This window comes from Bubalus kerabau, chromosome 19 (genome assembly GCF_029407905.1).
Source record: "Bubalus kerabau isolate K-KA32 ecotype Philippines breed swamp buffalo chromosome 19, PCC_UOA_SB_1v2, whole genome shotgun sequence".
NCBI classification, from domain to species: domain Eukaryota; kingdom Metazoa; phylum Chordata; class Mammalia; order Artiodactyla; family Bovidae; genus Bubalus; species Bubalus kerabau.
The window spans coordinates 39,461,173-39,533,261 of record NC_073642.1 but is presented as its reverse complement, the minus strand read 5'-3'; the positions used below and the strand labels follow the sequence as shown (position 1 = coordinate 39,533,261).

The 72,089-nt window shown below is 36.7% G+C and overlaps 1 long non-coding RNA gene across 1 annotated transcript; it reads right to left on the bottom strand.

The window, feature by feature from the left end:
* Positions 1-45,154: 45,154 nt before the first annotated feature.
* LOC129633797 (uncharacterized) lies at positions 45,155-51,923 on the bottom strand. Its single transcript, XR_008705296.1, has 3 exons — positions 51,259-51,923; positions 51,047-51,172; positions 45,155-48,229 (listed from the first exon to the last, which is right to left on the bottom strand). It is a non-coding gene; the product is annotated as an uncharacterized LOC129633797 (long non-coding RNA).
* Positions 51,924-72,089: the final 20,166 nt, after the last annotated feature.

Sequence of the window (72,089 nt, the reverse complement as noted above, 5' to 3'; positions counted from 1 at the left end):
CAGGATGTCTGGCTCTAGGTGAGTGATCACACCATTGTGATTATCTGGGTCGTGAAGATCTCTTTTGTACAGTTCTTCTGTGTATTCTTGCCACCTCTTGTTACTATCTTCTGCTTCTGGTAGGTCCATACCATTTCTGTCCTTTATTGAGCCCATCTTTGCATGAAATATTCCCTTGGTGTCTCTAATATTCTTGAAGAGATCTAGTCGTTCCCATTCTATTGTTTTCCTCTATTTCTTTGCACTGACCACTGAGGAAGGCTTTCTTATCTCTCCTTGCTATTCTTTGGAAATCTGCTTTCAAATGGGTTTATCTTTCCTTTTTTCCTTTTCTTTTTGCTTCTCTTCTGTTCACAGCTATTTGTAAGGCCTCCTCAGACAGCCATTTTGCTTTTTTTGCATTTCTTTTTCTTGGCAATGGTCTTGCTCCCTGTCTCCTCTACAATGTCACAAACCTCCATCCATAGTTAATCAGGCACTCTGTCTATCATATCTAGTCCCTTAAATCTATTTCTCACTTCCACTGTATTATCGTTAGGGATTTGATTTAGGTCATACCTGAATGGTCTAGAGGTTTTACCCTACTTTGTTCAATTTAAATCTGAATTTGGCAATAAGGAGTTCATGATCTGAGCCACAGTCAGCTCCCAGTCTTGTTTTTGCTGACTGTATAGAGCTTCTCCATCTTTGGCTGCAAAAAATATAATCAATCTGATTTCAGTGTTGACCATCTGGTGATGTCCATGTGTAGAATCTTGTCTTGTGTTGTTGGAAGGGGGTGTTTGCTATGACCAGTGCATTCTCTTGGCAGAACTCTATTAGCCTTTGCCCTGCTTCACTCTGTACTCCAAGGCCAAATTTACCTGTTACTCCAAGTATTTCTTGATTCCTACTTTTGCATTCCAATCCCCTGTAATGAAAAGGACATCTTTTTTGGGTGTTAGTACTAGTAGGTCTTGTAGGTCTTCATAGAACCATTCAACTTCAGCTTTTTCAGCATTACTTGTCGGGGCATAGACTTGGATTATCGTGATAATGAATGGTTTGCCTTGGAAATGAACAGAGATCATTCTGTCGTTTTTGAGACTACATCCAAGTACTGCATTTTAGACTCTCTTTTTGACTATGATGGCAACTCCATTTTTTTCTAAGGGATTCTTGCCCACAGTAGTAGATATAATGGTCATCTGAGTTAAATTCACCTATTCCAGTCCATTTTGGTTTGCTGATTCCTAATATGTCAATGTTCACTCTTGCCGTCTCCTGTTTGATCATTTCCAATTTGCCTTGATTCGTGGGCCTAACATTCCAGGTTCCTATGCATTATTGCTCTTTGCAGCATCAGACCTTGCTTCCGTCACCAGTCACATAAAAAGCTGGGTGTTGTTTTTGCTTTGGCATATAAAATTGGCATAAGGTTGACATATAGGATTCAGGAAAGGATCCCAGAATTGGTAGAAATGAACCTGAAGCTGGAGAGATAAGCTAGGTAAGATCATGAAGGATGTAATAAATCTTTGTATTTTTCTTTATTTTAATTGTGATAGAATGCATGTAACAAAAATGTATCATCATAACCATTTTAAGTATGTAGTTCAGAAGTGTTAAATATATTCATATTGTTGTACAATCAGTTTCCAGAATCATCTCCTCCTGTGAAACTGAAACTCTGTATTTATTAAATAACTCCCTATTTCCCACCATTCTACACTCTATTTCTATGAGTTTGACCACTCAAGTTAAAGGAGAAGGCAATGGCACCCCACTATAGTATTCTTGCCTGGAAAATCCCATGGATGGGGGAGCCTGCTAGGCTGCAGTCCATGGGGTCGCTATGAGTCGGACACAACTGAGAGACTTCACTTTCACTTTTCACTTTCATGCATTGGAGAAGGAAATGGCAACCCACTCCAGTGTTCTTTCCTGAAGAATTCCAGGGATGGGGGAGCCTGGTGGGCTGCCATCTCTGGGGTTGCACAGAGTCGGACACGACTGAAGTGACTTAGCTTAGCTTTTTTCCCCACCATTCTATACTCTATTTCTAAGAGTTTGACCACTCTAGTTAAATCTAGCCAAACCATGAAGGATTTGTCCTTTTGTGATTGGCTTATTACACCTTTTTTTCCGTACATGCCTTTTCATACTGTCCATGGGGTTCTCAAGGCAAGAATACTGAAGTGGTTTGCCATTCCCTTCTCCAGTGGGCTACATTTGTCAGAAATCTGCACCATGACCCATCCATCTTGGGTGGCCCTACACATCATGGCTCATAGTTTGACTGAGTTAGACAAGGCTGTGGTCCATGTGATTAGTTTGGTTAGCTTTCTGTGATTGTGGTTTTCAGTCTGTCTGCCCTCTGATGGAGAAGAATCAGAGGCTTATGGAAGCTTCCTAATGGAAGAGACTGACTGGGGGAAAACTGGGTCTTGTTCTGATGGGCGGGGCCATGCTCAGTAAATCTTTAATGCAATTTTCTGTTGATGGGTGGGGCTGCGTTCCCTGCCTGTTATTTATGGGGGGGGGGGTAGGGTGGGGAGCAACTATGGTGTAGGTAAATGAATGTAATGCTGACCTCCTTCAAAAGATCCCATGCATGTACTGCTACACTCAGTGCCCCCAATCCTGCAGCAGGCCACTGCCGACCCACACCTCTGCTGACTCCTGGACACTCACAGGCAAGTCTGGGTCAGTCTCTTGTGGGGTCACTGCTCCTTTCTCCTGGGTCCTGGTGCACAAGGTTCTGTTTGTGCCCTCCAAGTGTCTATTGCCCAATCCTGTGTAAGTTCTGACAGCTCTATGGTGAGGTTAATGGCGACTTCCTCCAAGAGGGCTTATGTCATACCCAAGTCTGCTGCACCCAGAGCCCCTGGCAGTTCACTTCTGACCTGTACCTCCACAGGAGACATTCAAACACAGTTCTGTCTCAGTCTCTGTGGGGTCCCTGGGAGAAATATCAATAACCTCAGATATGCAGATGACACCACCCTTATGGCAGAAAGTGAAGAAAAACTAAAGAGCCTCTTGATGAAAGTGAAAGAGGAGAGTGAAAAAGTTGGCCTAAAGCTCAACATTCAGAAAACTGAGATCATGGCATCTGGTCCCATCACTTCGTGGCAAACAGATGGGGTACTGTGGAAACAGTGGCAGACTTTATTTTTTTGGGCTGCAAAATCACTGCAGATGGTGACTGCAGCCATGAAATTAAAAGATGCTTACTCCTTGGAAGGAAAGTTGTGACCAACCTGGGCAGCATATTAAAAAGCAGAGACATTACTTTGCCAACAAATGTCCATCTAGTCAAGGCTATGGTTTTTCAAGTAGTCAGAATGTGAGAGTTGGACTATAAACAAAGCTGAGCACTGAAGAATTGATGCTTTTGAACTGTGGTGCTGGAGAAGACTCTTGAGAGTCCCTTGGACTGCAAGGAGATCCAACCAGTCCATCCTAAAGGAGATCAGTCCTGGGTGTTCATTGGAAGGACTGATGCTGAAGCTGAAACTCAAATACTTTGGCCACCGGATGCAAAGAGCTGACTCATTTGTAAAGACCCTGTTGCTGGGATAGATTGAAGGCAGGAGAAGGGGATGAGAGAGGATGAGATGGTTGGATGGCATCACTGACTCAATGGACATGAGTTTGATGAAACTCCAAGAATTAATGATGGACAAGGAGACCTGGCATGCTGCAGTCCATGGGGTTGCAAAGGGTCAGACACGACTGAGCGACTGAACTGAACTGAACTATACACTTAGCATGTCCTCAAGGCTCACGCATGTTGTAACATGTCTCAGAATTCTCTTCCTTTTTTATAAGGCTGAATAATATACCATAGTATTTATGGAACACATTTTGTTTATTTATCCTTTCTTATGATGGATACTTGATTTGCTTCTACCTCTTGGCTAATGTGAAAAATACTGCTATAAAAATGGTTGTACAAATATCTTTGTGAGATCCTGTTTTCAGTTCTTCTGGAATTACTAAGTCTTTTTAAAGAAGTTTAAAATGTACCCTGAGAGTCCACATATAAGCAATATCATATGCTATTTGTCTTTTTCTGCCTGGCTTGTTTCATTTTGTTTGATGATCTTTGGGTCCATCCATGTTGCTGCACATAACATTATTTCATTCTTTTTTATGGGTGAATGATATTCCATTGTATAGATATACTGTTATATATCATATTTATCCATCATCTGTTGATGGCCATTTAGGTCACTTCCATGTCTTGGTTATTGTAAATAGTGCTACAGCGAACATTGAGGTGCATGCATCTTTTCAAATTATGATTTTCTCTGGATATGTGCCCAGGAGTGGGGTTGCTGAATCATACGGTAGCTATATTTTTAATTTTTTGAGGAACATTCACACTATTCTCCATAGGTGCTGTACCCATTTGCATTCCCACCCACAGTACAGGAGGGCTCCTTTTTCTCTGTACTGTCTCCAGCATTTATTTGTAGACTTTAAAAAAAATTATTACTGAAATATAATTGCTTTGCTATGTTGTATTAGTTTCTGTTGTACAACAGAGTGAATCATCTATATTCATATACAGATATCCTCTCCCTCTTTAGCCTTCCTTCCGCCCCTCATCCCACCCCTCTGTAGATATATGTGTAGATATAAGTGAATCACTTTGCTGTATACTGAAACTAACACAACATTGTTAATGAACTATACTCCAATATAAAATAAAAATTAAAAAATAAAATATTAACACAACTACCACAAATATAAAGATAAAAATACTAATTTAAAGACTCCCCACAAGAAAAGCCCAGGCTCAGATCATTTCACTGATGAGTTGTAACAAACATTTGAAGAGGAATTAATATCAATCCTTCACATAATCTTGCAGAATGTTAAAAAAGAGGAACATTTTCTAACTTACTGTTTAATGCCATTTTTATCAGTATACTAAAACCAAGGAAATCATAAGAAAAGGAAACCACAGTCTAATATCCCTTATGAATGTTAAAATACATTCAAAATCCTCAGAAAACACTATCAAATTGAATCCAGTAAAATATAGAAAGAGTTATGCATTATGACCATGTAAATCTCAGGAATGGTAGCTTTGTTTAGCATCTGAAAATCAATTAGTATAGTACATCATTCTAGTTAAGTAAAGGCTAAAATCCATACCATCATTTAAATTCAGGTGTGACGGCACAGGTCCACTTATATGCAGATTTTTTTTAATAAATGCATACTGTCCTGCTACATAATAGACACACTGTTGAATCCATTGATGCAGAACCCTAGAGATGGAGGACAACTGTGAAATTACATGCAGATTTTTGATTGCACAGATGTTTAGCACCACTAACCCTTGAGTTGTTCAAGGGTTACCAGAAGTATATGCAGAAAATATTTGGAAAAAATTCAACACATTTTCATGATAAAACTGCCAAACAACGTAGGAAGAGAAGAGACTTTCCTCAGTCATATACAAAAGTAAGCCATCTACAAACGTCCACAGCTAACATTCTACTTAGTGGTGGAAGACAATGCTTTACTGTTAAGATCAAGAACAAGACAGGAAGTCTGTTCTTGCCACTTCTAATTAACATTGTACTGAATATCCTAGCTAGGGTAATTAGGCAAAATAATAAAATAAATAGCATTACAGATTGTAAAAGAAAAAGTAAATTATCATTACAGATGGCATGCTCTTGTAATGTAGATTATCTTGAAAAATACACACACAGAGACATACACACACTATTATAACTAAAAAAGAAGTTAATGAGACTGTAGTATATAGATCAATATATTAAGAAAATCAATTGCATTTCTATAAAATAGGAATAAATGTTCTGAAAGTAAAATTAAAGTGATTCCATCTATAATAGCATCAAAAAGAATAAAATACTTAAGTATAAATTTAATAAAAGTAGTGCAAAGCATGTACATTGAAAATTACAAAACATCATTACCAAAAATTAAATAAGTAAGACATTTCATGTTTTTTGAGTGAAAACTTGATACTCTTGGAACGGCAATATTCCCCCAATTAAACTACGGATTCAATGCTTTATTATCAAAACCCCATTTGGGTTTATATTAAATAGACATTGATTTTCAAACCTGTTAAGGAACTTGCATCCAGAACACATTAAGCACTCAGATCAGATCAGATCAGTCACTCAGTCGTGTCCGACTCTTTGTGACCCCATGAATCGCAGCACGCCAGGCCTCCCTGTCCATCACCAACTCCTGGAGTTCACTCAGACTCACGTCCATCGAGCCAGTGATGCCATCCAGCCATCTCATCCTCTGTCGTCCCCTTCTCCTCCTGCCCCCAATCCCTCCCAGCATCAGAGTCTTTTTCAATGAGTCAACTCTTTGCATGAGGTGGCCAAAGTACTGGAGTTTCAGCTTTAGCATCATTCCTTCCAAAGAAATCCCAGGGCTGATCTCCTTCAGAATGGACTGGTTGGATCTCCCTGCAGTCCAAGGGACTCTCAAGAGTCTTCTCCAACACCACAGTTCAAAAGCATCAATTCTTTGTCACTCAGCCTTCTTCACAGTCCAACTCTCACATCCATACATGACCATAGGAAAAACCATAGCCTTGACTAGATGCACCTTTGTTGGCAAAGTAATGTCTCTGCTTTTGAACATGCTATCTAGGTTGATCATAACTTTCCTTCCAAGGAGTAAGCGTCTTTTAATTTCATGGCTGCGGTCACCATCTGCAGTGATTTTGGAGCCCAGAAAAATAAAATCTGACACTGTTTCCACTGTTTCCCCATCTATTTCCCATGAAGTCATGGGACTGGATGCCATGATCTTCGTTTTCTGAATGTTGAGCTTTAAGCCAACTTTTTCACTCTCCACTTTCACTTTCATCAAGAGGCTTTTGAGTTCCTCTTCACTTTCTGCTATAAGGGTGGTGTCATCTGCATATCTGAGGTTATTGATATTTCTCCCAGCAATCTTGATTCCAGTTTGTGTTTCTTCCAGTCCAGCGTTTCTCATGATGTACTCTGCATATAAGTTAAATAAGCAGGGTGACAATATACAGCCCTGACGTACTCCTTTTCCTATTTGGAACCAGTCTGTTGTTCCATGTCCAGTTCTAACTGTTGCTTCCTGACCTGCATACATATTTCTCAAGAGGCAGATCAGGTGGTCTGGTATTCCCATCTCTTTCAGAATTTTCCACAGTTTATTGTGATCCACACAGTCAAAGGCATTGGCATAGTCAATAAAGCAGAAATAGATCTTTTTCTGAAACTCTCTTGCTTTTTCTATGATCCAGCGGATGTTGGCAATTTGATCTCTGGTTCCTCTGCCTTTTCTAAAACCAGCTTGAACAGCAGGAAGTTCACAGTTCACATATTGCTGAAGCCTGGCTTGGAGAATTTTGAGCATGACTTTACTAGTGTGTGAGATGAGTGCAATTTTGTGGTAGTTTGAGCATTCTTTGGCATTGCCTTTCTTTGGGATTGGAATGAAAACTGACCTTTTCCAGTCCTGTGGCCACTGCTGAGTTTTCCAAATTTGCTGGCATATTGAGTGCAGCACTTTCACAGCATCATCTTTCAGGATTTGAAATAGCTCAACTGGAATTCCATCACCTCCACTAGCTTTGTTCATAGTGATGCTTTCTAAGCCCCACTTGACTTCACATTCCAGGATGTCTGGCTCTAGGTGAGTGTTCACACCATCATGATTATCTGGGTCGTGAAGATCTTTTTGTACAGTTCTTCTGTGTATTCTTGCCATCTCTTCTTAATATCTTCTGCTTCTGTTAGGTCCATACCATTTCTGTCCTTTATTGAGCCCATCCTTGCATGAAATGTTCATTTGGCATCTCTGATTTTCTTGAAGAGATCCCTAGTCTTTCCCATTCTGTTGTTTTCCTCTATTTCTTTGCATTGATCACTGAAGAAGGCTTTCTTATCTCTTCTTGCTATTCTTTGGAACTCTGCATTTAGATGTTTTTATCTTTCCTTTTCTCCTTTGCTTTTTGCTTCTCTTCTTTTCACAGCTATTTGTAAGGCCTCCTCAGACAGCCATTTTGCTTTTTTGCATTTCTTTTCTATGGGATAGGTCTTGATGCCTGTCTCCTGTACAATGTCACGAACCTCATTCCATAGTTCATCAGGCACTCTATCAGATCTAGGCCCTTAAATCTATTTCTCACTTCTACTGTATAATCATAAGGGATTTGATATAGGTCATACCTGAATGGTCTAGTGGTTTTCCCTACTTTCTTCAATTTCAGTCTGAATTTGGCAATAAGGAGTTCATGGTCTGAGCCATAGTCAGCTCCTGGTCTTGTTTTTGCTGACTGTATAGAGCTTCTCCATCTTTATAACTGTATAATAAATAGACAAATAACCCAATTAAAATGAGCAAAGTATTTGAATAGACATTTCATTAAAGAAGATGAGCAAATGGCCAATAATTATATGAGAAGATGCTAAAATTTATTAGTCACTAGAGCAATGCAAACAAAACTATAAAGATATCCTACTTTACATGTACTAGGATGGCTTCCCAGGTGGCTCAGTGGGTAAAGACTGCCTACATTGCAGGAGGCTCTGGAGATATGGGTTCGATTCCTGGGTTGGGAAGATCCCCTGGAGGAGGGCACAGCAATCTACTCCAGTATTCTTTCTTGGAGAATCCCATGGACAGAGGAGCCTGGTGGTCTACAGTTCATAGGTCACAAAGAGTAGGCACAACTGAAGTGACTGAACACAGCACAGGATGGCAAAAACCAAAAAGACATGTAATAAATGTTGGCAAGGATATGGAGAAACTGGGAGCCTTATACATTGCTGGTGGGAATATAAAATGGTGTAACCACTTTGGAAAAGAGTTTAGCAATCACTTAAGAAATTAAGCATGGAGTTATCTAATTACCCAGAAATTCCATTTCTACCCAAAAAAATGGGTACATTTCTATTGAAATGAAAAGAAAAATGAAAACATACATCCCCATGAATGGATGTGAATGTACATGTATATACAAATGTTTCTTGAAGCATTATTCATAATAATTAAAAGGTGGAAACAACTGAATGGATGAGAATAATATAGTATATTCTATTTGGCAATAAAAAGAAATGAAGTGCTGATACATGCTGCAACATGGATGAACTTTGAAAACATTGTACTAAGTGAAGAAAGCCAGTCACAAAACACCGGTTATTGTATTATTTCATTTATATGAAATGGCTATAACAGGTGAACCTATAGAGAGAGAATATGACTTGCCTGGGCCTCAGGAGAGAGATGGGATGTGACAGCTAATATGTCTGGGTTTTTTAAGTAGGGCTTTTCTTCTGATTCACATGGTAGAAAATCCATCTGCAATCCAGGAGACCTGGGTTCAATTCTTGGGTTGAGAAGATCCCCTGGAGAAGGGAATGGCAATCCACTCCAGCATTCTTGCCTGGAGAATCCCATGGACAAAGGAGCCTGGTGGATACAGTCCATGGGGTTGCAAAGAGTTGGACATGACTGAGTGACTAACACTTACTTCCTTACTTAAATTGTTCCAAAATTAAATTGCAGTGATGGTGATACAGTGCTTCTAGTACACTGAAAATATCCAATTGTACTTTAAAGGGGTTAACAGTATGGATTGTGAATTATATCTCAATAAAGTTGTTTAAAGGGCTTCCTTGGTGGCTCAGCAGTAAATAATCCACCTGCAATATAGAAGACATGAGTTCCATTCTTTGGTTGGGAAGATCCCCTGGAGAAGGAAATAGCAGCCTACTCCAGTATTCTTGCCTGGGAAATCCCATGGACAGAGCCTGGCTGACTACAGTACAAAAGAGTCACAAAAGACTCAGACATGACTTAGCAACTAAAAATAAAAAAACAAAGCTGTTAAAAAGATCATGTTTTTAAACAGAATAATGTATTAGTAAGAAATGCATGTGATATGCTTAATCGTGTCTGACTCTTTGCAACCCCATAGGCTATAGCCCACCAAGTTCCTCTGTCCATAGAATTTTCCAGGCTAGAATACTTGAGTGGGTTGCCATTTCCGACTCTAGGGGATATCCCCAACCCAGGGATTGAACCCACATCTCCTGCATCTCCTACATTTGCAGGCAAATTCTTTACCATTGTGCCACCTTGAAAATCACCACCAAAAGTGCCTAAAATAAAACAACTTTCATATAAAACAGTAGCCAAAAAGACTAGGAAGAAATACAGTGTTGCAAAGTTTTTATACTAGTAGCCAACAAAGGAGAAATTGTAAGTTAGAATTGTAAAGAATACTTAGTGGAAAAGTTGTCAGGGAAATAGACAAATTGAAACAAAGCACAGAAGGTACAAAGAGATAGCAAATAGCAAAATGTATTACTTGATTTCAAGACTTATTGTGATGGTCAGTAATCAGCAGGGTGTAGTTCGGAATTCATATAGAGAAATACATCAATGGAATAGAATAGATAATTCAGAAGTAGACCTACACAAACATGTGCAAATTAATTTTGGCAAAAGTGAAAAACAATTTTGTGGGGAGATAGCAGTTTTAAAAAGAGAATGGCATGGAATAATTGTATATAAATATGCAAAATAACCCAGTTGATTGATGCATTATATCATATGTAAAATATAACTCAAAATAGATTATAGACCTAAATGTAAAACCAAATGTTATAAAACTTCTAGAAGAAATCATAGAAAAATTTTCATGATATGTGTAATATGGTAAATATTTCTGAGCCACCACAATCAAAAGCACAACCAATAAAAGTTTCATCAAAATTTAAAAGCACTTTTATTTGAAAGACACCCTTATGGCAGAAAGTGAAGAGGAACTCAGAAGCCTCTTGATGAAAGTGAAAGTGGAGAGTGAAAAAGTTGGCTTAAAGCTCAACACTCAGAAAACGAAGATCATGGCATCCGGTCCCACCACTTCATGGGAAATAGATGGGTAAACAGTGCAAACAGTGTCAGACTTTATTTTTGGGGGCTCCAAAATCACTACAGATGGTGACTGCAGCCATGAAATTAAAAGACGCTTACTCCTTGGAAGGAAAGTTAATACCAACCTAGATAGTATATTCAAAAGCAGAGACATTGCTTTGCCAACAAAGGTCCGTCTAGTCAAGGCTATGGTTTTTCCAGTGGTCATGTATGGATGTGAGAGTTGGACTGTGAAGAAGGCTGAGTACCGAAGAATTGATGCTTTTGAACTGTGGTGTTGGAGAAGAGTCTTGAGAGTCCCTTGGACTGCAAGGAGATCCAACTAGTCCATTCTGAAGGAGATTAGCCCTGGGATTTCTTTGGAAGGAATGATGCTGAAGCTGAAACTCCAGTACTTTGGCCACCTCATGCCAAGAGTTGACTCATTGGAAAAGACTCTGATGCTGGGAGGGATTGGGGGCAGGAGGAGAAGAGGACGACAGAGGATGAGATGGCTGGATGGCATCACTGACTCGATGGACGTGAGTCTCAGTGAACTCCGGGAGTTGGTGATGGACAGGGAGGCCTGGCGTGCTGCGATTCATGGGGTCATAAAGAGTCGGACACGACTGAGCGACTGATCTGATCTGATCTGATGAGAATGCAAAAGCAAGTGGCAAACTGATATCTTGCAAAGCATATATCTGATAGGTGGTTTTTATACAGAAAAGGCAAAGATCTCTCACAACTCAATAGTGATATAACAAAGAACTGCTTAAAAATAGGTAAATTATTTGAGCACACACTTAACCAATGACAGTGTACAGATGGCAAAAAGCAAAAAGGATGCTCAGCATCACTAGTGATTAGAAAAATTCAATTTCAAATTGCAATGAGATAACATGACACACCTATTAGATCTGATAAATTATAAAACTGACCATACACCAAATACTGGCAAAAATTGTAGAGGAACTGGATGTCTCCTACCTTGCTTGGATACAATAAAACATGGTAGAATCATTTCAGAAATGTTTGGTGATTTCGTAAAATGTTAAGCATCCACCTAACATATGTTATAGGCATTTAATTCCCAGTCATTTATCCCAGAGGAATGAAAGTCTATGCCCATTAAAAAACTTTTATGTCAAAGCTCATAATACTTTTTATAATGGTTTATTTTAAAATAGCTAAAATGGGAAAAATTCAATTATCTTTCATCAGATAAATTGATAAGCTGATTTGTCGATACAGTGCTACTCAATAATAAAAAGAAATGAACTATCATATGAAAAACATATCAATCTCAAAATTATTTTGCTGAGTGATAAAAGCCAGGATAAAGCAATAATCAAGATATGTTCATCTAATATGTTAAACTCAGGACTTTATGAATAATTGTAAAGTATTGGTTGAGAGTGACTAAACCAAACTATACCATACAAATGTTTTGCTATTTCTTTATTTAAATTTTATTAAGTTAATGTTGAATATTCTCTTAGCTTTTTTCCCTTGTGTACAAAAACCTTAAATATAAGCTTTGCAAATATTGGAATATTCTCTTTTCAAGGCAAAACTTTTAGTAGGTATATAAAGTGTATTGGTTATAAACTTTCTGTCCTCAGTAATAGAATTAAAGTTGAATTAAATGAAGTTAAGCAAAGAAAAAACTGTTTCAGAAATTATAGGGCCAAAATTAAGAGAGAGAAATAGATGTGGAAAGAACAAAATATACCAGCAGGTTCTCATGAATAATTTAGAATAATAGAATTACCACAATTCCTGCAGACTGTGCACTTGGGGATATGCATTGCCTGGTTATTTGGCAGTCTTAAAGTACAGCACTGAAGTGGAAATAACTGTTTGCTAGCTACTTTGGCTTGTAAGACTGGATGAAATTATGTGGACAAGAAGGACATTTTCTCAGAATAGTTTTGAGATTTAAAAATTGAAGCAACTATGGAGTGAAACAGAAAATAAAGGGAGAAGATGGTATGATTTCAAAGAGTATTGTGTTCTCCATATCCCCTTGCAAAGGGTATGAGAACTTGAAATAGAGAATTGAGTTATTCTGAATTTCCTCTTTAACATGAAAACTGTTCTTTGGTGTCAAAGGTGATGGCACCCGACTCCAGTACTCTTGTCTGGAAAATCCCATGGATGGAGGAGCCTGGTAGGCTGCAGTCCATGGGGTCACGAAGAGTTGGACATGACTGAGCGATTTCACTTTCACTTTTCACTTTCATGCATTGGAGAAGGAAATGGCAACCCACTCCAGTGTTCTTGCCTGGAGAATCCCAGGGACGGGGGAGCCTGGTGGGCTGCCGTCTATGGGGTCGCACAGAGTCGGACACGACTGAAGCGACTTAGCAGCAGCAGCAGTCTCAGTGGGATTCTTCTTTGAATGTCAAACAGAAAATTATCTGAAAGACTGGTTTCCCAGTCTTCCCAAGGATAACATATAACAAATTCCATCCTAATTCATATATAAAAATGATGGCCTTAGCAGGTTGATTGTGGCTTAATTCTTTCCTGAAATCCCAGTTGAGAATGGTCTAGAGTGAATCACAAGCTTAAATAGAGTAATTTCACCGAAACCAAGGGCAAAACTACAGCCAGGCTTTTGAAATCTGATATTTCTTGGCAAAAGAATCAGGTTGATCAGGTTTTTACCAGGCTTCTTCCCCCAGAAATTGGTGTCATGTAGCCAAAACTGGCTCCTGAGGGCTCACTTTTGTGAGAGCAACAGTTGGTAATATCTTCATAGGCCAGTCAGTGTTCAAGAAGTTTACATAAGAAATAGAATCTGTGTGTGTGTGTGTGTGTGTGTGTGTGTGTAGGAGGTGGTGGTGGTGTTTAGTCACTAAATTGTATCTGACTCTTTTGTGACCCCATGGACGATAGCCTGCCAGTCTCCTTTGTCCATGGGATTTCTCAGACAAGAATTATAGAGTAGAGTGGGTTACTGTTTCCTTCTCCAGGGAATCTTCCCGACCCAGGTATCCAACCCGCGTCTCCTGCATTGGTAGGGGGATTCTTTACTACTGCACTATCAGGAAAGACTGAGTGTATGTATGTGTGTGGGAGTACTGGGGGGCTAGTCTTGTTTATTCCTTTTAAGTTAATACATTTGATACTTGTCTTCTTTATGTCCCATATTAATCTTTGTTCCATGTGGTCCGAACTTACATGACACTTTGTCTTTTCAAGGTCCTCATTTTCCAACTGCTCATGTGCCATTAGAGGATATGCTTTTTTTCATTGTACTTTGCAAAATGAGAAGTGCCAGCTTTCCTTATAATCCAAGGAATTACTTTCTTCTATTTTGTAGTCCTATATAGTCTTCTCTTTTTTTCAATTTATTTATTTATAGTCTTTTAATTTGAGCCTTTGATCCCAGTTTTGTAACCCTTTCATTACATATTTGTTTCCTACACTAAAATTATTTTTCAGTAGATAATCCATGGATACAGAATAACATTTTAAAGTTGCCAAAAAAACATGTGTTGTGGAATTTGTGTCTCCCTTCCCCTTATTTCCTGCTGGCCTTCCGAGAAGTAATCAACATTACTAATTCCTTATGAAACCTTTCAGATATTTTATGTATGTACATTATGCAATCTTCTGTATATCTGTTTTCTTTAACAAATATTAGGTACTATACATAATACTTTGCCCATGCTACTTTTTCCCTACAGTACTAATCATTTTAACCTTTCTGCAGCAAAACTAACTTCCTGCTTAAAGTACACAGTAAAAACATGACAAGAAAAGTTGATTTTTTAAATACCAAATTTCTCCCATGTTTGACCTATGATTTGGCTTAACCAAAAAAGGAAATATGTATATGTATGTGTGTGTATATGTGTGTGTGTGTGTGTATGTGTATATATATCACATAACATATTAACCAAACACATTGGCTAAAGAAGATACTTTATTATATAACTTGAAACAAATTCTTGAAAACATATTTAAATCTGTTTGTGTGTGTGTGTTTATGTTGGTTTCACAGTTTGTCATGTAGACAAGACTGCTGACAATATGAGAACATAAAACCACTCATTTGTGAACTTGAACATAGCTCTGAATGGAAAACTATTCCTACAGTATTAACTCTTCCAATGCATAAAAGAAGCCTTTTATATTATTTTGGGAAGAGAGGTGTAAGCTGTAAAAAAATATAATTATTCCTATCTTGGAATCTGACACATTCATTTATCTAAAGGAATAACCTGGGAAAAGATGGATTTATAGTACTGGTACTTTCAAAATAGGGTGTATAATAAGCTTGACATGTAGTAAATGACTTTGTTTTTTCCGTAAAGCCAACCCAACATTAGGCTAAATATTTAACAATAACTCTTAGAAGTGCTTCTAAGTCATTCCATCTTATTTTTAGTTTTATAATATTTACTTCTAAGTTACATTTTGCTTCTTAAATGAAATAGTTTCCTAAATGAGAAAAAAATACCTCCTGTGGTTGTTTCTAATTTCATTTTCTGCTAACATAGCTGTTGGCACTAGAAATGCAGAACAGTTTTCAGAGTGTACTGTCAACCATGTAATTTCTTGGCAAATATATGACAATTACTTTCCATGTAATTATAGTGTCATTCCATTGGATCCTACAGCTTAGTCAAGGAAGAGATTTACCAGGCAATATTGTCCATCATTCCACTTGTGGTTTTTTCCTTATGTCAGTGTCCTGGGCACACCATACCTAGTGATTCTGTTAATACTGCAGCCAAGTCAAAGCCATAGCATTCAGTAAAGACAACTAATTTTCTTGTGCTACTAGATTATTCTTTTGGATTAAGACTAAGCTATATTTTGGAGTTTGCCTTTATTACTCATTAACATTTTCCAGTAATTATGTACAGATGTGAGGGATGGACCATAAAGAAGGCAGATCACCAAAAAATTGATGCTTTCGAATTGTGGTTCTGGAGAAGACTCTTGAGAGTCCCTTGGACAACAAGGAGATCAAATCAATCAATCCTAAAGGAAATCAACCCTGGATATTCATTGGAAGGACTGATGCTGAAATTGAAGCTGAAGCTCCAATACTTTGGCCACCTGATGCCAAAGAGCTGACTCATTGGAAAGGACACTGATGCTGGGAAAGACTGAGGGCAGGAGGAGAAGGGGGGGACAGAGGATAAGATGGTTGGATGGCATCATTGATTCAATGGACATGAATTTGAGCAAACTCCAGGAGATAGTGAAGGACAGGGAAGCCTGGCATGCTGGAGTTCATGGGGTGGCAGAGTTGGACCCAAAACTGAGCAACTGAATAACAGCAAACCTTTCACAGGGGGCTTCCCTGGTGGCTCAGATGGTAAAGAAACTTCCTGCAATGAGGGAACATTCCATAGGCATATATTGAGAATTATCTTCAAAGAATCAAATGGAAATTTTAAACCAATAAATTAGCATAAACAAAAATAAATATTAAGGTCAAAGGCATGAATAAGATAAATGATTTTAACTTTAGAAAAGATTTATATTTGACACTGAAAACTCTTCCAAATTTCGAGTGCTTTTCTTGAACATTTTCCATTTAAAATATGTCTCAAGGCTCATCACTCAGCTTTTCAAAAGGAAACATAAAGGAAATGCATAGCTATTCACAAGCTAGAGTGAATTTTATATAAGAGAGCAGAAAAATATGTTGACATTTTTTAGTTTAATAAAAATCTAACTTTTGGCTTAGTTTTCAGTAAGCAAAATGTTGAAATCCCTGAATCAAAAGTTTTTTTGAAAAAGTGTCACAATTTTAAATAGAATTTCATGTAATTTTCAGATACTTTTCTTTTTAAGTAGAGAAATGACATTGATGTTAAAAATTTCTCAGTTCCTAGGAGTGGTATCTTGGTCTGTATGACCCACTTACTCTTTATAGATATTTAGATTTAATAAAATGATTTTGATTTTATGGGAAAGCTTTTGATTATTATGATTAAAATAATCTGGAGATTTGAAGAACTTTCTGCATTTGGATATATTGGCAACATATCCATAAGACGAAGAAACATGAAGGAGAACATGAAAGTTTAAACTAATATATGTGTATTTTCATCATCATTTATTGAACTATATGATTGATTTTGAAAGTCTCCATTTAATTTTGCCAAAATGCACAGAACCTAGTGGAAAGAGACTTCAATTTTTACAAATAATCACTACTTATAATATATATTGCTCTATCTTATTTGAAAATGTTCTTTTTTTATACCACTAAATGATTTACTATCAGCAACCCCTTTTTGGAGACCAAATGTCAAAAATCAGGAAATTATTTTACCAAGATGTGTGTATATTAACCACATTGTAGTTAATTTATAAATATAAATATTTATTCATTTTTTCACAAGGAATATTTGAGTACGCATTTGGTTCAAGGCAGAGTACAATCTTTGAGGAGGAGGCAGGGTACAAATGGGAATAGGAAGCAAAGAACACAATGGTAGAGGTGACGGTCTGTTTATGTCAGCTTGTAGTGACTTGCGATAGCCCATCATGAGCATCTCTTCTGAAAGCCATGTGTAATGATATCCTGTTGGTATCATGATACTGGTAGCAATGAAAGTATGAGTATAGTGAAAGTAAGCAAATGTTGAGGAAGGGGATTTTTTTTCTCTTTTTTGTATCTCTCTCTTTTATATTTCTCAGATGTGGTAAGAGTCAGTTGTCAAATATTTTCTAGATCCCTATTAGGTAAAGGGTACAGTCTCTGTGATCAGATATATCTGATCAGTCCTGTTTCATCCTATACAAACTTTAGACAATGCATCTTGCTTAGACTTTTTCCTTATCTGTAAAGTGCAGTTCATATCATCACTAACATTATGTGTTTGTTATGAGGATTAAAGGAGGTAATAACTGTAAAATGCTTAGCATGGCTTGGTTCATAGAATAATTTTTTTTTTCATTACAAGCCACAGACCCATCAAAACATCAAATGCATATTATATAATACTACCCATCTTATCAAATGTCTTTATACTACATTTACCTGTGCCACTCACACACTTTTCCCGTTGCCTAGGCTTCTCCTCACATTATTCACTTTCTTTGCTTAGTAAATTCTGATACATCTATACATAATACATCTGGTACATCTGGTTCTAAAACAACAGATGTTATAATTAGGTAGACTGAATCAGTAAGGGTTGTTGAAGTAGCTTCAATATCTTCAGTTATATAGAAAGTGTTAAGCTACTGTGTTGAAGGGAGTGCTCAGTTCTACCAAGGAAGCTGAGGATATATAGAAGAGGCAGAGTATGGATGGGATTGTGATAGACTGTGACTGTAGCCACCAAATTCAAAGATGCCTGCTCCTTGGAAGAAAAGCTATGACAAACCTAGACAGCGTTTTAAAAAAGCAGAGACATCACTTTCCCAACAAAGGTCCATATAGTCAAAGCTATAGTTTTTCCAGTAGTCATGTATGGATGAGAAAGTTGGACCATTAAAAAGGCTGAGTGCTGAAGAATTGATGTTTTTGAACTGGGGTGCTGGACAAGACCCTTGAGAGTCCCTTGGACAGCAAGGAGATCAAACCAGTCAATCATAAAGGAAATCAACCCTGAACATTCATTGGAAAGACTGATGATGAAGCTCCCATACTTTGGCCATCTGATAGTAAGCGATGACTTATTGGAAAAGACCCTGATGCTGGGAAAGATTGAGGGCAGGAGGAGAAGGGGGTGATAGAAGATGAGATGGTTGGATGGCATCACTGACTCAGTGGACATGAGTTGGAGCAAACTCTGGGAGATGGTGAAGGACAGGGAAGTCTGGCATGCTGCAGTTCATGGGGTCACAAAGAGTTGGACATGACTTAGTGACTGAATAACAACAACAACAATCAATCAATCAATCACATGTTTTTATTGCTTAAAGTCTTGCTAAGGTATCTTTGGGACAATGTTCTTCCTTTGGACTATTCTTTCTCAAGAAAATTTGTTCTTTATTACTGAAATATTTAAAGTACTAGACTAGTGCTTAAAGTACAGTAATATTTTAAAAGTATAATAATATATTTAGCCATAGATATAAAGCCATTCAATTATAATATAGCCTTTTGTATTTATTATGAGTTCAGAGGGTTAAATGAGGGGTGATGAGTTTCAAGCTATGTTTTTAGGTGGTTTATTTTCACTGTGGAGCTCCAGTGGTTGGTGTGCTAAACCCTTGCTTGCTCTGAACATGATTAGGCTCCCCTGTCTCTTCTATCCTGACAACTCTCAATAAAAATAAGGTCTGTATCCAGCTGGTCCATTGAGAATGACAATTCAGTGGTCTCTCCAGGGCACAAGACATCTAGGGCAAGTCTCAAATCCATAACATACTTTGATTCTCAGTAGAAAGTGCCACATCTCTTCTGGTTGGCTTCGACATTTTCATCCCCCTGTGTGCTGCAGCGAGCTCTACTTTAAGGGTGAGAAATTGAAACTCTGAACTCTCTACTTGGAGCAGCCTCTTTTTTTCCCCTCTGCAGGTTTTTTTTTTTTTTTTTTTTAATAGCTTATAGCTCTCAATGAAGCAACACTTACCTAAGGGAAAAGAATCTGACCCAGCTCAAGTTCTGAAATTAGTATTAGTCTTTATCCGATCAAGAGATTTGAATACTATATGATCCATGAAGTTAGACTCTGCAAACAAAGAGATTTGCACTGATGCAAACAAAGAACCCAGTAAGGGAATTAGAGATTTATAGGAAAAAAACATCACTTTAATTTCACATACTGGAATCCACTTTGTGAAAACTGTTCGAAGTAAAATCAAGTATATCCCCAAACTTAGCTAAGACAATAAAAGTAATTTGTCAAAATCGAACGCTTTGAGAGTTACAGAGAAAGTACTTCTAGTTCTGACCCTTAGGACCTGTCATTACTATGAGAGGCTGTAAAAAGTTTTGGGAGAAAGGTATTAAAGAAGTAGAAGTTGATAAGGTAGAAGTCTCTGCAGCTGTTATAAAAGTAAATCTTCCTAAACCAGAGCCAACTGTAAAAGAAAAAGATTTACTGCTGGCTGTCTCTGTCCCTGCTGCTGTAATGGGCACCATTAGCTATATGTTGTGAAAGCAGCCACTCGAGAAGATGGGAGATATTACCTTTTAGATTGATTTTGGAATTCTCAGGGCTATTGTTCTACATTCTTAAGAAAAGTTTCATGGAATGAGCAGCTAGTTTTAGACTTAGCTTTAGTGACTTCATCACTGAGGCTGTATAGTGTGGTGGTTGGCTTTGATTTTAGATACGTGTAGATTTGAAAGGCAGTTCCACTATTAATTTTGCCTTACTGGGGAGGTTGCATTATATTAAAATTTTCAATTTTGTAATTGAGAAAATGAAATGGTGATAACAGCAAATACTTTATCATTATGAGGATTAGAATATGCTAATATAACTCTAACATTATTATTAAAGCACTTGGCATATATCACAGTAAATGTAAACTTAAAATCAGAGTCAGATCATGGTCTCTCAGTGCTTGCCATGCTAATTGGCTATTCTATAATTGTCATATTATAAAGAAATTGACTTCATTTTTCATCCATTTGAAAAATTGTTAGTCTGTGAGATAACAAACATATTAAAGGAAAAGGACAATCACAAAATGATTCTTCAGCTCTTTATGTATTCAAAAATCATCCCCAAACACTCAGTGAAGTGAGCCTTTAACAGATATTAACTCATTGATTAAGCACAAAGAAACAGAAACTTAGTTTTGATTGTTGTTGATGTTTAGTCTCTAAGTCATGTCTGAGTCTTTGTAACCACATGGACTGTAGCCCACTAGGTTCCCCTGTCCATGGGATTTCCCAGGCAAGAATACTGGAGTGGGTTGCTGTTTCCTTCTGCAGAGGTTCTTCCTGACCCAGGGATCGAACCTGAGTCTCCTGCACTGGTGGGTGGGTTCTTTACCACTGAGCCTCCGGGGGAAAAAGATTTAAAGAGGAAGAGAGCAAGTTGGAAACAAAGGACAAAACAACAACAACAACAGCAACAAAGCATACAGTAACCACAGAGTTTATTTGTACAGTTGACTAAAGATTGTACCACTGTGAGTCGGTCTCTGAGTGAAAGAAACAAGATGTACAGTTTCAGCCTCGAACAATGCAGGTTTAAACTGCGCAGTTCCACTTACACACCAGATTTTTTTCAATACACACAAACTGCAACACTAAATGATCCAGGGTTGCCTGAATCTGTGGATGGGGAACTGAGAACACAGACGGCCAACAGTGGGTGGGTCCTCCACCGGCCTCAGTTACTCAAGTGTCAACTGCACCGGATTCTGTTCATGCTCTTTACATGTGTTACCTCAGCTTATTCACACACTAGTCCTATGAAGGCAAGATTGCTTTTTAATATTACTAATAAAAAGCAAAGACCAAGGAAGCTTGTGTACTGAAGTCCTATAGGAATAGAGATGAGATGGACTTAACTCATTTTCTGACATCCTTCTTTGATGTTTATGGTAATAATTGAGGTCAAGGCAACACAGAGTTCCCAGCTTTGTTTGAAATGGAAATAATGGAGGAAGCTTGTATAGAAATGACCATTTTCTCCTTCTGCAAAGGACCCAAGAGAATCCAGTGAGCCTTTTCTCTCTAGAATTCAGGTGTGACTCCAAGCAGCTGACAGTTGACTAGCCAATTAGACTGCAAAAAGATATAATATCATACAAATATCAATTTCCAAACTCTTTCAGACCCTGAGACATGTCAAGCAGCATGTGTGTATGTGTGTGTGTGTGTGTGTGTGAGAGAGAGAGAGTGTGAAAATAAGAGATGAGAGGAGGACTCCATTTTATTTATGTCGCTTTTTGTTCCCTTTATTATTACCCATATACTCATTTAATAGCATCTTTAATGATCAGAGCAATAAGCTATATGTTCTTCATCTTGGGTTTCTTTCTTTGATGCTTTTCTTACAGTTATTTTCTCTTATAGGACAGCCTGGGCATATTTGTGTTATAGTGGGTTGTTAGATTCTAGTAGCTCTAGGTGTCTAGGGTAAAGGAAATGGGTCTTTTGCAAAGGAACACCTTTAAATCAGAGTGTTGAAGACTTTTAGTGTCAGTGAGGCAAAAATATGATTATAAATTTATCATGTTGTAATAATGCATCTCACATCAGTTAACATGAGAGAGAAAAATATTAAGGCTGCTTCTTTGGTAGAAGGTGATGTGCTTCTCATCACTGTAAATACTAGAAAAATAGCATCTTAAATGATCAGTTCTGAGCTTTACAAAATAATATAAAAACATATCTTAAATGCAAGACATTTAGTGGCCATTATTCTTATTCAGTAGGGAATTTTCCTCATACTAACCATAATAATAACCATTGTGTGGACACTTTTTATACCTTTTTCCCATCTCTAAATTTTCTTCCTGTGCTTAGAAAATTCTCCACTTTTAGAGTTTCAGCTTTTCTCTATAAAATTAGAAAAAAATTGTCAGCCTCCTCGATAGCTGGGGCATGGTCATGTGACCTGGTTTCTACCGATCAGACGCACATGTTTCAAAAGCTGGTGACCTAGAGGCCGGTTATGTGCAGAGTCCATTCTGGCAAGGCTAGCAGATGACATATACAGCTTCCAGGATCAGTAGTGGTGGACATTCCAAGAAAGTGTCAGGGCCTATAATTAGAGTCTGGTAGAGAGTAACGGGAGAAGGAAATGGCAACCCACTCTAGTGTTCTTGCCTGGAGAATCCCAGGGATGGGGAACCTGGTGGGCTGCATCTATGGGGTCGCACAGAGTCGGACACAACTGAAGCGACTTAGCAGCAGCAGCAGCAGAGAGTAACAGAAACTAGACTGCATAGTGGGAATTGTTACATCTCATTGATGTTTTATAATTCATTGACTTTTTTAAAATTAAACTTAGGGGCTTTAATAAAATTACAAATGTATATCTCAGGTATAAGTTATAAATTACAGTGCTGTGTGACCACCCAGAAGCCCCATTGTCTGGCTATGCCAAACAATAGCTCTTGAGCCCAAGAGCCCTCAGTCTTATGACAGAATTCTAAGTAAACAGATTATTTTCCCAGCCAGCAATCTTTTTTCTTTTTTTTTTGAAATTTTTGTCTGTTTATTTTAATGGACTCTATCTTAGAGTATTCTATATCGCAGAAAAGTTGTGCATAAGTAGAGCATTCCTATTTTATACCTTCCACTCAATACACAGTTCCTCCAATTATTAAATATTTTGCATTAATATGATTAATATGGTACATTTGTTAAAATTATAAGCCAGTGGTGATATTAACTAAAGTCCAAACGTTATTCAGATTTCCTTCATTTTTACCGAATGCCTTTTTTCTCCTCTACAATTTCACATTAAATTTGATTGTCATGTCTCCTTTGGCTCTTCTCGACTGTAAGTTTCTCAGAGATTTCTGCTTTCTTTGTTTTTGATGAACTAACTGAGTACTGGTCGGATATATTATAGGACATTTTTCTATTAAAGTTCTACTGATGTTTTTCTCATGACTAAACTGGGGTTATGGACTTTTAGAAGGAAGATTACAGAAATAAAGTGCCATTTTATCACATCATATCCAGAGTCATGATATGATCTGTGACTAGCATCATGATCTGTGACTGTTGATGTTGAGTTAGATCACTTGGCTGAAGTAGTTGGTTAGGTTTCTCCAGTGTAAAGTCAGTCATACACTGTACTCTTTGGAATTTTCTTTGGAAGAGAGTCACCATGCACAACACACTTTTAAAGAGTAGGAACTCATGTTTCCTTTCCAGTAGGGTTGGGTATCTACATAATTTATTTGGAGTTTCTTTGCATGGAAAGTATCCCTGTGTTCCCCCATTTATCAATTTATTCCATCAGTTATTTATATTGGGAAAGATTAGTGGATGTCTATTTTATACTTTAGATTTTAACCTAATACTACTTTCATTATTTTGTTCAGTTTGTTCCAGGTAGGCCATTGGAAGTTCTTTCATTTGGTTCCTGTACCCCTTTGATAGACTCCTCTCACTGTCTGTTTGCATTTATAAAAGCATTTCCTTAACTTTTGGCACTGCAAGATACTCCAGCTTCATCTTATCCATTCCCTGAAAAGCTTTAAAATCAGCTATTGCTCCAAAAACCCTGACTTCTTTTATTGGAGAGTGGTATTGGAAATCAAGATCTGGGTGCTAGGTGTGCCTTTCGCTAGTAGGTTGTTGTTGCTTTCAGGCCCTCTTGGGTAACAGAGCAGAGAAATATATGTGTGTATGTTGACTCATGTATATACAAAAGTCTATAGCTATTTCTACATGTAATCGTCTGAATTTCTGTTAAACATAAGTTCTTATTGCTATTTCTAATTCTAATTTATTACCACATGAATCATTCTAGTCCTCACCCCTTGTGCTCAGAAGCTGAATCCTTCCTGACTCTTTGTGACCCCAGAGACTATAGCCCCCCAGGCTCTTCTGTGCATGGGATTTTCCAGGCAAGAGTACTGGAGTGGAGCCATTTCCTCTCCAGGGGATCTTCTCTACCCAGGAAGAAGACCCAAACCCTCATCTCTTAGGTCTCCTGTGTTTGACAGGCAGAGTCTTTACCACTAGCACCATCTGGGAAGCGCAGTCCTAACCCCTTGTTCATACATGAATTTCTGCTTCATGGTGAAATGCGTAGATCTTATCACCTGCCATACTTTTACGTTCTTAATTGTTCAATTCTAGTATGTGTGTAAAAAGTTGGCTTAAAATTCAACATTCAGAAAACTAAGATCACGGCATCTGGTCCCATCACTTCATGGCAAATAGATGGGGAAACAGTGGAAACAGAGACAGACTTTATTTTTTGGGCTCCAAAATCACTACAGATGGTGACTGTAGCCATGAAATTAAAAGATACTTGCTCCTTGGAAGAAAAGTTATGACCAACCTAGACAGCATATTAAAAAGCAGAGACATTACTTTGCCGACAAAGGTCTGTCTAGTCAAAGCTATGGTTTTTCTAGTAGTCATTTATGGATGTGAGAGTTGGATTGTAAAGAAAGCTGAGCACTGAAGAACTGATGCTTTTAAACTGTGGTGTTGGAGAAGACTCTTGAGAGTCCCTTGGACTGCAAGGAGATCCAACTAGTCCATTCTAAAGGAAATCAGTCCTGGGTATTCATTGGAAGGACTGATGCTGAAGCTGAAACTCCAATACTTCGGTCACCTGATGCGAAGAGCTGACTCATTTGAAAAGACCCTGATGCTAGGAAAGATTAAAATCAGGAGGAGAAGGGGACGACAGAGGATGAGATGGTTGGATGGCATCACTGACTCAATGGACATGAGTTTGGGTAAACTCCGGGAGTTGGTGATGGACAGGGAGGCCTGGTGTGCTGCAGTCCATGGGGTCGCAAAGAGTCGGACACCACTGAACGACTTAACTGACTGGACTGAGTGTACATGTATAGCAGTATTAGAATTATTAACTTATACTCATGTAGTAAACAGTTTTATTGACTAAAATATAGGATTTATGTGCCGTTCCTTTCCCCTGATACCTCAGTTGGTAATGAATCTGCCTGCAACCCGATTCCTGGGTTGGGAAGATCCCCTGGAGAAGGGAAAGGCTACCCACTCCAGTATTCTGATGTAGAGAATTCCATGGACTGTACAGGTTCACAAAGAGTCAGACATGACTGAGAGACTTTCACTTTCTTTTTGTATTTAATCTTATAGACTACATTTGCATTTTGAGTTTGATTATGTCAGTCTCTCCCCACTGCCCCCTCTTCAGTATGGTTGTTTTATACATTTGCAATAGTTAGAGTTCACTTATTACAGTCCACATTCTTTCTTGGGATCCTCTGAATGTCTAAATGATTTATTTTTCAATTTGCATACATCATCCTTGTGTTGTAAAATTTTGTAGTTTTAATAAATGTGTAATGTCATACATCTAACATTAGAGTATCATACACAATAGTTTCCGTGCTGTGAAAAATGTCCTGTACTTCACATGTTCATCCCCCCTGCACCTCCAAATTCCTGACACCACTTATATTTTCCTAAAGTATGTAGCTTGTTCACACTGGCTTTTTTCACTTACCGGGGTAAATGAATTCATTTAAGGTTTCTCATGTCTTTTTGTGAGTTGATAGTTCATTTCTTTATATCATGAATAATTCAAGCATAGATATACACAATTTGTTGATACATTGATCTATTGAAGAACATCTTTGTTGTTTCCAGTTTTGGACAGCTACAAGTAAAGCTTATATAAACATTTTGTTCAAGGTTTTCGTTGTTGTTGACATAAACTTTCAGCTAAATTAGGTAATTACCTGGAAGTGTGATAGATAAAATATATTAGTTCAGTTCAGTTCAGTTGCTCAGTTGTGTTTGACTCTGTGACCCCATGGACTGCAGCACACCATGCTTTGTGTCGATCACCAACTACCTGAGCTTTCTCAAATTCATGTCCTTCAAGTCAGCAATGCCATCCAACCATCTCATCCTCTCATCCCCTTCTCCTCCTGCCTTCAATCTATCCCAGCATCAGGATCTTTTCAAATGTGTCAGTTCTTTGCATCATGTGGCCAAAGTATTGAAGTTTTAGCTTCAGCATCAGTCCTTCCAGTGAATATTCGGGACTGATTTCCTTTAGAATGGACTGGTTTGACTCCTTGTAGTCCAAGGGACTCTCAGGAGTCTTCTCCAACACCACAGTTCAAAAGCATCAATTCTTCAGCGCTAAACTTTCTTTATAGTCCAACTCTCACATCCATACATGACCACAGGAAAAACCATAGCTTTGACTAGACAGACTTTTGTCAGCAAAGTAATGTCTCTGCTTTTTAATATGCTGTCTAGGTTGGTCATAACTTTTCTTCCAAGGAGCAAGCATCTTTTGATTTCATGGCTGCAGTCACCATCTGCAGTGATTTTGGAGCCCCCACAAAGTAAAGTGATTTTCATCTGCAGTAATTTTGGAGTCCCCCAAAATAAAGTCTATCACTGTTTCCATTGTTTCCCCATCTATTTGCTATGAAGTGATGGGACCAGATGTCATGATCTTAGTTTTCTGAATGTTGAGTTTTAAGCCAAATTTTTCACTCTCCTCTTTCACTTTCATCATAAGGCTCTTTAGTTCTTCTTCGCTTTCTGCCATAAAGGTGGTATTGTCTGTGTATCTGAGGTTATTGATATTTCTCCCAGCAATCTTGATTCTAGCTTGTGCTTCATCCAGCCTGGCATTTCACATGATGTACTCTGCAAAAAAGTTAAATAAGCAGGGTGACAATATACAGCCTTGATGTATTCCTTTCCTGATTTGGAACTAGTCTGTTGTTTCATGTCTGGTTCTAACTGTTGCTTCTTGACCTGCATACAGATTTCTCAAGAGGTAGGTAAGGTGGTGTGGTATTCTCATCTCTTTAAGAATTTTCCACAGTTTGTTGTGATTCACATAAAGGCTTTGGCTTAATCAATAAAGCAGAAGTACAGGTTTTTCTGGAACTCTCTTGCTTTTTTGATGATCCATCAGATGTTGGCAATTTAATCTCTGGTTCCTCTGCCTTTTCTAAATCCAACTTGAACTTCTGGAAGTTCACAGTTCACGTACTGTTGAAGCCTGGCTTGGAGAAATTTAAGTATTACTTTACTAGCGTGTGAGATGAGTGCAATTGTGCGGTAGTTTGAGCATTATTTGGCATTACCTTTCTTAGGGACTGGAATGAAAACTAACCTTTTCCAGTCCTGTGGCCACTGCTGACTTTTCCAAATTTGCTGGCATATTGAGTGCAGCGCTTTCACAGCATCATCTTTTAGGATTTGAAATAGCTCAATTGGAATTCTATCACCTCCATTAGCTTTGTTTGTAGTGATGCTTTCTAAGGCCTACTTGACTTCACATTCCAGAATGTTTGGCTCTAGGTGAGTGATCTAGTTCTAGTGATATAGGTCTTCTGTGTATTGTTGCCACTTGTTCTTAATATCATCTGCTTCTGTTGGGTCCATACTATTTCAGTTTATTGTGCCAATCTTTGCATGAAATGTTCCCTTGGTATCTCTAATTTTCTTGAAGAGATCTCCAGTCTTTCCCATTCTGTTGTTTTCCTCTATTTATTTGCATTGATCACTGAGGAAGGCTTTCTTATCTCTCCTTGCTATTCTTTGGAACTCTGCATTCTAATGGGTATATCTTTCCTTTTCTCCTTTGCCTTTCACTTCTCTTCTTTTCTCAGCTATTTGTAAGGCCTGTTCAGACAACCATATTGCCTTTTTGCCTTTCTTTTTCTTGGGGATGGTCTTGATCACTGCCTCCTGTACAATGTCACGAACCTCCATCCATAGTTCTTCATAGATGAAATATATGATAAGACTATATATGGCTTTGTACTGCCAAATGGTCCTCTAAAGTGACTGTACTATTCTGCAATTTCTCCAGTAATGAATGACAGTTTCTGTTGCTCTGCATCCCTATTGGCATTGCCAGATTTTGGATGTTAGCCATTTTAATAGGTGTTTGATAGTTTTGCGTTGTTTTAATTTGTGATTACCTAAAAACAGAAAATGTTGAGCAGCTTTTTATATGCTTATTTAACATCCATGTATATTCGTTTTGAGGTGCCTTTTCAGATTTTCTGTCCATTTTCTTATCGGAATGCCTTTTTCTTGTTATTTTAGGTCTTTGCATACTTTGGATGTTGGTCTTTTATCAGATATGTTTTGCCAGATTTTCTTTGTGACTTGTCTTTTCATTCTCTTAATAATGTCTTTATTAGAACAGTTTTCAATTTTTCAATGTGCAACATATCAAATTTTTCATGAAATTTCCTTTAACTTTGTTTGTTAAAAGTCCTTGCCAAAAGCAAAGTCAATATATTTTCTCACATGTTATCTTCTAAAAGTTTATGCTTTTGCATTTTGCATTTTTGTTTATGGTCCATTTGAGTTAGTATTTTTTGAAATGTGTAATGGCTATGTGTTAACATGTCCTGTAAAAAATGTCCTGTCCTTCACATGTTCTAAATATGTGTACATATTTAGATTCCACATATAAGAGAAATCATATGGTACTTGTCTTTATCTATCTTGACTTATTTCACCTAGCATAATGTTTTTGATTTTCATCCATGTTTTCTCAAATGACAATGCTTTACTATTTTTTATGGCTGAATAATATTTTGTTATGAATATTATCATAATTTCTTTATCCATCAATAGACACTTCTGTTGTTTCTGTATCTTGGCTATGGTGAATAATGGCTCAATGGACATAAGGGTATATATATATATATATATATATATATATTTGAGTTAGTGTTTTTGTACCTTTGAATAAATACCCAGAAGTGAAATGACCGTTTCATATGGTAGTTCTATTTTTAATTTTAATGAATTATTGTAACTTTTTATTGAAATATATTTGGTTTGCAATATTGTGCTAATTTCTGCTGTACAGCAAAATGATTCAGTTATACACACACACTTTCTTTTTTGTATTCTTCTCCATTATAGTTTATCACAGGATATTGAACATAGTTCCCTGTACTATGCACAGGATTTTGTCATTTAACCATTCTGTATGTATCTATTTCTATTTTTTTAAGGAACATCCACACTATTTTCCATAGTGGTTGCACCAATTTACACTCCCACCAAAATGCATAAGGGTTTCCTTTTCTCCACATACTCACCAAAACACCAATAGATTTTCTCACATGTTATCTTTTAGAAGTTTATGCTTTTGCATTTTTTGTTTATGGTCTATTTGTGTTAGTATTTTTTGAAAGGTGTTAAGGGCTGTGTGTTAATCTGTGCTGTAGAAAATGTCCTGTACATCACAGGTTCTAAATATGTGTGTGCATATTTAGATTCCACATATAAGAGAAATCATATGTACTTGTCTTTATCTATCTTGACTTATTTCACCTAGCGTAATGTTTTTGATTTTCATCCATGCTGTAACAAATGACAGTTTTTTATCCATCAATAGACACTTCTGTTGTTTCCATATTAACCTCATATCAGATACATGATTTGCAAATATTTTCTCTCTTTGAGTAGGTTGCCTCTTAATATTGTTTGTGGTTTCCTTTGTTGTACAGAAGCTTTTCATGGTTTCATTTCCATAGAAACCTTACAATCAGCTTGTTGACATCAACAATATTGAGTCTTTCAATCCATGAACACTGAATTTCTCTTCATATATTTAGATCTTTGATCTTTTATTCAGAGTTCTATACAGATCTCATACATATTTCATTCAGTTCAGTTCAGTTGCTCATCGTGTCCAACTCTTTGCGACCCCATGAATCACAGCACACCAGGCCTCCCTGTCCATCACCATGTCCCAGAGTTCACTCAGACTGATGTCCATTGAGCCAGTGATGCCATCCAGCCATCTCATCCTCTGTCATCCTCTTCTCCTCCTGCCCCCAATCCCTCCCAGCATCAGGGTCTTTTCCAATGAGTCAGCTCCTCGCATGAGGTGGCCAAAGTACTGGAGTTTCAGCTTCAGCATCATTCCTTCCAAAGAAATCCCAGGGCTGATCTCCTTCAGAATGGACTGGTTGGATCTCCTTGCAGTCCAAGGGACTCTCAAGAGTCTTCTCCAACACCACAGTTCAAAAGCATCAATTCTTCTGCGCTGAGCCTTCTTCACAGTCCAATTCTCACATCCGTACATGACCACAGGAAAAACCATAGCCTTGACTAGACGGACCTTTGTTGGCAAAGTAATGTCTCTGCTTTGAATATGCTATCTAGGTTGGTCATAACTTTCCTTCCAAGGAGGAAGCGTCTTTTAATTTCATGGCTGTAGTCACCATCTGCAGTGATTTTGGAGCCCCCAAAAATAAAGTCTGACACTGTTTCCACTGTTTCCCCATCTATTTCCCATGAAGTGATGGGACCAGATGCCATGATCTTCATTTCCTGAATGTTGAGTTTTAAGCCAACTTTTTCACTTTCCTCTTTCACCTTCATCAAGAGGCTTTTGAGTTCCTCTTCACTTTCTGCCATAAGGGTGGTGCCATCTGCATATCTGAGGTTATTGATATTTCTCCCGGCAATCTTGATTCCAGCTTGTGCTTCGTCCAACCCAGCATTTCTCATGATGTACTCTGCATACGAGTTAAATAAGCAAGGTGACAATATACAGCCTTGACGTACTCCTTTAGATTTATACTTAAATTTTCTCTTTGTTTGATACTAATGTAAGTGATAGCCTCTCTTTAGTTTCAAATTCCTATTGTTCATTGCTGGTACATAGAAAAGCAAATGCTTTTTCTGTGTTAACCTGTATCTTGTGAACTTGCCATACTCATTTTATTCTGGATTTTTTTTTTTTTTAGATTCTTTGAGATTGTCCATATGGATAATCATGATATCTTTGAACAAAGACAGTTTTAGTTTTCTTCCCAATCCATTTACCTTTGCTTGTCTTATATTATTGCATCAGCTAGGATTTCTAGTACAAAGTTTAATAGGCATGTTGCTAGGGAACATGTGTTTTGTTCTTGATTTTAGAGGAGAAAAATCTAGTTTCTCACAATGAAATATGATATTAGGTATAAGTTTTTTGTAGATTTTCTTTATAAGGTTGAAGAATCTCTTTTGCTTCCAAGTTTGCTGATGGTTTTCATCATCAATAAATGTAGGATTTTTTTGAATTGTTTTCTAAATTAATATGATTTTATGATTCTTATTCTTTAATATTTTGATGCAAAGAATTATATTAATTAATTTTAAAATATCTAATCATCCTTGCATACCTGGAAAAAATCCCACCTACTTCTGGTGTTTACTTATGTTTATACATTATGGGATTTAGTTTGCTAGTATTTTGTTGAGGAGTTTCCACTTATATTCATAAGAAATACTGATCTATAATTTTTCTTCCTTGTGATGTCTTTATCCGGGTTAGGTATTAAGGTAATATTGGCCTCAGAAAGAGTCAGGAAATATTCCTTTTCTTCTTGTTTCTAGGATAGATTGTAGAGAATTGAAAGTATTTCTTTCATAAATGTAGAATTGAGTAGTGAAAAGCCTCGTGGGCTTCCGTCTATGGGGTCGGCACAGAATCCGACACGACTGAAGCGACTTAGCAGCAGCAGTAGCAGCAATCAACAGCAGGTACAAACAAGAAGTTCCCCTGAAATTTTTATAACTTCTGCAAAGTCTTCTTTAAGAGTTTATCTACTTCTATCTTTGGTTGTGAAACCATAATTGCCACAGTTGATTTCACTTCATTTGACCATAGATATAAATCAGTTTTTAACTGATTTAATTTTTGTCTCCAATCCTTTAGCTATAGTTTCTCTGTTCCTGAATTCATTATATTGATTTTTTTCAACTATATTTCAGCAAATGTTTTGTTGTTAGTCCTTTTTTATATTTGTTTTATGAAGGGTCATATTCTTGCATTTCTTATGTGCTTGAGTCTTTTTGTTGTCTTTATGATTGTAACATTACTTGGCTTTGTATTAATTTTTTGAATTATATCTTCATTCTCATTGTGTAGAGATTGATTCCTGTCTTCTGGCCTTAAATACTGCTCTTCGAACATTTTAAAGTAAATATTCTTTCACTCTCTTATATGTGATTCAGTGGTTTTACTTGGTTCTTCATATATTTCTGGAACTTGACTGGGCTAAAGCTTGTTATTGATTATTTTGAGCAATTTTCCCCCCCACAATATGGTAGTTCCTTTCAATTGACAGATTTAAGTCTTTGTTTCAGGAAAGCTTTATTCTCCTTTACTTTAGAATATTTTTTTTCCTATTTGTTTTGTTTCTTCTATATACTAGGAACTTCTAAAGTCATCTTTACCATAATTTATCATCTTTTATAAAATCATTGTTATTATTTTTTCTTACATTTCATTTTATTTGACTTTTTCTGGATTCTCCATTGCCTCTTATTCAATATACATTTTCACTTATTTTTTATTTTACTCTAATGTATATTTTTTTTTCAAGGAAAAAAGCTGTGCCTATTTATTTGGCATTCAACAAATATTACTGAGTGAATTTGATTAAAATAGATTCAAGAACAGAGATATATGTATTTAAAAAATGAGTGAAAAACGGCCTCTGTTGGTCCAGATGGGGGATAAACTACAGACAGTATGGCCTTGCACTCCAAGATAAGGTACAACTTAACAAGACAGTAAAGATTTTTTTTTTTCAATCATCCATTCCATCTTTTTTGTTTGAAGTTATTAGTTTTTAACCACATATGTAATGAAAATATAAACTATTCTTATAAAGGTATATTTATTTGCTTATTTTTAATGTAGTTTGAATGTAATTACTTACTTTAATGAAATTTTATATTTCAGTTGTCTTTTAGTTTGATCTCACCATATTCTCCATTCACATCCCCAAACTTAGAAACTCATGTTTAAAACATGTTATGTACTTTTAATTATTCTCCCCAATGCATCTATATGCATGTAGAAGATTTGTATCATTGTTTTACAAAAATGTGTGTATCCATGCTTAGTCATTCAGTCCTGTCCAGCTCTTTGCGACCCTGTGGATTATAGCCCGCCAGGCTCCTCTGTCCATGGAATTCTCTATGCAAGAATACTGGAGTGGATCCATTCTCTTCTCCAGGGAATCTTCCTGACCCAAGGATAGGTTCCCAACCCTCTTCTGCATTGTAGGCAAATTCTTTACCATCTGAGCCACCAGGGAAGCCACATTGCAAAATTACAAAAATGGGCTATTTTGAACATTTTCTACATCATGTTCTTTTTTTGCAACTATCTCATGAGAAGTTCTCTAAATCAGTTATTCTAGCTATAATTCATTCTTTCAATGGCTACAAAATATTTCATGGTAGGGATGTAAAGTAATTTATTCAACCACTTCCAAATGGTTAGCATTTACTTTATATTCGTTGTTTTTCTCACTTGAAAAAGCTGCCTCATTTTTATTTACCCTAGTTTTAAATAATTTATTAGCATGGTTAAATTCACAGGAATGAGTTTGCTGGGTCAAAGGGTCTTTGTATTTTTAATTTTACTAGATTTTACAGATTGCTTTTGATAGAGGTAATAGCAATTCATATTTTCTTCAGTAATATGAGTGTGCACTCTCCACATTCCACACAGTGTATTAGATCAGATCAGATCAGTCACTCAGTCATGTCCGACTCTTTGCGACCCCATGAATCGCAGCACGCCAGGCCTCCCTGTTCATCACCAACTCCTGGAGTTCACTCAGACTCACATCCATTGAGTCAGTGATGCCATCCAGCCATCTCATCCTCTGTCGTCCCCTTCTCCTCCTGCCCCCAATCCCTCCCAGCATCAGGGTCTTTTCCAATGAGTCAACTCTTTGCATGAGGTGGCCAAAGTACTGGAGTTTCAGCTTCAGCATCATTCCTTCCAAAGAAATCCCAGGGCTGATTTCCTTCAGAATGGACTGGTTGGATCTCTTTGCAGTCCAAGGGACTCTCAAGAGTCTTCTCTAACACCACAGTTCAAAAGCATCAATTCTTCGGCGTTCAGCCTTCTTCACAGTCCAACTCTCACATCCATACATGACCACAGGAAAAACCATAGCCTTGACTATATGAACTTTTGTTGGCAAAGTAATGTCTCTGCTTTTCAATATGCTATCTAGGTTGGTCATAACTTTCCTTCCAAGGAGTAATGTATACTCACACTTTCTAAACATTTTAGTCAGCCTAATATATGCAAATGTTCATTGTTATTTTTTCTTTTTCCTGATTGAGATATTCAAGCACTTGTCTTTTTCTGGTTTTTGGATGCTTGGATTTGCTCTCCTGTTTGACTTATTGTACCATTTGCCCATTTATCTACTGTGGGTTATTTGTATATTTACTATGACTGAAGGACTGCACTGGGCTTCCTTGCTGTGGCATTCTTTCTCTAGTGGCTTCTTCTCTAGCATGCTTTCTCTAGATACTCTTTGTTGTGGTGCACAGGCTTCTCATTGTGGAGACTTTTCTTGTGGAGCTCACACTTGTGGGCTCCAGGAGTTGTGAAATACTGGCTCAGTAGTTGTGATGCATGGGCTTAGTTGCTCCATAGCACATGGAATCTCTCCACACCAGGGATTGAACCCACGTCCCCAGCCTTGTCAGGCAGATTTTTATCCACTGTACCACCAGTGAAGTCTGATTTATTTATTTTTGGTCCAATTTTTGTAATTTGTATGAAGTGTTTTTTACATTATAGACCTTAACCTTTTCAATGAGCTCTTTGTATAATAAACATGTTTCCAAAAATAACTGCTTTTTTTTTTTTGCTTTGCTTACATTATCCTTTGCTGTCTCAACTTGAATTTTACCAATTATAAGAGATCTATGTTAAAAAATAACTTCTGTTTCTATTTTGGTTAAGAATATGTCCCTCATCCTTTTATTGTACTGACACCTAAATCTTCTTTTAGGATATTTTCTTTTCTCTACATTATTATTTAATGATATAACTCACAATCTTGGCAATGAGATGGATTTTAATCAAATAATCACACAAATAAAATATAAAAGTTTGGTCGTGATATAACTGAGTTGATTTCTGATGAATGAACAGGAGTCGATTAAGAAAAGATAGGAAAGAACATTTAATGCAGAAGAAACATCTTTATATAAATATCTTACAGTGGAGGCAGATTTCATATAGAGAAATTGGTAAGAACCAAAATACACAGGTTCTTATAAATTGCATAATTGTCTCTCTCCTTAATCATAACAGTGATAGGAAGCTAGTGAAAAGATTTAAATGCCCATGGTAGTGGTAGTTGTGGTAAGAAAAAAGATTAAACTTGCCTTTCAAATAGATAACTTTGGCTCCAGTGTGCAGAATGGATTAGATGTACAACAGGACATATAGATAGAAAGTAGATGGTGACAGTGGGCCTATGGTGGTGATGTTGCGGAAGATGGGAAGTAAGCTTTTAAGCGATATGATAGAAGTAAATACATCGTTGCTGATAGACTAAATATAGAAGATGGTGCAGCTAGGAGAGTAGCAGGAACGGTCGTGGCATTCGGCGATGGTTGGGCTCTTCTGGGAGTCCGTTTGTGTTTGCTGATGAAGAATTTCGCTTGTTTGCTATGTGACAACTTTTAGAAGTGATGAGCTACTTCAATGCTGATTTAGAAAAGGTGGTCTACTAGAGTCTTTTAGGGTAAATTTATTCAGATGAATGTGATGAAGAGATAGAGAAACTGAGGCAGTAGATACCAATGGTAGAACTTTTTGAAATGATATTAACATGAAATCTAAGTTGGTGAAGGATAGAGTAAAGAAAGCAAAGGGCAGGGATTGTGATCACATTTTGAGATTTTATGATTAACTTCAGAGGGTATACTATAAAGTTTGACATTTTAGTCATAACTCATATTGCCCCCTCACTCTTGATGGATCAATGGGATTTATTTAATTTTTATTGGGTTATAATTAACAATACAGTATCATAGTAATTTCAGGTGTTTACCCCAGTGATTCAATATTTTTACACATTGTGAAATGATCATGTAAACAAAACCAGTTACCATCTGTCATCATACAATGTTGTTACAGTATTATTGACTATATTACTGATGTATACATCTTTATGATTTATTTATTTTGTAGTTGTAATCTTTTACCTCTTATTATCCTTTACCTATTTTGTCTGCCTCCCAACTTTCTTCCCACTGGCAAACACTAGTCTGCTCTCTGTAATCTATGAGTCTGTTTCTGCTTTGTTTCATCTGGTTTTAGGATTCCACATATAAGTGAAATTATATGGTATTTTTCTCTTTTTGACTTATGCCACTTATCATAATCCTCAGGTTCATCCATTTTGCTATGAACAGCAAGATTTCTTTTTTCTTATGGCTGAGTAATATTCCATTATATATATATATATATGTATATATAACATCTTCTTTATCTATTCATCTACTGATTGGCACTTAGATTGTTTCCACATCTTGCCTATTATAAATAGTGCTACAATAGACATGAGTACACATATGTCTTTTTGAATTAGTGTTTTAATTTTCTTTAGATAAATAACCAGAAGTGGAATTTATAAATTGTATGATAGTACTATCTTCAGTTTTTTGAGGAACTTACATACTGTTTTCCATAGTGTCTGGATCAATTTATATTCCCATCAGCAGTGCATAAGAGTGCTCTTTCTGGGTCATCCACACAAATACAAGTTACCTCATCTTTTTGATAATAAGGTATTCCAATAGGCATGAGGTAATATCTCATTGTGGTTTTGATTTGCATTTCTCTGATGGTTAGTGATATTGAAAACTTTTTCATGTGACTGTTGGTTATCTGTATGTCTTCTCTGGAAAAATGTCTCTAGGTCCTCTGACCATTTTTTCAATTGGATTGTTTTTCTGACATTCAGTCTTATGAGTTTTTTAAAGTATATTTTAAATATCAAACTACTGATACTGCAAATCTCTTCTTCAGTTCAATAGATTGAATTTTAATTTCGCTGATGGTTTTCTTTCCTGTGCGAAATAGTCCCATCTGTTTATTTTTGCTTTTGTTGCTCTTACCTGAGAAGACAGATCCAAAAAATATGTTAACACTAAGGTAAAAGAGCAAGTTGCCTGTGTTTTCTTCTGGAGTTTTATAGTTTCAGATCTTATATTTAAGCTCTTAATTCATTTTGAATTTTTGTATATGGTGTGAGGAAATGGTCCAGTTTCATTCTTTTGCACATAGCTATCCAGTTTTCCCAACTTTACTTAAGACTCTTTACTCCTCATTGTACATTCCTGCTTCCTTTGTCATAGATTAATTGACCACGAGGACGTGCATTTATTTCTGGACTCTGTTCTATTCCATTGACTTGTGTGTCTGTCAGTTTTGTGCTGTTCTGATTGCTCTCATTTAGGGTAAAATTTCAAGTCTGGGAGCACAATATCTCAAACTTTGTCTTTCTTTCTCAAGATTATTTTGCTATTGAGGGTATTTTGTAGTTCCACACAAATTTTAGAATTTTTTTTTTTTGTTGTTGTTCTACTGCTGTGGAAAATACCATTGTAAGTTTGATAGGTATTGCATTCAATATGTAGATTGCTTTAGGTAGTATGAACATTTTATCAATATTGATTCTTCCAATCCATGACCATGGTATATCTTTCCATTTACTTGTAGCCATCTTCAATTTTTTTCTTCAATATCTTTTAGTTTTCAGAGTAAATGTCTTTCAACTACTTGGTTAAATTTATTCCTACATATTTTATTCTTTTTGCTGTAATTGTAAATGATATTTTGTTCTTTATTTCTCTTTCTAATGGTTTGTTATTAGTAGATTGAAATACATTTATTACTTTTGTATCCTGAAATTTTGCTGAATTCATTTATAAGTTGTAATAGTTTTTCTGGTGGTGACTTTGAGATTTTCTATATATAATATCGTGCCATTTGTAAATAGCAACAGTTTTACTTTTTCCTTTCTCCTTTGGATGCATTTTATTTCTTTTTCTTGACTAATTGCTATCACTAGGGCTTCCAATACTATGTTGAATAAAAGTATGAGAGTGAGCATCCTTATCTTATATCTGATCTTAGATGAAAAGCTTTCAGTTTTTCACCATTGAGTATGATGTTAGTTGTGGATTTGTCATGTATGGTCTTTATCATGTTGAGCTATGTTTTCTTTGTAAGAAGTTTGTTAAGAGTTTTTATCCTAAGTGGAAGGGTAGTTCTCTAAATGCTTTCTCTACATGCATTGCTATGATCATATGATTTTTTTATTCTTCATTTTGTTAGTGTGGTGTAACATATTAATTAATATTTGGTTCTTGAACCATCCTTGTATCCCTAGAATAAATCCCACATGATCATGGTATATGATTCTTTTTATGTATTATTTTTTTTTCCATTGGCTAATATTAAAAATTTTTTTTTCATCTATGTTCATCAGGGATATTGCCTGATGTGTGTGTGTGTTGTCCTTGTCTGTTTTGATATCAGGGTAATGTTGACCTTATAAAATGAGTTTGAAAATGTTCCTTCCTCTTCAATTGTTTGGAATAACTTTAGAACAATAAATGCTAGCTTTTTTTAAAATGTTTTGTAGAATTCACCTATGAAGTCATTTGGACCTGTACTTTTGTTTTGGGGGAGTTTTAAAATTACTGATTCAATATCAGTATCAAGTAATCCACCTGGTCATATTTTCTATTTATTCATAGTTTAATCTTGGATAATTCTGTGATTTCTCCTAGTTTGTCTAGTTTGTTGGTATGGCATAGTATCCTCTTATGATTCTTTGTATTTCTGTAATATTTGTTTTAATTTCTCCTCTTTCATTTCTGAGTTTATTTATCTCAGTTCTTTTTTCCTTGATGATTTGGGCTATTGGTTTTCTGAGATTTTGTTTATATGTTCAAAGAACCAGAAGAGATTGTAGCAACAGCACTAAGATTTATACATTCAGTTGGTTTGCAATTGATTTGTTATCCATTTACATAGTGTATAGTACAGATTTGTAACAGGCCAAATCTCAGTGTTGAAGGAAAGAAGCACCTTCCATAATTAGAAAGGATCCCCTAGGTACTTTTGTTTAAACAAACGAGCAAACAAAAAAGACCTTGTCCTAAAAAAAACAAAACAAACAAACAAAAAAAACTTGTAGGGGGAGAGCTGTAGAAAACAGGCATACAAAACTTCTAAGCCTTTTGCAAGTGTTATTTGGCTACTGAGGAAACACAAAGATATGCTTTCATACCTTTATAGATGGAAGTACAGGGTGCTAACCTTCTATCTTCCCTATGGTTTGCTATGAGAAATGTTTACTTTTTCATGGAATAATCTGCTTCTTTCTCTTTTGTATCATTTCCCTTCTGTATCATGTGGGACATTTAGGGACATTTAATATTTTCCACTTCACTTCCTCCTCTGTTGGTAGATTGATCTAGTGAACTGTGAAATAAAGAGAATTTTTGCATCTTATGGTTCTAAGTTTTAAGATCTAAATATACAGTGAATTTGATCCTGGATTCCAAAGAAAATTGGTTAAACCAAGCCTGAGTTCCCTAAAGGGATATGAAATCTGAATAGTTACCTGAAAGGTAGATTGAATAAGACTGTAGCTTTAGAAATACAATGATTTAGTAACAGTATTTATACATCTACTTTTCTCACTTCAATTCTTATATCCATCTTTATAGAGACATTTTGAGATGAAATGACCACTTCTCAAGGGAAACCACATTGAGAAATAAGATTCATCTAAGAAGTCTATATATCATGTTCTTTTAGGCTGTTGTTTCAAAGTTGACTTTCATGAGGGGAGGCTTTGACAGCAAGAAAATAGGTTTACATTAAGAGCATTTTTTGGTGTTGTGTTATTATAAAGGTAAGACTCTACTATTGTAAATTTAGTAGTTTAAAAAGAGATTGTTTAAAATAATACTTTCATTCCTGCCATAGCATTTCTAACACTAACAGTTAAAATAACTAGTCTGAAACTCTTTTTTGAAGAACAAATACAGATAAACTTCTTATGGTAAAATGAAGGTCTGGGTTTATTGTTAATATGACTCCCCTTTCTATAAACAACCTACATCAAACATAATCTTTAGGAAGTATATATTATGATATGACCAATGTGCTAAGATATAATAAAATAGTTCACCTAAGCCTTAAGGTAGTTAAGATCAAGAATATTAAGTTACTACCACAATTTTGCTTTAGTTAAAAACAGAACTCTTTACAATACCCAGAAGCTTGGGCAAGATGAGGGTTGTGAGAGCTCTTGTCCATGAAAGAGTTTAGGATTAACATTTATTATATGAATTATATCAGAATAATTTAGTAAATATAAGACCCTCATAGCAATGTTAGTATTAAAGAAACTTATGCAAATAAATTGCTATATATAGGCTGCAAGACTGGAAGTTTAATAGGGCATCTTAATCTCCTTTAATATGTACCTACTTTAATATGTACTACATTTCATTACTAACGTTTGCTCATTAATCAGCCTCAGGTAGAAGCTGAAGTAGATGCTGCACTGTTAAAAGCTTGTTCATACTTGCAAAAATTAACAACTCTTTTAGGTTCAGAAGTTTCTAAAAACACATTTAATGTATATGAGCAAAGAGTTGTTATTACATTCATTTGCTAGGTTGGAATTTTAATCAGTGCCAGATATACAGATTTATTTTACCCACCTACCTTCTCATGCAGGGAAGATTAGACAAAAACCTACTAATTAATTTGGAAGTCCTGTTTTACTCCTCTGTTTAATTTGTTCCTAATTTTTTATGCTCATCAACAAAGTTCTGCAGCCTTTAGTTCTGTGAATGTTAGCCACTCAGAATCATCAATAAAACAAATGCACCATTTCAATATTTCACTCCAAAAATGCCAATATTTTCTCTCAAGCAAAAAAAAAAAGTGCACACTGATGACAATAATTAGGAAGACAGAGTAGAAAAAGAGTGGTTGAGAAAAAAACTGTTATTAGGAACAGAGTCTGATTTAAGTGCCGTGGGTAGCATTTCACACTCAGCTCATTTCAAGACCCTGCTAGAGAATTGTGCAAGAGATTGTTAAAAGGAGGTAGTTAAAAGTATCAGGTCATTAGGATTTATGTCAGCACTGCTCTGAGAGGAAAGCATTTTTTTCCCCAATTCTGAAGTGTTGTTTTGGCCTATTGTTGGCTGGAAAACAGATGTGCTGTAGGTGAGATGTTATTGCACTATATCACCTAGTGGAAGATGGTGCTGCATTCTACCTATGGGAATAGAGAATTGGATATCTTGAATTTAACCATCTATGGTTGTCTTTTTTCTTTTTTTGTGTGCAACTTATTATATAACCGCTGCTTATTCAGGACATAGGGTTCACTGAGTGCAGTATTAAGTAGCTTAAATTCATATTCTTGCTTTGATTCAGTAGTACAATATATTAAATATGTAACAATATGCTATTTATACGCCTGGGCAATTGATATCTGACATATAACAATTAGTGTTTCTTACGGATACCAACTAAAAATCCCTTCATTTGAAAATTTTGTATTTTCATAATCATTTGCATTTTAGGCAGTTTCTTTCATGTGTTTGGTCCTGACATTGTTAACAGTTAGGAATGACTCTTTTATTATAATTCTTGTCTTTTTTAGAAGTTTCTTTAAATTTTTAGATAGTGAAAAACATTAAACCCAGTGCAGATGGCCATAAAATCTTCGTTTGAAAATATGCTATAACAGTGTGCTCATTATATTACCATGAATTTTAGCTTGAAATGTGTACCTTCTTTTTTTTTTTTTTAAACTCCATAAAAAAAAAATTAGGACTTTTGTAATATTCAATCAGCCTAGGAAAACTGATTAGGAATTTCTTGTAATGACCATCATGCTTAAAAGTGAAATAAATGGAACACCAATTCACTTTATTTCTCATCCTTACCTGGAATCTTTCTGCAGATTTTAAACTGGGATTGTGAATATACCAGATGGAACCTAGTAACAGTACTTGGCAAAGAAATTATGCACTGACAGAAGGCAGATACAAACTTTCAAAATAATAAAATCTTCATTTACTACTTTCTGTAATGCTTGAGTGCTAGGACTAAGGACAAATGAAGGAATTTAGCAGTTTGTAAGTATTTGTATTAACTCAAACAGTCCATTTTGTATTTTTCTTTAATTCTGTGATATAGTTAAATTTTATTTCAAATATTTTGAACTAAGAAGAAGAATTACTTTTTCTCTAGCATCATTCACATTTATGAAATTTAACAGGACATATTTGATTAAAACAAAAAGATCATGGTTTATATACCTGGGAAAACTTACCATATTTCAATTCCCCAGTGAGCTGTAGCTCATAGTGACTTGCCAGAGTATTATGTCAACTTGAATATCTCCAAGAGATTTCTTAAGAAATAACATTATCCTCCAACAAGTGAAAAATAAGTGTCAGTTGAAGTGGAGACTTAAAAAATTACAAGAGGATTATTCTCTAAATCCATGTATTATTTACGGAAATAATTCATTTCCATTAATTATGAAAGTAGTTGTTCAGTTCAGTTCAATCGCTCAGCCGTGTCTGACTTTTTGCAACCCCACGAATCACAGCATGCCAGGCCTCCCTGTCCATCACCAACTCCTGGAGTTTACCCAAACTCATGTGCATTGAGTCAGTGATGCCATACAGCCATCTCATCCTCTGTTGTCCCTTCTCCTCCTGCCCCCAATCCCTCTCAGCATCAGGGTCTTTTCCAGTGAGTCAACTCTTTGCATGAGGTGGCCAAAGTATTGGAGTTTCAGCTTCAGCATCAGTCCTTCCAATGAACACCCAGGACTTATTTCCTTTAGGATGGACTGGTTGGATCTCCTTGCAGTCCAAGGGACTCTCAAGAGTCTTTTCCAACACCACAGTTCAAAAACATCAATTCTTCGGCACTCAGCTTTTTTCACAGTCCAACTCTCACATCCATACATGACCACTGGAAAAACCATAGCCTTGACTAGACGGACCTTTGTTGGCAAAGTAATGTCTCTGCTTTTCAATATGCTATCTAGTTTGGTCATAACTTTCCTTCTAAGGAGTAAACGTCTTTTAATTTCAGGGCTGTAACTTACCCAAAATCCAGTGTATGTTTTTAAATACTGAGGAAAGAGAGTAATAGCAAAAACTTACCATAAAGTTCTACTTGTAAATTGTAAGACATGAACATGTTGAAAAGAAGTCTTAATGATTTTACAGTTTTAGAAAGAAGATGATAAAGAACATTCTTATAATATTGACTTATTGACAGGTTGGAGAGCTTGGGAACTTTGTAATAAAAATAGTCATTCCATATAGAATGTAGATTGCTAGCTTGAAAGACAATGGGGATTTAATGGTGCAATTGTTTTTACATTTCTCAGTTGTTGAACACTCCACTTTCCACTTTTGAAAAGTTAATTGCACAAAAAACACAACCCACTTCTGTCTTAAATCAGTATGCTGGTTTCTTTGGGTAATGCGTGATATATTTGTCATTAGTTACTTAAAGACAGGAAATAGACCACAATTTTATGACTTTCTAGAATATATTATTATAAACTTAAATATTAATACTGAAGGTTTCCTATTCAAGAGTAAGATGATAATTTTTAAAGATGCTAAACAAATATTGACAGCTTATAAAAATTTTGGGTTTTTTCTCTCATTATGAAAATGAAGAGCATTCTGTTTATAGGATTAAATTGGAAAATTAAATTCATCCTCCCATAACTAGGAATTAAAGACATTATAAAAGACTCAGGAAAACATTTGTATTAAAGATTAATTACAATAGAAGAAATCTTTGCCCTACTTGTTAGTTTTTTTCCACACTAAACATTTTGCAGCAATTACTGATGATTCTTGCAAACTGGTACTGGTTCAAAAAATTCACTAATAAATATCCATTGCTTATTTGACAATGTATTAAAAAGACAACAGGTAAGTCACTGTACCCCATCAGAAAAATTGATTATACTTCCTTTGCCTTGCACCTCAGTTGTCTTTTATAATTTATGTCACCTCAGCTCATTGCACCGTCTTGAGTACTCCCTTTCTAGAGCTATACTCATTTTATCATTTGCTTCCAACAAACCTGCTTGATATATAGATTTCTGCTATAAAAATCGATCTTATAATACATGTTTGCCATATGTAAGTTTCCAACTGCTTTGAAGTTATCGATTGCCAGTCCTTAAGAACTTACTACTTACTCTAGCAGCAACATCACAGGTTTGCTAAAAATCCCACATAGTCTTTCATATTTGTGCTAGAAAAAACTTTGCAGAATTTTCATTTTCATTATAAAACAGGGTTTCGTGTTCATTCAGAATATACTCAAACCCATTTATATTTCATCTGCTAGAAACCATGAATCCAATCTATTGTGCTGTTCCTTTTCCCTTGTTTACTTACTTCTCTTCAATACTGTATCAATCTATAATATACAACAAATACAATCATCCTGAACACATGGAGGTGATTAGATAGTTGTCATACCTACAAACAGTTTGATTTTCACACAAGAATTTTTCACACACACACTTTTTGAAAGTGAAAAGATTAAGCAACTTGCCTGAAGCACTTAGCTGGACTGTAATTATATTTTCAAAAGGCCCAGATATGCCTTTGAAAGATAAACTATTCTCATTTTTTTCATTCTGAGAAAATTTTACTTTATAATTTTACTGGAGGTGCCAATAAAAAGTGTTGAAAAAAACAAGCATGTTGCCATTAAATTGCTTTATTAATAAGATTCTAACAAAAAGCTCTAGACCTGCAATTTAAACCAGAGTTTCATAGTATCTAGTAATCAAGTGACAAAACATTTGGAGAGAGCACTAATTTTCACAATGCAATTTGTATACTCTGGAACATTTAAAATTCAATTATGTAAAGTTTAAAAATAAAATAAAATTTAAAAAAAAATTACACTCATTTTACTTTTACCCTGTGTAAAAAGAACATCTTCCTCTTCTAAGGTTTATGATAATGATTGTTTTCTCAATTCAAAATGAATTTTATATTCAATTTTAATATCAATTTTGCCTGGAATGCTCATGGAGTGGAAAAAATTTGATAAATTTGACAAATTGCTCCTTACCACTTCTGTATTGTTTTCATACTGTTTATTTATTAAATTATATGTACATTTGTGGGAAAAAAAAAGAAGAAAATTTGCTCTATATAAGTAAAAAATAGTTTGGAAATCATTTTTGAAATGTTAATGGCTATAGAGAATTAATTAGTGTTATATTAATTATTGCTCATTTTAACTTAATTTTGGTTCTTTAACTTTAGAATGCATCTGGGACTTTACAGAATCTACAACATGCCAAATATTTTGGAGTTTATTTTGGCCATTAAAATATCCAAAAGTTCTCAATTTTCTACTAGGATGCATTTTTCTTAACTAAATTTGCTTTCCCTCTTTAAGTAATTTTTGTGACTATGTCCTCTTTTTTCATAAGCCCCAAAATAGATTTTAGTCATATCTCTGAAAAACAGATATTTAAATGTTCCCTTAGGGAAGATTAGAAGGTATTCAGATATAGTGATTTCTATAGAGTTTTTAGCCTATTTTATAGACTGTTGCCTTAACATTCATAAGAAAATGATAGATGATTTGTAAGGTGATATATAGTCTATTTCATTCTTTTTTTCTTAGCAAATAAATCTGGATTAATATATAACATCTTGCCTATTTCTGAATCTTATATTTACCTTATTCAAAAGCTAACAGTTATTGTTATTATATGTATCTAGATGAATGTACAGAGTCTGTGTTTGGAAAGTAAGTATAATTGTCTTTCTTCATTTCATGTTTATTAATCTACTTCCATGTGACCTTCATGTCTGAAGTGCAAGTAAAACCTTGTAAGAGAGGAGGCAACTTAGTTCTTGATACTCTATCCCTCCCAGGTTGCCAGTGAAGTTATCAAGACAATATGAGGGAAATCTAGTCACCCCTCAATCTAGGTTACAACTCACATGCAGGAAACATCAAATATAACTGTATAGCTAAAATATAAGGATCACAGGAAGAGTCAACTTGCAAATCTGCTCTAAACCAAAAGTAGTACAGATTCAAGGGAAATACATATGGTTGAATCTTATAAAAATGTTGGCTCATGATGTTGATGATGAATATAATATTTGGGTGGCCTTTGTTTAAAAAAATAAATATATTAGAAACCTACAGTGTTCATTACAGTATCATATTGAAATAAAATCAGAAATAGAGATCAATGAACAGAATAGAGAGACCAGAAATAACCCCAACTCATATATGGTTAACTAATTTATGATAAAGGATCTAAGAATATATTATGGGGAAAGGATAGTGTTTTCAATAAATGGTGATGGGAAAACTGGAGAGCCACATGTAAAAGGATGAAACTAGACTACTATCTTATATCACACACAAAAATTCATTGAAAATGGGTTGAACTCTTGAATTTAAGTATTTTAAGACCCTAAACCATAAAACACCTAGAGAAAACCATATGTGATAAGCCCCTTGACATTAATCTTAATGATGGATTTTGGGGATCTGACTTCAAAAGCAAAAATGAATAAGTGAGACTGTAAAGCTTCTGCTCATTAGGCAACTGCAAATTAAACTAGAACGAGATATTACTGCATACCCATTAGAATGGTTAAAATCCAAAATCCTGACAACACCAAATAATGGAGAGGATGTGGTACAACAGGAATTTTCATTCACTGTTTTTGGGAATACAAAATGGTACACAGCCACTTTAGAAGACAGTTCTGCAGTTTCTTCCAATGTTATATACTTACTATATGGTTGAGTAATTTAATTCCTTGGCTTTTACCTTAATGAGTTGAAAATTTATGTCCACATGAAAACCTACACATGAGTAGTTTTTATAGTATCCCTTTTCTTATCAGTCTTTATTTCCTTCTTGAGCATTCTTCTGCTGTTGTTTCTTTCACTAACTATTGATTTGACTCCCTATTCCATGAAAGGCACTGTGTTAAGTTCTTTAAGGCAGGAGTGGATAACTTTTTTGGTAAAGATCCATATATTATGAATATTTTTGACTTAGTAAGCCATATGGTGTCTGTTGTAATTACTCAGCTCTACTGTTGTGAAAGCATAGATAATATATTAAAAAGATGGACATAGCTGTGTAATAAAACATTATTTATAGAAATAGCTTGATGAACTTGATTATGTGTGACTTGGTTTGCTGATATCTACATTAAGATATTCAAGTATCTCATGCCTTTATGAAACTTGCAAGATAGTAGAAGATATCTATGTGTAAAAACACATTTTATTACAAAACATAGCCAAATAGTTGGGCTTTCCAGTAGCATCTGCTTGCCAGTGCAGGAGACACAAGAAATGTGGGTTTGATTCCTAATTTTGGAAGATATCCTGCAGAAAGAAATCCAACCTGCTCCAGTATTCTTGCCTGGAAAATTACATGGACAGAAGAGCGTGGCAGGCTACAGTCCATGGGGCTGCAAAGAGCTGGATGTAATTGAGCACAAACACACAGTTGAATAGGTACATAGACACGAGTTCAAGTGATATGTTACAGAAGTAAAGAAAAGACACAGAAGTTAATTAACAAAGACTTCAAATATACATTTGCATGAGATACCAGTACTCATGCCTGGAAAATCCAATGGACGGAGGAGCCTGGTAGGCTGCTGTCTATGGGGTCGCATAGAGTTGGACACGACTGAGCGACTTCACTTTCACTTTCATGCATTGGAGAAGGAAATGGCAACCCACTCCAGTGTTCTTGCCTGGAGAATCCCAGGGACGGGGGAGCCTGGTGGGCTGCCATCTATGGGGTTGCACAGAGTCGGACATGACTGAAGCGACTTAGCAGCAGCAGCAGCAGCAGCAGCAGAGCAGCAGCAGACCATGAATGAGAGTGAGAAAAAAGGGATGTTGCAATTAAAGAATTTGGCTATTCATCTGAATGAAAAAAAAAATATGGTGACATTTTAAACATTCCTTATTCATTTTGATGAACTCATTGGTTAGAGTGGCTACTGATATTAAAATTTAAATCTAATAACAATTCATTTCTGTAGATATTGGGGAGTACATGTCCATTTTCTGTTGCACTTTAAATTTTAGATTATTAATAAATGGAAATCCACAAATGAATAGAATTATCCAGATCAAGCTTTATTTTATTGGGCTCCAAAATCATGCAGATGGTGACTGCAGCCATGAAATTAAAAGATGCCTACTCCTTGGAAGAAAAGCTTCTAAGATTTAATATTAAATAAAAAGCAGAGACATTAAAACACAGAGACATCAGTTTGTTGACAAATGTCCACATAGTCAAAGCTAGGTTTTTCCAGTAGTCATGTATGGATGTGAGAGCTGGACCATAAAGAAAGCTGAGCACCAAAGAATTGATGTTTTCAAATTGTGGTACTGGAGAAGACTCTTGAGAGTCCCTTGGACAGCAAAGAGATCAAACCAGTCCATCCAAAAGGAAATCAACCTTGAATATACTTTGGAATGACTGATGCTAAAGTTGAAGCTCCAATACTTTGCCATGGGATGTGAAGAACTGACTCGTTGGAAGACCCTAATGCTGAGGAAGACTGAAGGCAGGCAGAGAGGGGGTGACAGGGAATGAGATGGTTGGATGGCATCACCAACTCAATGGACATGAGTTTGAGCAAACTTTGGGAGATAGTGAGGGACAGGAAAGCCTGGCATGCTGCAGTCCATGGTGTTGCAGAGTCAGACAAGACTGAGTGACTGAACAACAGCATGTGTAGAATATCTTATTATATTCTGGATGATTACAAAAATAATTCAGCATTTTGTAAACTTATTGGCAATAAGTAGATAAAATCATTTATTGCATGATTATAAATTTGCTTTCTATATCTCAAAGAGGAAATGGTCACTTGGAATAAGTTGTTAATCTGACTGACATAAAGATAGGCTATCAGAGATTTGCTATAGGGTCACAGTAATCCAAGTCTATGCCCCAACCAGTAACGCTGAAGAAGCTGAAGTTGAACGGTTCTATGCAGACCTACAAGACATTTTAGAACTAACACCCAAAAAGATGTTCTTTTCATTATAGGGGACTGGAATGCAAAAGTAGGAAGTCAAGAAACACCTGGAGTAACAGGCAAATTTGGCCTTGGAATATGGAATGAAGCAGGGAAAACACTAATAGAGTTTTGCCAAGAAAATGCACTGGTCATAACAAACACCCTCTTCCAACAACACAAGAGAAGACTTTATACATGGACAACACGAAATGGTCAACACCGAAATCAGATTGATTAAATTCTCTGCAGCCAAAGATGGAGAAGCTCTATACAGTCAGCAAAAACAAGACCAGGAGCTGACTGTGGCTCAGACCATGAACTCCTTATTACCAAATTCAGACTTAAATTGAAGAAAGTAGGGAAAACCACTAGACCATTCGGGTATGACCTAAATCAAATCCCTTATGATTATACAGTGGAAGTGAGAAATAGATTTAAGGGCCTAGATCTGATAGATAGAGTGCCTGATGAACTATGGAAAGAGGTTCATGACATTGTACAGGAGACAGGGATCAAGACCATCCTCATGGAAAAGAAACGCAAAAAGGCAAAATGGCTGTCTGAGGAGGCCTTACAAATAGCTGTGAAAAGAAGAGAAGTGAAAAGAAAAGGAGAAAAGGAAAGATATAAGCATCTGAATGCAGAGTTCCAAAGAATAGCAAGGAGAGATAAGAAAGCCTTCCTCAGCGATCAATGCAAAGAAATAGAGGAAAACAACAGAATGGGAAAGACTAGAGATCTCTTCAAGAAAATCAGAGATACCAAAGGAACATTTCATGCAAAGATGGGCTTGATAAAGGACAGAAATGGTACGGACCTAACAGAAGCAGAAGATATTAAGAAGAGATGGCAAGAATACACAGAAGAACTGTACAAAAAAGATCTTCACGACCCAGATAATCACGATGGTGTGATCACTACCTAGAGCCAGACATCCTGGAATGTAAAGTCAATTGGGCCTTAGAAAGCATCACTACGAACAAAGCTAGTGGACGTGATGGAATTCCAGTTGAGCTATTCCAAATCCTGAAAGATGATGCTGTGAAAGTGCTGCACTCAATATGCCAGCACATTTGGAAAACTCAGCAGTGGCCACAGGACTGGAAAAGGTCAGTTTTCATTCCAATCCCAAAGAATGGCAATGCCAAAGAATGCTCAAACTACTGCACAATTGCACTCATCTCACATGCTAGTAAAGTAATGCTCAAAATTCTCCAAGCCAGGCTTCAGCAATATGTGAACCGTGAACTTCCTGAAGTTCAAGCTGGTTTTAAAAAGGCAGAGGAACCAGAGATCAAATTGCCAACATCCGCTGGATCATGGAAAACGCAAGAGAGTTCCAGAAAAGCATCTATCTGCTTTATTGACTATGCCAAAGCCTTTGACTGTGTGGTGCCGGGGTCCAGCCCCAGCTGATCCAGGGTATTCGAAGGAGAGATGGCATAGGCGAGGGTCAGGAAACAACTGCTTAATTACACGTTAATTAAGGATACAAAGAGTAATAGAATGAAGATAGCTCAGTAGGAAAATTCAGTAGAGAAAAGAGGCTGAGTAGCTTGGTTTACGCGGGAGACCAATAAAACTTCAAGACAAGAAGTTTGCAACACTTACGTAGGCCGCAGGCGTCCTTCCGTTCTCCCGAAGGAGAAGAGACACTGAGGCCTCCCCGGTCGGATCTTAGAAGCCCAGGCATAATTAGCAAGCATGGTGGGTTCCGCGCTCCAGATGGAGACTCAGCTAGAATTTGGGAGAGAGAGTGACATGGGGAGACCAAGTTTCAGTGAACAAGGCCCGCACTTTATTTTCCAAAGTAGTTTTTATACCTTAAGTTGTGCATAGAGGATAATGGGGGAAGGGGTGGAGTCATGCAAGGACAGCAGTTCCTGGTCCTAATCGAAGCCAGGCTTTCAAACTTATCATATGCAAAACTTCAGGTGATTGACATCATCTTCTGGCCCGGAGGCCTGTTAACATTTTAAGAAACTTATTTTTCTCTAAAGGTGATTATTCCAAAGTCAGGCACCAGCCTCCAAAAAAGCATTGGACAAAGCTTCATTTTACATTTCTATACACCCATTATATCAATCAATACACTGCCAAGGACACAGTAGGTAAGGAGTATGGAGACTTAGCAGCAAACATTGGCCCAACAAGTGAAAAACCCTTCACCAATACAATTTCTAATCAATCTTTTAACTACTCAAAGGAATCTGTGTTTAGGCAGTTTAGAACATCTCCTGCCTCTCACAGTTGGGAGGCTCTGAACAATCACATGTGGCCGGAAAAACCTATTCAGGCAGGCTAGAGGATTTCCAAAGGAGTTTGTAGGTTAAACACTGTCACACCCAGGAATTATTAACTGGAGCTGTAAGCTAACTCTTTTTTCAGAGAGAGGTAGTGGGGGACAGCCCCCTGTAAAGTCAGAGGTGTAGGTGAAAGCACAAAGCAGAAAGTAGGCAGACTCTGGCCTGGGGGGTAGATGCTCCAGAATTTCCAGGGGGACTCCTGAGGCTCGATCCCGCCTTTGCGTATGCCGAGCCTCCTTCCTCATGACCTTTGTCATGGGCGGAGTTCCTCACGCTGGCTCCTGGCAGTGATAGAATTCCAGTTGAGCTATTCCAGATCCTCACTCAATATGCAATATGCCGGCTCCTGGCAGTGTGGATCACAATCAACTGTGGAAAATTCTGAAAGAGATGGGAATACCAGAACACCTGATCTGCCTCTTGAGAAATTTGTATGCAGGTCAGGAAGAAACAGTTAGAACTGGACATGGAACAACAGACTGGTTCCAAATAGGAAAACGAGTTCGTCAAGGCTGTATATTGTCACCCTGTTTATTTAACTTATATGCAGAGTAAATCATGAAAAACGTTGGACTGGAAGAAACACAAGCTGGAATCAAGATTACCGGGAGAAATATCACTAACCTCAGATATGCAGATGACACCACCCTTATGGCAGAAATTGAAGAGGAACTCAAAAGCCTCTTGATGAAAGTGAAAGTGGAGAGTGAAAAAGTTGGCTTAAAGCTCAACATTCAGAAAACGAAGATCATGGCATCTGGTCCCATCACTTCATGGGAAATAGATGGGGAAACAGTGGAAACAGTGCCAGACTTTGTTTTTCTGGGTTCCAAAATCACTACAGATGGTGACTGCAGCCATGAAATTAAAAGATGCTTACTCCTTGGAAGGAAAGTTCTGACCAACCTAGATAGCATATTCAAAAGCAGAGACATTACTTTGCCAACAAAGGTCCGTCTAGTCAAGGCTATGGTTTTTCCTGTGGTCATGTATGGATGTGAGAGTTGGACTGTGAAGAAGGCTGAAGCGCCGAAGAATTGATGCTTTTGAACTGTGGTGTTGGAGAAAACTCTTGAGAGTCCCTTGGACTGCAAGCAGATCCAACCAGTCCATTCTGAAGGAGATCAGGCCTGGGATTTCTTTGGAAGGAATGATGCTAAAGCTGAAACTCCAGTACTTTGGCCACCTCATGCGAAGAGTTGACTCATTGGAAAAGACTCTGATGCTGGGAGGGATTTGGGGGCAAGAGGAGAAGGGGACGGCAGAGGATGAGATGGCTAGATGGCATCACTGACTCGATGGACGTGAGTCTCAGTGAACTCCGGGAGTTGGTGATGGACAGGGAGGCCTGGCGTGCTGCAATTTATGGGGTCGCAAAGAGTTGGACACTACTGAGCGACTGATCTGATCTGATGTAAATGGATAGTCATTGAATTGAATTAATTTCAATAACAGAAGGCAAAAACTAGAATAATATAGATACTAGTTTTAATTTATAAAATGTAATATGTTATTAGCTTAACTTTAAGTTGTAAAATTTTAAAATTGTAAGGTATATAAATTTTACCTACCTTAGCCAGCTGATTTTTAGATCTAAGAAATGTTTTTCCATTAAAGTTCACTCAATGAGGAAACTGGTTGTGAAGACTTAGGCTATCATCTCAACCACTGTTTCCTGTCCCTACATTCCAGTTTGAAAAAAGATATTGATTTTTAGTGCAATCATGAATAATTATCACAGGGATGACTGAATATGAAGTGGCAGTGTTTGTTTTTATTACATTTGTGTCCTTGCTAAATCGCTTCAGTCGTGTCCGACTTTGTGACACCATGGACTGTAGCCATGCAGGCTCCTGTGTCCCAAAATGGAAAAATGTCTTCAAATTCATTGAAAATATTCTCTTCTAGTTAAAATTGGGCTCCATCTTCTTTTTTTCTTTACTAAAAATCTTTCCCTGGGTTTGGTAATTACTGGAATCCCATGTTTACGCCGCAGTTCTCTGGGCCTTAGGCAGGGCTTAGTGCAGCACAACTACCTGGCCTGTGATCTGCTGCAGCCTATGGAGCGTGTCTTTTGAAGAGTGCTGCATGGAAACAGAGCAGGGAAAAATGGAGACGTACAGTCAGCAAAGTTTATTTCCTATGTATAATTTTTAATTGAGGAGCAGCGGATGCTTAATGAAGTTGTCTCTGACACATCAGAATAAGGTACCTCATTCTATAAAATGAATAACAATTTTACCAAATATTTATAGTATTTTTACCATACACATAGATTCAGTTTTTGAGTCTCTGAATACAATATTATTTTTCATTTATACTTTTCTGAATTGCAAAAAATGGGAGATTATGTAAATTATAGGATGTTAGAAAGCCAAAGGAACAGAAAAGACTTGCAAGGGTTAAATCAAATGAAAAAGTCTGTAATTTTCAGTGTACTTAGAGTGAATACAAAGAATATAAATTGTACTGTTTTTACACGTGATTTTGGCCAACTTTTAAGAAATAATTACAATGGACAGACTTTACTTCATTTTAGAATAATGCAATTATATAGCTAACTCTTCTTTTTGTTTATTGTTCCCATGATTCTGTAATGGTTATTTTCTTGGTTGGATGGATAAACCTAATGACAGTTCCTATGAAGTCTTTTTGTTTGTTTTCCTATCAGTTTTGTAGGTTTTTCTTATTTTTGCACTTAAATGATTTTCTTTTTCTCTTTAATGAGGCAAATTATATATATAAGTATATAAAGTATACTTTAAAAACTTAAATGATTTTTTGAGTGCAACCAGTTGGAAACAATTTTATCAGAGATGATGAGGTTTTTTATACCTCATTTTGTATTTTGGTGACTGAATAAGGGACATTTAAAATTAAGCTGTCTGCCATATTACTGGAAATGGAGGTTAAACTACAGATTTTTTTTTTTAAATTGAAGCGTTTATCTAGACTCAGAAAAGCCTTTGTTTGGTTGTTAATGGAAGATTTTTTTGCATTATATTAATATCCTATTTTTCTTTTTGTTACTTCTCACAGTTACCAATGAATTTGTAAATGCAGTTCATTTCCTTCTAACTTCAGAAAATACATTCCTCTTGTTCTTTCACAGAGTTACCCTTTAGGTTACCTGAGTCAAATAGTATTTTCCTCACTTGACCAATGAGAAAACTGAAGCAAATTAAGATAAACAGATTTGTCTAAATTTACTTATCAAACTTAATAATAAATTTGAGATTTAAATACAGATCTTTTGCAAATCAGCATAGTTAGTATCCTATTAAATATGTTCTAAATTGTCACTTCAGAAATAGTGTCCACACATGTGATTTTAAATTCTTTAGTCGTTTAAATTATGGGACCACAGCAGAGAAATGCTGAAATAAAAAGAAACAATTTTATTATTGAAAATAATTTTTGTTCAGTTCATGTTATTTATTCTAAATTCACAGCATTGAAGGTCCATTTATTTTGTTTTCACCTTTAGCTGATCTCTACTTTCCCCCCAACTCTTTGCTTCTTTGCTAAACTTATTCCATAGTGCTCAAGATCTCTCATTCCTAAATGAGTAGGTAATCTTTCCCTACTTAAAAGATTGAAACCATGTTATCTCAGGGATTCTCTCCATCTTTACCTGTTCTCTATTTCTTTTTAGAGAAAATAGCATTATTCTATTACACAAAATTAAAACTGCCTACTGTCCTCTTTATACCATGGCTGCAGGTAATATGCTACTTCAGTTTTCTGCTTTTGAATTTTTCTATTCATTAATTCTTTGCTTCCAAAACGATCAGTTCTCACCTGTCCTAAAAATACCCCCTCAAATGGACTTCTTTCTCAAGCTATCATACTCTGCCATTCATTTCCTTTATGACATTGCTCCCAAGTTGTCAACAGTAAGCTTCCCTCCTGATTTTTTTCCATATTCACTTATTTCTTAAGTGTGTTGGTATTAAGTATTATGGGTCACAGTGCCTTTTTAGCCTCTAAAAATTAGGTAAACTAATCCTAGAAAAATGCACACAATGACCAGCTTTTTCATAAAATTTCAGGTATTTGATGTAATGAAGCTCACTGTAGAGTCCATAGAGAAGCTGTTTTTTTTTTTTGTTTTTTTTGTTTTTTTTTTTTGTTGTTGTTGTTGTTGTTTTTAGAGAAGCTGTTTTTAAGTTTTACTCTGCAGAAGAATTGCCTGGGGGGCTTGTTAAAATGTAAACTAGTGTGTTATCCTAGAATTTTGTTCACAGAAATTTAGAGAAGCAGCTTTGGAAATTTACATTTATAACAAGTTTCTTCTGTGTTGTAGACATAATTCTAAAGATCTCCTTTCAAGTTTTCTGGCTCTTGTTTACTCAAGTACTAACACAGGTACTGCTGTGAAGAAATTGCAGGTGGAAGTATGGTTACTAAGTTAGCTGACCTTAAAATAAAGATATTATCTTGGTTTATTAGAATGAGCCCAATGTAATCACATGCGTCTTTAAAAGCAGAAAAAGAAAGCAAGACTCAGAGATCAAGCAGAAGAATAAGGTCAAAAAATTGTAAAAGAGGAGAAATTAGGGTAGATTCAAAACATGAGAAGGCTCTGAGATGACTTACTGGTTCAGAGATGTAGGGGACTATGTGCAAGGTGGAAATACAAGACCACCTTACCCATCTCCTGAAAAACCTGTACCTGTATGCAAGTCAAGAAACAACAGTTAGAACCAGATCTGGAACAATGGACTGGTCCAAAATTGGGAAAGGAGTATGTCAAGGCTATATATTGTCAGCTTGCTTATTTAATTTATATGCAGAGTACATCATGCAAAATGCTGGGCTGGATGAATCACAAGCTAGAATTGAGATTGCCAGAAGAAATATCAACAACCTCAGATATGCAGGTGATGCCACTCTACTGGCAGAAGGTGAAGAGGCACTAAAGGGCCTTTTGGTAAAAGAGGAGAGTGAAAAAGCTGACATAACTCAACATTCAAGAAACTAAAATCATGGCATCCAGTCCCATCACTTCATGGCAAATAGAGGGGGAAAAAGTGGAAACAGTGACAGATTTTTTTTTTTCCCCTTGGGCTCCAAGATTACTGTGGGCAGTGACTGCAGCCATGGAATTATTAATAAAAGATGCCCCTTGGAACAAAGCTATGACAAACCTAGATAGTGTATTAAGAAGCAGAGACATCACTTTGCTGACCAAGGTCTGTAAAGTCAAAGCTATGGTTTTCCTAGGAGTCATATATGGATTTGAAAGATAGGCCATAAAGAAGGCTGAGTGCCAAGAATTGATGCTTTCTAATTGTGGTGCTAGAGAAGACTCTTGAGAGTCCCTTGGATAGCAAAGAGATCAGACCAGTCAATCCTAAAGGAAATCAGCCCTGAATATTCATTCGAAGGACTGATGTTGAAGCTCTAATACTTTGGCCACCTGATGCAAAGAGTCAACTCATTGGAAAAGATTCTGATGCTGGGAAAGATTGAGGGCAGGAGGATAAGGGGATGACAGAGGATGAGATGGTCAGATGGCATCACTGACTCAATGGACATGAGTTTGAGCAAACTCTGGGAGATATTGAGAAGGAGAGGGAAACCTGATATGCTGCATTCCATGGGGTCGCAAAGAGTTGGACACAACTCAGTGACTGAACAACAACAAATGTGCAAGGATTAAAGTATCTAGAAGTAATGAGAGTCTCTTGCTCAAAGTCAGCAAATAAATAGGAATCTTTTTCATACAACTGTTAGTATATGAATTTGACCAAAGCCTAAATGAGCTTAGAATTTGATTCATCACTTGAGCTTCCAAAAAGTAAAGTAGCTCTTTGACACCTTGACTTTAGCCCAATGAGTCCTGTGTCAGATTTCTGACATATACAAACTATGAGTTTATAAATTTTTGTTGTTTTAAACTGCTGACTCTGTAGTAATTTGTTACATAAGTAATATGAAATCTATATACTTGGTGGTTCATATTTTGGTAATCCAAGGGCCCATATCAAAGCATAATTGGATTTAAGTTAGGAGCTCTTGCCCTATCTTGAGATCTTAATCTTCAAATGTGCCAAGCAATCGTTGAAAAATATGGTAGTCTGATTTCTGAAACTAGAAATCTTTTCTCGATTTCTTCTTAGTCCTAATCTTTCTCATTTTCTTCAATATTTGATTTTGCAGATTATTCCATTTTTAAAATTACTTCTTGCACTAACTATTCAAATATTGTATTTTTATAATTTTTTCTTGGTCTCCTCATCTCCTCTTTTTTTGTATATCCATCAAATGGAGATTTCCCAAGATTTTTTTTGAGCATTTACACTCAGTTCTGAATTACATCATCCACTCTTGGCTTTTCATGTCACATCTTGAGAGGCAGAGTAATGTAATAGACTTCATAGAGGATTTAAAGCCAATAAACTTAGTTTGATTTTAAGCTACATATTTTATCACTGTCTGTTGACCTTCACAAGGTTATACTGCATAAAAATCAACCCTTAAGTCTAAGTTGTTTACAATACAAAAAGTTTATTTCCTCTCATATTTTATATCATATGTATTCTACTCTATTTCACATGCTTTATTTATCCTGGATCCAGGCTGAAGAAGAAAATCCTGTCTCCTGGACAAAAGGAAAGGATGGTACTGTGACAGATTCATGTGATTGTTCTTGAAGTTTTTAAATGAATATAACTTTTATATACATCTAGAGCAAGTCATATAAACAGCATGATATTCATAATCTGCAGAAATATATTCCTTCCTCAGAGAAGCATAGCAAATCATATGGCAAGGGGCAGGGATATATAATGCATCCACTGGAAAGGAGTTGGGGACAATATACAATTTATAAAAATTACTTTTATAACAATAGCAACTTGCTTGCGTTTTTCCTTAGTTTACTAATTGATAAATTGAAGATACCAAAATCATTCTACAAGGTTGTCTTTGATAGCAAATCAGTATGTATGTTTAAAATTCTTGCCTTGGAACTTGATGCATTATGTTTAATAAATATTGATTATTTGCATTCTTTTTTTCCAACTATTCTAATGATTTTTATCCTGAGCTTTAGGACCCAGATTTTTCATTGTTTGATGTTTTATTCTCACCACATCATTCCGATATGTTATAATCCACAGGCCCCGATTTCTCATTATCTTCCCTACCTAAACATACTTTTTTCTTGTTTCAACTTTTGAAAAAAGTAACCAGATCTCTTAGTCACCTAGGAGCAAAAAATAGCTATTCTTCCTCAGTCATTGTCTCCAACCAGTATGCTAGGTCGTGTTAATAGTCTGACTAGTACCCATTCTCATTGCTTTGAGCAAAATTCAAGAACCCCTTATGTTTTCTACATAATATTAAAAAGCCTTTTTAAGTTGAGAACTTATATAATCACCAGTTCTACAGTTTATAATTAACCAAATTTTTCTTTATCAATCTTTAAAAAAGTTGATACTACTCTTTGTTGCATGGGCTGCTTCATCAAGTTTGATCATTTTTAGTATTGAAACAAGAAATACTAGCATTTTAACTTTCAAATAGAGCATGTATCTCCAATAATAAGTAATTGATAAATAATGAAGTTTTAATCCCATGCTCTGATGTTGCAGTTTCTAATAAATGTGATTTCAATTAAAATGAAAGTCAGCTTTAAGAATATTCCTAAATTCAGACACTGAAAACTTTTTCTAAGAAGCAAAAAGAGTTTTGTTTTCTTTGTGATGAGAATTCTTAGGGTCTACTTTCAAGAACTTTCATATATACCATACGGCTGTCTTACTGATAGTCATCATGTGTACATTACATCTCTACTACTTCTTTATCTTGTAACTGGAACTTTGTACCTTTAGATCAACTTCATCCAATTCTCCCTCGTCTATCACATGCCTCAGGTAACTTTACCAAAATTGATCTCTTTTTCTATGCGTTGTTATTTTGTTTCCTTTCCTTTCTGATTCTACATATAACTGTGATCCCATGGTATTTGTATATCTCTGACTTATTTCTCTTAGCATAATGCCATCAAAGTCCATTCATGTTGTCACAAATGTCAAGATTTCCTTATTTTTATGGCTTAATAATATTTTGTTTTATAAATATACCATGCTTTTTAAAAAATTCATCCATTGGTGAACATTTAGGTAATTTTCATATTTTTGCTATTGAAAAATATGTTACAATGAACAAATGTTTGCTTTCTTGAGAACCAAGTACCACAGACAAACATGATCATTGCACTGTAGATTCTTAACTAGAAATTTAAATATGAAACTTGCCTGAAGAGAATGCAGTAAATGTGTAATATCTTAGATAGACAAAATACAATTAAGTGGTAATATGTTACTCATACAGCAATTATTTATTCAGCAAAATATTATTGAGTACCCACTATGATGAAGATTTTGTGGAAGAACTAGGGATAGAGCCAGCTAATATAACAGATATTAATTCCTGCCCTTAAGGAACTTTTATAAGGGGAAACAGACAGTAAATAGACATACATATTATATATATATGTTATATAAGTACTGTGATAAAAATACTAAAAAGAAAAATAAAGTAGACTAGAAGGATAAAGAATGTTAGATACTGTTTTAAAATTGGTAATAAGAAAAATATTATGGGCAAAGTGATATTTGTGAGGAGATTCAAAGTGGTGATGAACCAACCCATGTAGGGTACATTACTTTGCCAACAATGGTCCATCTAGTCAAAGCTATGGTTTTTCCAGTAGTCATGTATGGATATGAGAGAAGCTAAGCGTTGAAGAATTGATGCTTTTGAACGGTGGTGTTGGAAAAGACTGTTGAGAGTTCCTTGAACTGCAAGCAGATCCAACCAGTCCATCCTAAAGTTTCCTGAAATCAGTCCTGAATATTCATTGGAAGGACTGATGCTGAAGCTACAAAACTTTGGCCACCTGATGCAAAGAACTGACTCATTGGAAAAGACCCTGATGCTGAGAAAGATTTAAGGTGGGAGAAGGGGATGACAGAGGATGAGATGGTTGGATGGCATCACGGACTCAATGGACATGAGTTTGAGTAAACTACGGGAGCTGGTGATGGACAGGGAGGCCTGATGTGCTGCCATCCACGGGGTCACAAAGAGTCGAACACAACTGAGCGACTGAACTGAACTGAGTGTATCTGGGGTAAGATCATTCCAGGCATGGGAATAGCATGAGAAAAGGAAGGTTTTTTTTTGCCTTGCTCAAGGGGTAGCAAGAAGTTCTGTGTGAAGTAGATGGATAAAGGAAGAAATATTAGATGAGACCTTAGAGGACTGGGGTGCTCAAATATGTAAGTGCTTGTAAGCCATCATAAGGATTTTGAGTTTTGGACTTGGAAAGTCAGTAGAAAATTTTGAGCAGAGATATGACAAGAATCTGACTTATGTATTAAAAGGATTACTCTACACTAAGAATGGAATACATTTGAGGTGTGGAGCAAAGGCTGATGCCGTGAAACCAGTCATTATTGCAATATTAGTTAAAAGGGAGATGATGATAGTAGTGGTCGAGGTGGGGAGATGTAGTAGTATTCTAGATATTATTTGAAGGAGAATCTGCTGTCTCAGGTGTCTTGATCTGAAAATAAGAAAGAAGTCAAGGAAAATCTTGAGGTTCATAGTAACTCAAGAGATTCTCCATTTACTGCAATAATGGAGACTGTGTGGATGTAAGACTGAAAAGAGTGAGTTGGAGGGGAGGTAGATCAAAAGTTTGTTTTTGGATACAATAAGCTACCTGTTTGAGGTATCTGTTAAACATGTACATGATGATTTGCCTTGATGATTCTGAGGTCAGATGAGAGATACTGCCTGGAGATGTAAATTTTGAAACAATTTTCAAATACATGATATAAATGAGATGTGATCACAAATGGTGTGAGTGGAGAAGAAAGAAAGACCAAAGAATGAGCTCTGAGTTAAGCTAATATTTAAAGTGAGGAGATGAGGAAAAACAAGCAAAGGTTGAGAAAGAGCCACAATGGCACTCTTTCGCAAAGGAAACAATTAACTATCTGTTCCTATTAATGGAAAAGTCCCTGATGCTGGGAAAGATTGAGGGCAAGAGGAGAAGGGGGCAACAGAGGATGAGATGGTTGGATGGCATCATTGACACAATGGCTATGAGTCTGAGCAAATTCCAGGAGATAGTGAAGTACAGGGAAATCTGTCGTGCTGCAGTCCATGGGGTGGCAGAAAGCTGGACGCGACTTAACAGCTGAACAACCAAAGATATGTGGAAAATTAATCTCAACATTTAGCAAAGTTTTAGTAGAATGGGGAGAGATGAGTCCTGATTAGAGTGGGACCAGAGAATGAGAATGAGAAATTGCAAAAGCAAGTACAACCAACACTAATGATCAAAAAATTTGAATTGTGATACTAAAGACTTATATATTGATCAATATTTCACATATGCTTGAAATTCTCTCCAGGAGAAGAGAATACAGTCAATTTTCTAATGAGAAATTATTTAATTTATATCTACAGTGAAATAGAACATCAATCAAGTTTATGGGAAAATTCACTATAGTCAAGAAAAAAAATGTGCTCTAGTTTTGATCTTCAAATAGTCTTGGAAGACGATACCGCCTATATGATTTCAGAAGTCAGTTTGCATTTCTGAACTTACTTCATTCAATTCTGTTACTGGGTACATTGGTTAGTATAGCACCCAGACGTAGTTGGCACTTATATAGCAGTTATATTTTTTTCATTTTCTTAACAAGATTACCTTTCTTTAATTATTCTTTTGTTTTTGGGGGCCTCTTACCCATGACATTTCTCCATTGATTAAAGTAGTTAGGAAAGTTTTAAAAATTGTTTAACTGGTGACTTCCCTTTTGTTCCAGGAGTTAAGATTCAACACTTCCATTGCAGGAGGGCACAGGTTCAATCCCTGCTGGGGAACTAAGATCCCGCATGGCACACAATATGGTCAATTAAAAAATAATTGTCTAACTGAGCTCCATTTGTCAGTTATAGGAAATTAGAGCATCAGTGAAATGAAAACATTTGTCTCTTCTTCCTCATTTTGCATATCAAGTTGCTAGTGATAAACTATCTTTTATTGCTCAGCAATTCAGCTTTCTCTTCTTTAAGATTCTTGAAGCTTGCACACAGTTAAGGTCATTTTATGTCACAATTTTTCTCTTTCTTTCCTCCTTTCCCTCCCTCCCTCCTTTCCTCTTTCTTTTCTTCCTTCCTTCCTTCTTCTCTCTCCCTCACTTTCTCCCTCTTTCTCTCTCTCTGTCTCTTTCCTTCCTTATATCAGATCAGATCAGATCAGTCGCTCAGTCATGTCCTACTCTTTGCGACCCCATGAATCGCAGCACGCCAGGCCTCCCTGTCCATCACCAACTCCTAGAGTTCACTCAGACTCACGTCCATCAAGTCAGTGATGCCATCCAGCCATCTCATCCTCTGTCGTTCCCTTCTCCTCCTGCCCCCAATCCCTCCCAGCATCAGAGTCTTTTCCAATGAGTCAACTCTTGGCATGAGGTGGCCAAAGTACTGGAGTTTCAGCTTTAGCATCATTCCTTCCAAAGAAATCCCAGGGCTGGTCTCCTTCAGAATGGACTGATTGGATCTCCTTGCAGTTCAAATGACTCCCAAGAGTCTTCTCCAACACCATGGTTCAAAAGCATCGATTTTTTGGCACTCAGCCTTCTTCACAGTCCAACTCTCACATCTATACATGACCACAGGAAAAACCATAGCCTTGACTAGACAGACCTTTGTTGGCAAAGTAATGTCTCTGCTTTTCAATATGCTATCTAGGTTGGTCATAACTTTCCTTCCAAGGAGTAAGTGTCTTTTAATTTCATGGCTGCAGTCACCATCTGCAGTGATTTTGGAGCCCAGAAAAATAAAGTCTGACACTGTTTCCACTGTTTCCCCATCTATTTCCCATGAAGTGGTGGGACTGGATGCCATTATCTTCATTTTCTGAATGTTGAGCTTTAAGCCAACTTTTTCACTCTCCTCTTTCACTTTCATCAAGAGGCTTTTTAGTTCCTTTTCACTTTCTGCCATAAGGGTGGTGCTATCTGCATATCTGAGGTTATTGATATTTCTCCTGGCAATCTTGATTCCAGCTTGTGTTTCTTCTAGTCCAGTGTTTCTCATGATGTACTCTGCATATAAGTTAATAAGCAGGGTGACAATATACAGCCTTGATGAACTCCTTTTCCTATTTGGAACCAGTCTGTTGTTCCATGTCCAGTTCTAACTGTTGCTTCCTGACCTGCATACAAATTTCTCAAGAGGCAGATCAGGTGGTCTGGTATTCCCATCTCTTTCAGAATTTTCCACAGTTGATTGTGATCCACACAGTCAAAGGCTTTGGCATAGTCAATAAAGCAGAAATAGATGTTTTTCTGGAACTCTCTTGCTTTTTCCATGATCCAGCAGATGTTGGCAATTTGATCTCTGGTTCCTCTGCCTTTTCTAAAACCAGCTTGAACGTCAGGAAGTTCACGGTTCACATATTGCTGAAGCCTGGCTTGGAGAATTTTGAGCATTACTTTACTAGCATGTGAGATGAGTGCAATTGTGCGGTAGTTGGAGCATTCTTTGGCATTGCCTTTCTTTGGGATTGGAATGAAAACTGACCTTTTCCAGTACCAAACCCAGAATCTCCATATTTCTTTCTTCAGAGTGTTCTGGCCACTCTGCATATTAGTAGGAGCTGACATTGAAGGATATTGTTCCCACTGGAGGTTTAAAGTACTGAGCCTCTTGCTTGCAATGACCCCTAGTAACTGAATATTAATTGAATGGTTTCATTCATTAATGACTCACTCATTCATTCCTGCCATTTATTTTAATTTCATTTTTTCAAACCAAGTCTGTCCCCCTAGGGCCCTACAGTCACGTGTCACACTTTGAGCTGTGCTGTTGGGGATCTGGATCATAAGAGGGTCATGTGAATATATTTCTGACATGTTTCTGATATGGACATTTTGCCCAGAGGAGCTGAAAGGGAAAAACATGACCACCTAAGGAGCTTATATTCATTGAAAGGACTGATGCTGAAGCTGAAACTCCAATACTTTGGCCACCGGATGTGAAGAACTGACTCATTGGAAAAGACCCTGGTGCTGGGAAAGATTGAAGGTGGGAGAAGGGGACAACAGAGGATGAGATGGTTGGATGGCATTACCAACTCACTGGACATGAGTTGGAGTAAGCTCTGGGAGTTGGACAGGGAAGTTGGTGTGCTGCAGTTCATGCAGTTGCAAAGAGTCAGACACGACTGAGCGACTGTACTGAACTGAAGGAGGTTTTCTGCCAAAATAGGAAGGTGGGAGGGCTCTTTTCCATTTTTTTTTACTCAATTTAGTTAGTGCCTGGGGAGCTGACCAATAGGAGGTTTGGAGGGGACCTTTCTCACACTTGTGGGTCTATTGTCATGGCTTACTTCTGCTGTCTCATTATAATTGCTATAATGGCCCTTTTAGATATTGAAAATTGTCCCTGTTTTGATGACACATTATATGGTCAATGTATAAATGGGTCAGTCTTTCAATTTGAGGTCCTTCTGATCTCCAACACATGTAGTCTTGCTTCTGGAGCTTTATAATCCCATTTATTCTATTTCTTACCTTTTTTCTCTTACTGTTGTTCTCTCAGCCATTTTCCCTGTTCCCACTGTTTAATGTGAATCCAATAAATACACAAATAAACTTTAATCTGGAGAAATTGCTGTAGAGGTGTTGTCAGAGTCTTCATTTTAACATGTAGAAAAAAAATTCCCCTTTAAAGGTAATTTTTAGTGACTTTGATAACAGCTTAATTTTAACCCATTTGAAAATAACTACTTAAAACTCTTACAGCATTATTTGAGGTGAACCTTCATTAACCTTGAAGGCAAAACCTTCATGTTTTGCCAAACTTCAAATCTAATTTTATAGATTGTTATTAATCATTATTGTCTCGGACATTTTCACGATACCTGTAAGACTATTTCCCAGTGAATCTTACCAAAGTTTTATGTTATTTTCGTTAATGAATATAACACCTTCATCCCTTGTGTTAGTTCTACTACATCATAGGTACTATTAAGATTGTTTTACACAGTGTTGAGAAGACATTTATAATACATGGTTATTTTGCATTGTGGAAACAATGAATAAGCAACTTATTCATTACTAAATAAAATGAATAAGTAATATAAAAGTTCATATTCCATCATTTGTACATGAAATCTAATTTGATTAATGTAGCACTAGGTGATGTTAATGTTCTATAATATCATAAATCATGATATATGACAGATTTCAGAGTCTTAGTTATTTTTAAAAATTCCAGGTGATTGCTGTTGAAATTATATGAGATTCATAATTTAAAATGTACATTTAAATATAAATTGCATACTTTAGCAAAAATTTAAAAGATGTTACTGATGTAACTTTTATTATTCAATTTTAGCTTTTATATTCTGCTTTTTCTTTTTCTCCTCATATTAAGAAGAAAGAGCTGGAATACATTTCAAACTAAAGAGAAAATTCAACCTGGACTATCTTTTTCTTTCAAGAAAATTAACAGAGTACCAATGGAGCCCTTTATCTATTGAGTGCAGACTTCATTAATTAATCCTTTTTATCTGTGACAGTTAAAGGTAAATCTGGAATATTTGGCCTTTTTGAAATGATTTCTAGTTTTACTTTTACTAGCTAAAATGCATTCTCTCAGCTATATGTTATCTTTTTTCCACCATGTATAAATTAAATCAAATTGCATTGGGCTATTTCTTGCCTTGCATTGACGTTAAAAATGATAGGCATTTAGATAAATACTTTTTCATATTACTAACTTAATATTTTCTGAGAGTGACAGAAAGAAAATGGAGTATCTTTCTGTTACTCCTCATTTTCATAATAGTAGAAGGTGGAATTCATATGGCATTATAAGTAGAAATTTTCTGCATCACTAAGAACATGGCTTAAAGTATAATGCCTCCTGGACAAGTCAGAAAAGCATTCTAATGAGAAACAGTTCTAGTCATATATCATGTACTAGCTGCACAACTTCTGTCCCATTTCACTAAATATGCTTTCCACAAAAAGGAATACTGGTGTTTAGTTCATCTGTTCCTTCTATCTATTCTTCATCTCATACCACATACATAGTCTGACCATTGGCTTTAGAAATAATCATGATTCAGTCTTCCATATCAAACCATGGAGAAACAAGATAGAATCCTGAGAATATATAACTCAGTGTTTTAACTATCTTTTGTTTAGGAATCAGATGTTTTAATTGTTTTTGCTTTCCATGTAAGGCTATGCTGTTAAACCATAATCTGCCAGAAACCAGTAATGCGGAAACATTTCAGTTACATGGATATTTTCTCATTTGTAGTCAGTTTTAATGAAAAGTGACAAGCATGTCACATTTCATCAATTTATATCAGGTTGTGTCTCAAGAAAACAGAAAACATAAGATAAGCCAGTTCAAAACAACATCCTTCATCTAGAAGCAGAGAGAAAAGAAACATCAACTACTTAGGATTCGACAAAGAAAATTATAGCATATGTATCTATAGATCAAATACACTTCTCTGTGTTAATACCACTGAAATTTCAAATGACAGTTGTCTAAAAACTGTAATTACTATTCTGTTTGTATGTGTTAAAGTGGCTTTATTTCTTAAAGTATTTGTTTGCTTAATGTGTTTAGGCAGACCCTGATGCTGGGGAAGATGGAGGGCAAGAGGAGAAGGAGGTGACAGGATGAAATGGTTGGATGGCATCTTTGACTCAATGGACATGAATTTGAGAAAACTCAGGAGATAGTGAAGGGCAGGGAGGCCTGGTATGCTGCAGTTTATGGGGTGGCAAAGAGTCGGACTTAGCAACTGAATAACAACAAAAACAAGGCAGCTCTATTAAAAACATAAAATTAATTATGATGGTGGTTCCCTGTTTTGAGGGAACGTGCTGTCTGATGAAATATCTAGAACTGTGTTATCCTGTATAGTAGTCAGAAGTCACATGTGACTATAGCAATAATTAACTTAGTCTCATTAGTTACAATATAAGTGCTCAATGATCAGATGTAGTTGTTGTTTCCTATACTGGAAAGAACAGTTATAGAACATTTTTAACATTACAACATCTTATTAGACAGTGCTACTGTATAACACACAGGTAAGATGCATTCCCTATGTCTCTAATTGTCTCAATACATTGAAACTGCATATGAAGTACTCCAAAAAGTGGCTTCAGGGTAAAATTACCCAAAGAGTCAAATATATGTGGCATATATAAAATTTTATTTTGGAAAGACTTTAGCTTTTTTAGGGAAGTTGAAAGTGGACCCTCTCATCTACATTCAGTTTCTCCAGATGTTATTATCTTACATTACTATGGTCAGATCAGATCAGTCGCTCAGTCATGTCTGACTCTGCGACCCCATGAATCGCAGCACACCAGGCCACCCTGTCCATCACCAACTCCCAGAGTTCACTGAGACTCATGTCCATCGAGTCAGTGATGCCATCCAGTCATCTCATCCTCTGTCGTCCCCTTCTCCTCTTGCCCCCAATCCCTCCCAGCATCAGAGTCTTTTCCAATGAGTCAACTCATTACTATGGTACATTTGTCAAAATTAGGAAATAAACACTGCTACATTATTATGAACTTAACTATAGACAATTAAGATTTTCACCAGTTTTCCAATTAACACCATTTTTCTATTTCAGTCTGCAATGCAAGATACCATAATACATTTATTTTTTAAGTTAATTTTTACTGGATATAGTTGATTTCCAATGTTGTGTTAGTTTCTGCTGCACAGCAAAGAGAATCATATATACATATACATATATCCACATTTTTATAGATTCTAGTTATGTCTTCTTAGTCTTCTATGGTCTGTGATGATAGGAATTTGATAGCTTGAGGAGTACTGGTAAGGCACTTTGTAGAATTTTCTCAGTGTGGGTTTCTCTCACATTTCTCATTATTAGACTGGGATTGTGAATTATTAGAAACAGTACCACAGAGGTGAAATGACTTTCAGCTTATATCACACGAGGAACATAATAGCCATGTGTGGTTATTTAATACTGATCATTTGGATAAAATAGTGTTTCAGAGGTTTCACCAGTAGCAATACAGTTACTAATTTTCCCTTTCCATTACCCCTTCATTTTTCATACTTTGAAAGCAAGTCATTTAGTTTAGTGACATTTAGGATTCAGGGGCTTCCCTGGTGGCTCAGCAGTAAAGAATCTGCCCACAACATGGGGGATGCAGGAGATGTGGGTTTCATCCCTGGTTAGCAAGATCCCCTGAAGGAGGTCATGGCCACCTACTCCTTGCCTGGAGAATCCCATGGACAGAGGAGCCTTGTGGGCTATGGTCCATGGGGTCGCAAAGAGTCAGACATAACTGAAGTGACTTAGCAGCGGCAGCAGCAGCAGAATGAAGGAGAATTAATCTCCAACGCCTATCAGATAAGATCTGTCGCTCAGTCATGTCCGACTCTTTGTGACTCCAAGAATCGCAGCACGCCAGGCCTCCCTGTCCATCACCAACTCCTGGAGTTCACTCAGACTCATGTCCATCGAGTCAGTGATGCCATCCAGCCATCTCATCCTCTGTCGTCCCCTTCTCCTCTTGCCCCCAGTCCCTCCCAGCATCCGAATCTTTTCCAATGAGTCCACTTTTCGCATGAGGTGGCCAAACTACTGGAGTTTCAGCTTTAGCATCATTCCTTCCAAAGAAATCCCAGGGCTGATCTCCTTCAGAATGGACTGGTTGGATCTCCTTGCAGTCCAAAGGACTCTCAAGAGTCTTCTCCAACACCACAGTTCAAAAGCATCAATTCTTCAGCACTCAGCCTTCTTCACAGTCCAACTCTCACATCCATACATGACCACTGGAAAAACCATAGCCTTGACTAGACGGACCTTTGTTGGCAAAGTAATGTCTCTGCTTTTGAATATGCTATCTAGGTTGGTCAGAACTTTCCTTCCAAGGAGTAAGCATCTTTTAATTTCATGGCTGCAGTCACCATCTGTAGTGATTTTGGAACCCAGAAAAATAAAGTCTGACACTGTTTCCACTGTTTCCCATCTATTTCCCATGAAGTGATGGGACCGGATGCCATGATCTTCGTTTTCTGAATGTTGAGCTTTAAGCCAACTTTTTCACTCTCCACTTTCACTTTCATCAAGAGGCTTTTGAGTTCCTCTTCACTTTCTGCCATAAGGGTGGTGTCATCTGCATATCTGAGCTTATTGATATTTCTCGTGGCAATCCTGATTCCAGCTTGTGTTTCTTCCAGTCCAGCGTTTTTCATGATGTACTCTGCATATAAGTTAAATAAACAGGGTGACAATATACAGCCTTGATGAACTCCTTTTCCTATTTGGAACCAGTCTGTTGTTCTATGTCCAGTTCTAACTGTTGCTTCCTGACCTGCATACAGATTTCTCAAGAGGCAGATCAGGTGGTCTGGTATTCCCATCTCTTTCAGAATTTTCCACAGTTGATTGTGATCCACACAGTCAAAGGCTTTGGCATAGTCAATAAAGCAGAAATAGATGTTTTTCTGGAACTCTCTTGCTTTTTCCATGATCCAGCAGATGTTGGCAATTTGATCTCTGGTTCCTCTGCCTTTTCTAAAACCGGCTCGAACATCAGGAAGTTCATGGTTCACATATTGCTGAAGCCTGGCTTGGAGATTTTTGAGCATTACTCTACTAGCGTGTGAGATGAGTGCAATTGTGCGGTAGTTTAAGCATTCTATGGCATTGCCTTTCTTTGTGATTGGAATGAAAACTGACCTTTTCCAGTCCTGTGGCCACTGCCGAGTTTCCAAATGTGCTGGCATATTGAGTGCAGCACTTTCACAGCATCATCTTTCAGGATCTGAAATAGCTCAACTGCAATTCCATCTCCTCCACTAGCTTTGTTTGTAGAGATGCTTCCTAAGGCCCACTTGACTTCACATTCCAGGATGTCTGGCTCTAGGTCAGTGATCACACCATCGTGATTATCTGGGTTGTGAAAATCTTTTTTGTACAGTTCTTCTGTGTATTCTTGCCACCTCTTCTTAATGTCTTCTGCTTCTTTTCAGTTCTGTTCAGTTTAGTCACTCAGTTGTGTCTGACCCTTTGCAACCCCATGAATCACAGCATGCCAGGCCTCCCTGTCCATCACCAACTCCTGGAGTTCACCCAGACTCATGTCCATCAAGTCAGTGATGCCATCCAGCCATCTCATCCTCTGTCGTCCCCTTCTCCTCTTGCCCCCAATCCCTCCCAGCATCCGAGTCTTTTCCAATGAGTCAACTCTTCGCATGAGGTGGCCAAAGTACTGGAGTTTCAGCTTTAGCATCATTCCTTCCAAAGAAATCCCCAGCCTGATCTCCTTCAGAATGGACTGGTTGGATCTCCTTGCAGTCCAAGGGACTCTCAAGAGTCTTCTCCAACACCACAGGTCCATACCATTTCTGTCCTTTATCGAGCGCATCTTTGCATGAAATGTTCCCTTGGTATCTCTAATTTTCTTGAAGAGATCTCTAGTCTTTCCCATTCTGTTGTTTTTCTCTATTTCTTTGCATTGATTGCTGAGGAAGGCTTTCTTATCTCTTCCTGCTATTCTTTGGAACTCTACATTCAGATGCTTATATCTTTCCTTTTCTCCTTTGCTTTTCACTTCTCTTCTTTTCACATCTATTTGTAAGGCCTCCCCAGACAGCCATTTTGCTTTTTTGCATTTCTTTTCCATGAGGATGTTCTTGATCCCTGTCTCCTGTACAATGAATGTCACGAACCTCATTCCATAGTTCATCAGGCACTCTATCTATCAGATCTAGTCCCTTAAATCTATTTCTCACTTCCACTGTATAATCATAAGGGATTTGATTTAGGTCATACCTGAATGGTCTAGTGCTTTTCCCTATTTCTTCAATTTAAGTCTGAATTTGGTAATAGGAGTTCATGGTCTGAGCCACAGTCAGCTCCTGGTCTTGTTTTTGCTGACTGTATAAAGCTACTCCATATTTGGCTGCAAAGAATATAATCAATCTGATTTCGGTGTTGACCATCTGGTGATGTCCGTGTGTAGAGTCTTCTCTTGTGTTGGAAGATGGTGTTTGCTATGACCAGTGCATTTTCTTGGCAAAACTCTATTAGCCTTTGCCCTGCTTCATTCCGTACTCCAAGGCCAAATTTACCTCTTACTCCAGGTGTTTTTGACTTCCTACTTTTGCATTCCAGTCCCCTATAATGAAAAGGACATCTTTTTGGGGTTTTAGTCCTAAAATGTCTTGTAGATCTTCATAGAACCATTCAACTTCAGCTTCTCCAGCATTACTGGTTGGGGCATAGA